The sequence below is a fragment of the Silurus aristotelis genome, assembly GCF_946808225.1.
Source record: "Silurus aristotelis genome assembly, chromosome: 3".
In the NCBI taxonomy this organism is placed as follows: Eukaryota; Metazoa; Chordata; class Actinopteri; order Siluriformes; family Siluridae; genus Silurus; species Silurus aristotelis.
In genome coordinates, this window is record NC_139576.1 from 22,873,415 (window position 1) to 22,945,503 (window position 72,089).

General features: G+C 37.5%; 4 protein-coding genes across 5 annotated transcripts in view; 2 read left to right on the forward strand and 2 right to left on the reverse strand.

Annotated features, from left to right (window-relative positions):
* Positions 1–11,746: 11,746 nt before the first annotated feature.
* insig2 (insulin induced gene 2) lies at positions 11,747–19,269 on the reverse strand. Its single transcript, XM_083538082.1, has 6 exons — positions 19,102–19,269; positions 15,281–15,584; positions 14,782–14,906; positions 13,996–14,162; positions 13,804–13,903; positions 11,747–13,707 (listed from the first exon to the last, which is right to left on the reverse strand). Exons 2-6 carry the CDS (start codon positions 15,519–15,521, stop codon positions 13,666–13,668), a joined length of 675 nt encoding a protein of 224 aa, XP_083394208.1. The 5' UTR covers positions 15,522–15,584; positions 19,102–19,269; the 3' UTR covers positions 11,747–13,665.
* A 689-nt stretch (positions 19,270–19,958) lies between these two features.
* Positions 19,959–29,973, forward strand: ccdc93 (CCC complex scaffolding subunit CCDC93). The gene is made up of 23 exons (XM_083538017.1): positions 19,959–20,115; positions 21,209–21,322; positions 21,406–21,500; positions 21,694–21,805; positions 22,018–22,116; positions 22,838–22,894; positions 23,149–23,249; positions 23,896–23,932; positions 24,041–24,139; positions 25,255–25,305; positions 25,408–25,494; positions 25,920–26,033; positions 26,138–26,200; positions 26,977–27,050; positions 27,199–27,280; positions 27,364–27,438; positions 27,721–27,792; positions 27,870–27,978; positions 28,147–28,229; positions 28,673–28,710; positions 28,883–28,967; positions 29,051–29,164; positions 29,602–29,973. Exons 1-23 carry the CDS (start codon positions 20,032–20,034, stop codon positions 29,656–29,658), a joined length of 1,902 nt encoding a protein of 633 aa, XP_083394143.1. The 5' UTR covers positions 19,959–20,031; the 3' UTR covers positions 29,659–29,973.
* A 99-nt stretch (positions 29,974–30,072) lies between these two features.
* On the reverse strand, positions 30,073–36,622 carry ddx18 (DEAD (Asp-Glu-Ala-Asp) box polypeptide 18). Its single transcript, XM_083538010.1, has 14 exons — positions 36,450–36,622; positions 35,775–35,957; positions 34,847–35,011; positions 34,470–34,605; positions 34,192–34,292; positions 33,646–33,845; positions 33,355–33,469; positions 33,082–33,221; positions 32,235–32,396; positions 31,535–31,687; positions 31,328–31,441; positions 31,153–31,209; positions 30,883–31,060; positions 30,073–30,515 (listed from the first exon to the last, which is right to left on the reverse strand). Exons 1-14 carry the CDS (start codon positions 36,559–36,561, stop codon positions 30,370–30,372), a joined length of 1,962 nt encoding a protein of 653 aa, XP_083394136.1. The 5' UTR covers positions 36,562–36,622; the 3' UTR covers positions 30,073–30,369.
* Positions 36,623–68,078: 31,456 nt separating this feature from the next.
* Positions 68,079–72,089, forward strand: part of LOC310724238 (inactive dipeptidyl peptidase 10) — a 70,440-nt gene continuing 66,429 nt past the window's right edge. The window contains exon 1 of one of the 2 annotated variants that reach the window (XM_083538006.1): positions 68,079–68,219. In XM_083538006.1, the coding sequence (XP_083394132.1) occupies positions 68,163–68,219 (57 nt within the window). In that variant the 5' untranslated portion in view covers positions 68,079–68,162. Of the gene's footprint in view, positions 68,220–68,264; positions 68,354–72,089 lie in introns of those variants that run through there. The other variant, XM_083538008.1, reaches the window with a different exon arrangement.

Genomic DNA, 72,089 nt, shown 5'->3' on the forward strand with positions numbered 1-72,089 from the left:
ACTGAGTACGAACAAAGCACAGGCTCCTTTACTTCCTAAACAAGTCAAGGGCTCACTTTGCAGTGACACAAACACACACCACAGGGGAGCACTCTGATCAGCCACACATGACAGAAGCAGTAAGAGTGCACACACACACACATTTACACACATATACACACACACACGCAAACACTATAATATCAGTATAGAAAGTCAGGTTCAGTATTACAAATAAAATGACTTTTTAGCAAGCAGAAAATTGGGCAGCCAATAGGAAGTCCCATACCTTTCTACAGAAAGTTGCCATGGCAGCCATTATCCTTTAAAGAGTCAAAGAATATGGTATGTCTGTGTGAGAGCATTCAGCTTGAACATCCTGTTAAGTCTGAGGCATTCAGGAGGAAAAGCACAAACATGAATTTCCTGAACAAACTCAGATTTTACCATTGAGTAGCTGCAGAGTGGATGCCTGCTTATTCATAATAAGTCTATTCAGGTCTTTATATAAGACTTTATTTATAGTCCTTGAGTTATGTGTAAACTTACAATTTTTATGGGTTGAGTTTGTCTTTACAAAAAAATATAAACATATGTCATGTTTGGTCCAATAGGTTGGAAAGACCAGATAGAGTTAATAAGCAGGTGTAAATCTGTAGTTTTCGTTAATCATTTACAGGTGTAGAATACATAAGAATTCTTTTGACATAATAAGTTTAGTTTGTTGTAACTTAATGTTGGTAGGTGTAAAGGGGGTTTATCAAGATTTGCCCAAATATTCAGACACACACACACACTATGTATAACTGTCATTCTACTAGTATAATGATGTGCTTTATATATAAATATTATTTAGATCTTGCTTTCTGAACACTGTGTGACAGGCCTAGATTAGAAAAACATAGCTCAGCCTTAGCTAGTCATGCACCATCTTTTTTGTTACAACATGACCAATAAATCATTACTGATTAAGAAAGCACATGTTGAGTTTGAAAACCAAATCCTCTTCAAGGTAAATGGACTAACTGGTAACTCCAGACAACATCGCCAAGAACATGTAAACCTCTGACAGCTCCAACTTCTCTTCCGCTGCTATATTCATGTAGCTCAGCATCTCTAAAAACACTAACAATTTAGCCAGACAGAGATCTCACACATGCAGACCACCAGCAGGACTTGTAGAAGTTTATTTGCTTTTATTTTATTTATTTTAAATTTATTAATTAGTAATACACAATCATACCGTATTGTATGTATTGTAATTACAGTCTACTTTGACATCCTATTAAAGGGCATGTAAAATGTTTGTGTCCTGACTTGTCTAGGTTTATGTGGTTGGTGAACTCCTGGTGGGACCTGGTTGACTCTAACCTTTGACTGTGGACAGGTGGCTGTAGCACGTTTAAAACCAGTTATTTGACCCCAGTCATGCTCTTTGAACCCAAAGCCACAAACACCTGCACAGCAGACTTATGCACCAGCTCAACACATTTTCAGTGCTAGAAGGAACCAAATGAGCCTAAAAGTGTCTACAAACTATCCATTCAGTATGTAGTGATCTTGTTAGAAAAAAATTGCATTTTTACTTAATTATTTATGTGCTCAGTTTATGTAGTATCTTTCTACACCCAGGGACCAAGTAGGGTGCAAAAGTATGTTGGGTACTACAAGCAATCTGCTACCAGATGAGGTTTTAAGATAGAATGTAAGAGTAGAGAGGCTCAAAAAAATAAGCAGGAACAAACCATGGCAACTAATGAAAAGTAGTGGGACATTTTTGTCACAGGAACACATTTTTTAATTTTGAATATAAATTTTATATTCATAAATGTTTCATATAATTGCTTACCTAATGAGCAACCCAGAGGAGATAGTGGCAAAAACTCCCTGAGATAATATTAGGAAGAAACCTTGAGAGGAAACATAAGAGAACTTATCCACATCTTGCTGACCTTGGATAGTGTGTTTATAAATGATTTCCTTTATAAACATTGTTCTATGTAGTCAAATTGTATAAGCCACTGTATTTTTAACATGAAGCCTATTTAGTTAAACCCAGCTATTAGGGTTGCACAAGCCAGTGCACTTAGTGCCGGTCTCAAGCGCGGATAAATGGGGAGGGTTGCGTTAGGAAGGGCATCCAGTGTAAAACATGTGCCAAATCAAATATTAGGATCACGAATCAGAATTTCATACGGGATTAGTCGAGGCCCGGGTTATCAACAACCGTCACGTATTGTTAGCCAACAGGCTACCGGTGAAAATTGAGCTACTGTTGGCTAAAGGAGGAGAAGGAGAGGAGGAAGACGTCTACAGAGACAGCAGAAAGTGGAGAAGTGTAGGAGAGTGAAGGTTCAGGTTGGTACATTAAATGTTGTTACTATGACTGGTAAAGGGAGAGAGAAAGCTGATCCACAAGTGGGTTGTGAGATGAAGGAAAAGGAAAAATCCCAGAGTGAGTTAGATGAAGTAGTGGAGAGTGGACATAGGAATAAAAGATTGGTGATTCGGGCAGACTTCAGTGGGCATGTTGGTAAAGGGAACAGAGGTTATAGCTTTGAGAAGAGGAATGTTACGGATATGGTGAGGGAAGACATGCAGGTAGTTGGTTTGAAAAAGGCAGATGTAGAGGACAGAGTAGTATAAAGTGGATGATCGGCTGTTAAAATAGTAAATTATTTACTGATGAGTCCATAATTTGTGTGGCAATAGCAGTTCACTACCATCTGTGTGGTTTCTCAGTGGTACCATCCTCAGGAGTACCATTTGGTAGCCCATCCTCCGCAGCAGCATGGATGAACTGTAAACCAGTGTAAGTAATACCACATGGGTGTAATATGAGCAGGTCACTTATTTGTGCTGAATTTTAAAGTTTGTTCAGCTCATGAACCAATAAAGAGAAGCATTACAATGTGATAACTAAAGAAAGCATTAGCTAATGTTTTAGCTTTGCTGATTTTTAGGAAACAAAATAGGGGAGTAAATGTCTGTTCTGTGCAGGAACTCTGGACTTTCTGCTAGCCCAGGCTTTGTGATTGGTAAAAACTAATGACGTAGTAGACAGCCAATGTCCAAGTATATAGGGCCAAGATGTTCCCTCTATATTTATATTCTCATTCCATACTTGCACTACAAACCCCTTACTATATGGATATAAAAGCATGTATTTCGAGTGGTGAGGATTCTGGTTCTGTTTTACAGTAGAAAATGAGGGCGATATGATAAAGTAGCATTGCTGCCCCACAGCTTCAGGGTCAGATAATTGGTTACTGTCTTTGCAGATCTCTGTGCACATTCTCCAGGTATCTGTGAAAGTTTGCTTTGGGCTCTCTGGTTTCTCTTTCTATTTTGGAATATATAGATTACCCATCCAGGTGTAAATTGCCTCTAGGTGTGAGTCTGTGTATGCATGGGGTCCTATGATGGACTATTGTTTTTTACTCAGAATGTATACCTGCCTTAGGCACACTGTTCCCAAGATAGGCTCCGGATCCACACACATATGCATGTCAAGCTAATCATGGCCCTGCACAGGCACCAGTACACCTGCAACCACACCCCTCTTCCGGGTGAACAGAGAGATAGTGAGCCCTATGGGCCTGGTGTGTGTGTGCGAGTGAGATGGGGCTGTAGGCTTTGACTGACAGAACCTCAGCAGCCTCTAAACTATACTTTAAAATGCCTCGTACTGAGCGAGATTAATGAAGATTGCTGATATTTGAGATGAGAAGCTGAAGTATTCTGGAATGGAATAGCTGAATGTGTTATCCAAATAAAGGATAAAGAAGACCAAACCCAAAAACAAGACTGAATAAGCACAATCGTGAAAAAAAAATCGTGAGTCATAACACACACACACACACACACACACACACACACACACACACACACACACACACACACACACACACACACAAACACACACACACACACAGACACAGGACAGAGCACAGAGATTGAGGGTGTTAAAAGGGATACCCAACAACAATCGCAAGCCACTTATAAGAAAATCAGTGAGACAAGAGGGCCAGAGATGAAGAACGCAAAGAAATAATACATCAGTGATTCATTTGAAAGGAATGCACCCACCAAGCCCTGGAAAATACTTAATTGCAAAGATTAATTGCACTCTTCGTGTTTTACTCCAGGCAGACTTTTAAACATCAGTTCAACAAAGCAAGAGACAAAAATCTACCTTAGTTCTTTCTATCTCCATTCCAGGCAATGTAACAGCCTTTAACAAAGTATGCTACAGTAATGAGTAAAATATTATTAAGAAAACAAATTTATTAACCAAATCTTGATAATATATAATGGTTTGTACTAAAGAAGTCACCCCCCCCCCCCCCCCCAAAAAAAAAAAAAAAAAAAAAAAAAACTCGTAATAGCCACCATATTACTTTATGATTTTTTTCTTATCTTTTTTTTTTTAGAGCAGCAAAAGCAGAATTTTAAAATTTTTAGAAATTAATTTATTTCCATTGGGTTTTGAATATACTCTTAACTATTCTAAACAGTTGTATAGCCATTTTTTATACAAAAATTGTATTTACAAATTTTTGTTTTCTTATTTCTTTGTACTTTTTAATATAGAAACAATATTTAGATATTGTATTTCAAATTTATTCATTAATTTACATTTAATTACATTGGATTGGCTGTTTTTTTTATGAATATTAAATCAGCATTTGTTATAAAGCATCATTTAATTCTTTAGCACTAAACAGCACATTCAAGATCACAATAGCAGGGTAATTGATTTTCAGAGCACATACATGCAGCAAGTGACACTCCCAGGAGACAGCCCTATAAATTACTGCAGCTGGGTGTATGGTGCTGAGGTTGAAATTGGCATCATCACACCAACACACACATATACGCGCACTAACACACACACACACACACACACACACACACACACACACACACACACACACACACACACACAGACATAAGCACACACACCGATCGTAGCCAATTCTGTTTCATGTTTTTGAAAGCTGAGGAAACTGGCGAACCCAGAAAAAGCTTACACAAATACCGGAATACACTACAAAACACAACATGGACAAAAGCCTGGTGGTAGAATCAAATTCAGAATTAATTTGGGGAACCTGCCATCCACTGCCCCATCATGACACAGAAAGAGAAGTGTATACATAATTACTATACATTTAATAATACTAATAAGCATTTTAATGATAAAATCTATAACAATGAAAATAAAAAAAAAATATTTGTGGTTTAAATATCTCAATTCTTACATGATACAAGGGAAGGAAGAAATAAGGGACCTAAAATCATGTAGAAATCAGAATCATTCCAGCTGGACCTGTTTCCATCTTATTATCCTGTTTATAAAGAAACATCAACGAAAATGAATTATAAGATATATATCACACATGTACCGTTTGTACTGTATTGAATATTCAATTTCAGTTGAGGAAATCATTGTAGGCCTGATCTTGACTTTTGAGGTGGAATTGCCTCAGAGACTTTATTCTTTCAAGGTTTAAAAAAAAAAGAGACCATCCAAGAGCTGTCTAAAAAATTATACCTGAAAGTGTGTGTCTGAAGAGATATGACCTTTTAGTATACAGCTGCAGTAGAGAAACACTTTATCATATTTTTTTACACATTGCACTGTGTGTGTGTGTGTGTGTGTGTGTGTGTGTGTGTGTGTGTGTGTGTGTGTGTGTGTGTGTGTTTTCCCCCCCAAAAAAAACTGCATTCTTACTGACTCTTTAGTAAATCAGAAACAGAGCTTACTGTTGACCTCATCACCTCATGAGGTCACCTCATGAGTATAATAAATGGAAAGAAAGAAAGAAAGAAAGAAAGAAAGAAAGAAAGAAAGAAAGAAAGAAAGAAAGAAAGAAAGAAAGAAAGAAAGAAAGAAAGAAAGAAAGAAAGAAAGAAATTTGTGAAAAAAATAGACAGGTAAATCTAAAACCATAGTTTGTTCAGACAGACAGACAAATAGACAGAGAGAGAGAGAGAGAGAGAGAGAGAGAGAGAGAGAGAGAGAGAGAGAGAGAGAGAGAGAGAGAGAGAGAGAGAGAGAGAGAGAGAGAGAGAGTTTTTTAAGAGAACAGCGCACTCTGCTGGTGATATACGGTATGTGTATTAAATGTGTTTAATTAAACAACCTGCTCGAGTTTGAAGCAGTTGGACAATAACCCTTTGCAGTCCGCCATCATAAAATTTTTTTAGTACAACTTCAGATAACCTGTAAAGCAGTCGGGCATGAAAATAAATAAAGCAAAATTTCGAACATACTAATAATGCAATATAAATACGCTGGAAACATTTGCGAATTCCCATGAAACCCGATCATATCACTGAGCCAAGAAGTGGTGCATTTATTCCACATGTCACTTTTATGATATGAGCAGATGGGGTATTGTAGAATAAACGTGTTGGGGGGAACAGTGGCCCCCTTTTGTCTCAGGATTGTCTCTAGGTGTGTTAAACCCAGTGAACATAGCACGCGCTCCGGTGACTCATGTGACTGCTGTGGAGCGGAGCGCGCGCATGTCTGTCAGCCTACAGCTGTATCCATCACCGTAAACAAGCTCGCGCGCTGCCGTTTTCTGATCCACCGCGCAGGGTGCACGGCTTGCTTTAGGTGGGCTTCATTTCTCACCACACGCGTTTTCAGTTATAACGTGTGCGGTAGGAGAGTCAGCTGATTTGAACCCCTACCCCGTATGGTTTGCTTCTGCGCATGCGCCGAATAGTCTACCTTAACTGGCATCAGATCAGGAAATGCTCGTGCTGAATGTGTTCTACATAGTATTCGGTGTATAATTCAATTCTTTTATCGTAGCTAAAATAAACACCTTCACAACCAATCCACAGAGGTCTATCTAATATCTGAATGCTGCTAAAATCCCATGCATTCCAGCATTTGAAGAGGCCAAAAAGCCATTTTGTTGTTAGAACAGTGTTAGAAGCTTTAGCTAAGTGATCCACCGGGGAATATGTTTTATTAATTATTATTACTCATTCATTTACCCATTACTGAAATGACCTCTCTTACTTTAATTTTTTTTTAATCAGTGTGTATGTGACTGATGCATCCCCCTAAATTACATGCACACTAACATGAGCAAGTTATAATGTAGGCTCTGGTGCACAGGAAGGACAAGCACAACTAGGATGTGTTAAGATATAGAGAAGAAATATAGAACATGATCAAAGGATGCTTAATGAATTCATGAAATCTTGTGTCTCACTGGCTTTTTAATTAAAAGACAGGTACTTTTACAAATGAGTAGGTTTCTTAAAGACTGAGCAGTTGATTATCCTTTATCTGTATGCTCCCTTACATGTTTATCTTTTCTTCATTTAATGGCTTAGAGGACAAACTAAAGACAATCAGGTCGATCATGTTATATGTTTTTGTGCTGTGTTTTCTCACAGTATGTGGAAACTATTTTTGAATTAAAGCAGAATGCATGTAAGTGTATGAACATGTTCTCGCTCAGTTAGCTCCATAAATCGTCACGGATAATTCTCCGTAACGACTCACTGCCCTGCATTTGTTCAAATGCTATGTAAGTATGCAGACCACACGCAGACAGAAGGTTCACTAGATTACACACACATGCTGAGAAAAATCAATTCCACAGGCTTGCATTTATCATTATTGACAGACAGCAGAATATTGTATCCAATTACCCCACTTTTAAGAAAATGGCTCTTTTTTTTTTTCTTTTTTTTCTAATTTTGTGATTTAGTAAAAGAAATGCACTACACATTGCAGCAGACAGACTATACATGCTACACTGTAAAAAAAAAAAAAAAAGAAGAAGAAAAAAACTCTTCTGATAGACTCTCTAAGATACTACTCACTAGCCCCTGCATGGTTTTGCAAAAACAAGTAAGGCAGCTGCTCTGGATGCTCTTGCTAACCCTAACCCTAACCCTAGTCCTAACTGAACTTGGCTTTCCAATTGTTCTCAGAAAGGAGAGACACTACTGGAATTTGATGGAGGATTTCCATCAGGTGAATAACAAAAAAATACAAAAATGTGATACTCTTGATGATCTTCATAAACTAGAGATCTTCATAAACTATTTATGTTCAGTAGAGATTGGTTACCCTTTTGTTGTCCACATACAAAGACATGTTGTTGGCTCTGCCCCAACCTGTTAGCTGCTGCACTTCCTGTATTTAAGCTGGCTTGTCTTTCTTGCTGATGAGGAACACAGTTATGAGTCAACAGTTTGTGTGACAGCTCTTTTGAAATCTCCCCTTCTTACTGCTAACTTTGTTTTGTTTAAAGTTGTGATGAAACCATTCAGTAAATAATTTAGCAAGTGTAGTCAGAGAAACTGAAGCTTCCTGAATTCTAGCTAACTGTAGTAACTCATTCTTCTGCCACCATCAGGTAAAAAAAAAACTGGACTGAGACTCACCCATCTTACATTTTAAAAAAAGGGGATAACCAAACGGCAATTAACATCTGTCCGCAGGCCGCATTTGGCCGTGAGATAACTAGGATGCTCATGGACTACAGTATGTATTAGATTGTATCCTTATGTAATAGATGTAAAATGTATTACAAAATGTTGTAATTGTTTTGTGTGTGTGTTTTGTTCTTAATGATGTGTCCCTGTCCATCTGGACAGCCCTCACAGATGCTGAAGGCAGTTCAACTAAATTTTAAATCTGTGTTAAAGCTGAACTCTCTTTAAAAGCTAGAACTTGAATTGGTGCTGGACAAAGCCAAGTAAAACTCTGTGTTCCTGTTCCTGCAGACACGGATAGAGTGAATGTAGCCTGCAGAAATTAATTTCTCCAGCAGCATGAACTCTGTCACTTAGGGTGTAGATCACCCACATACGGTGCTGAAAGACCGAAATTCTTTTGACCTAAAAAATATTTAAAAAACAATCTAAATCCCAGTGGTGAAGAAACACCAAACCTACAGTTTTAAACAGGCAAACATTAGTATAAGTACACTACAATCACTTTTCTGCTCTAAAATGTGAAGGAATTATAAAACATTAAGATCTTACATTTTTCAAATTGAAAATAACAAATATTGGAACACCGGACTTTTCCAGCCATACGTGGTTCTTCCCTAGTTACCACAACGTTGGAGGAATACAACTGTGCAAGGTGCTTTTAGATGCACTAAATTATATAGTAAACAAAAACATGTTCAATAACCCAGGATATGTCTTATATTTATCCAAAGTAGCCACCTTTTGCTTTGATGAAAGCTTTTCCTATTTTTGCCATTCTCATAGTCAAAATGTATGAGTACTCTGGCTGCTTTTTTCTTCTCACTTCAGTCCAACACATCCCAAACTATCTCAATTGGATTTAGATCTGGATTCCAGGTCATCTGATGCAGCACTCCATCACTCTCATTCTTGAACAAATAGCTTTTCTATAACCTAGAAGTCTGTTTGGGGTCATTGTCCCATTATCTGTAAAACAAATGGGATGGCACATCGCTACAAAATACTGTGGTAACCATGTGTCCCCTCAATTTTTAATGAGTTACCAACAATGTCACCAGCAAAGCAGCCCCCACATCATAATAACCTCCTCCATGCTCCACTGTGGAAACCACACATCCACCCTCTCAATGTAAAGACATGGCAGAATAAAAGATCTCAAGTTGGACTCATTGGACCAAAGAACAGTTTTCCACTTATCTAATCTACAATCCTTGTGGTTATTTTGGCCCAAGTAAGTCTTTTTTGTTAGTTGTTCCTACAAAGCAATGGTTTCTTTGCCGCAATTTTATCATGAAGGCCTGGCTTATGCAGTCTCCTCTGAACAGTAGATATTGAAACATCTGCCACTCATACTACAAGCAGCCTTTATGTAAATCTGTTGCTGGTTATTCTAATAAATTTATTCTCTGCAGCAAAGGTAGCTCTTGGTCTTCCTTTCCTGGGATGATCCTCACGAGAGCCTGTTTAAACATAGCATTGGTTTTAGCGACTGCACTCGGGAATACATTTAAAGTTCTTAAGACTGACTGACCTTTATTTCTTAGAGCAGTGAATGATAGACTTTTCTTAAAAATAAATAAATAAATAAATTTGCCAGAACTTTTTAATTATTCCTGATCAAACTTTATTGGTATCTTAGCACTGAGTTTCTAATATTCTTTAATAATTTTTAGACAGGGATTTAACAGTTTGTGATGGCAGCTATTGTGACAAAGAAATGAGTTTCTACAAGTGATCATAAAAAGAACAATGATATCGTTATTAAAGGGTTAAACGTTGTTACTGTTGTTGAAGGTGTTTCCAGGGCTTGCTGTGTCCTCTGAGGTTTGACTTTTGCTTTAAATCTTCATTATCCCTGACATCTGAAGTACACTTTTGAGGTATTCCAGAAACTTTGCTTGGAGCTGGATGCTTTGAAATGTACAAACAGGGTTCATTCACTGAAGTCTACACTGCTATCTAAAATTTTCTTTAATGTTTAAAAATGGTGGATGTTTTTTCTTGTTTTTTTGTTTATTTTGTATTTATTTGTATATTCTGAACAAATTGTGATTTGAAAGAAAAAGAACTGGACAAAAATAATGGGACACCTAATCCTAGTTATTCTTCCACAAACTATTAGCAGAAAGTTGTATAGGGTGTTTTTGTATGCAGTAGACTTAAACTTTCCCTTTCTTGAACTAGAAAAAACAACTTGTTCCAGCATGGCAATGCCCCTGTGCACAAAGCTCCATGGACATATGGTTTACATGGATTAGAGTGAAAGATTGAGTGGGTTGCTATAGAGCTCTAACCTCAACCCAATTAAAATCTTTGGGATGAATTGAAATGCTGACTGCAAACCTCCTCCCCCTACACCAGTACTTAACTTTACTAACACTCTTATGACTGAATCAGCACAAATGTATGGAAGACCATTTTCGCCACTGTATAATAAAAAAATAAAAAAAAGGTTAATGCGATCTGTTTATTCTAAAAAAAAAATATATAAAAAAAAGAAAATTCTCAGAATTTTGATACAAACTTGCAAGTTTGCCAGAAAAGGCGACACTTTCTGGCAAAGCACTATAGGAAACCATGAGATGTGATTCTTACAGAATATGGGAGTTACATTTTTATTGTAAACAGAGCTTTGTATGCCATTTTCCCAACGGCAAGGTATGTCCATACGAACTCTTTATGAGAAAAAAAAGGCAGAATTGTGAGATAAAAAGCAATAACTTTTTTTTATGATTCAGTGGCGGAAATGAGCTTTCATACGAAAAAAAAATTTCATTAAGTACACTGCAAAATAGTAGATCATTTCCCCAGAATAGTGGAGATTATTAGAACAGCAAATAGAGACTAAATGTAGAATGGGATGTTCAAATATGCACTAATAAATGAGTCAGTTAATAAATCTTTTGAGGTTGCTTACTGTTCATAACAATTCAAAACAGAATTAATTCACTAAATTATTTAAATGAATCAACTAAATAATATTGTGATGTGTGCAAAAAAAATTAACTAAGTAATATTATCATGATGGTTCTATTTTGAATTAACCCAATTTTTTTTTTCCTGTTTACATTTACACATTTGAATTGTTGACTTTTAAAGAGCTCACGTGATTAATACTCTACTGATGTCTTAATCATATAAATGAATTAATGAAATTGCTTGTTATTTGTTGCCACATGTATTAAGTAGATATGGGTTATTATTTTTTCAGTGTAGAAGATGTAGGGAAAGGAATTAATGAAAGCCTAGCAGGAGATTTTCTCCCGATGCTCCCAAAGTCAGAATGCAGTTTAAAATTGCTTACAATTTTAATGATAAAAGCATGTTTTACAATCAAATGTTGAAATATAGCTATGATTCCAAACAATAATCTGCTCATTTTCTGTTGTACGAATATGAATACAAATAACCCCCCCACGCCCCATGTAAATGAACGAATACATCTTCTGTAAGTGTATGTTTCAACAATGGTCCCTATTTCTGTCACCGTTAACAGCCATTTGATGGTTAGTAAGAACTGCAGTCTTTCCTGTAAAAGTAAAACCGTAGTTAAAAAGTGTAGCAATTTTTAGTATAATTAATTAGCACAGGTCACACTCTATTTTCAGGTAATGTGACGTATATAATATATAAAATTCACAAATGCTGATGAAATTCATTATAGACCAAACACAAGATTCTGTGTTTGCAACACAGTACACTCTGTTCATTTGTAGAGAAAAATAATGGCAGTGAACATGTTTCACAACAGATCATCATAGTGAGTTCCCTTTAAAAGCCTTGAACAGAGAAAAAATAATAATTATAAGGCTGAGGCAAACATTGGGTTCATATAACCGTTCAAAATCACTGTTCAACCACTGTTATTAGGTCCCTTACTAAAGCTGAGGTCTATATGACTGTGAGAAACAGGAAGACAGATGAAGGCTGTGTGTGTGAAAAATATTACACAGGACACAATGCATTATGAAGCAAATACTACGGTGTAGCGGAATAATCATACATATGCTCCCACTATCTTGCACAGCATGCTATTGTGTTACCAGTGTTGTAGTAAGTGTGGAAAAGTGGTAACCATAAGCACACAGTAAACTGTGTCATGATACACTGCAATTAATTCCTAGTCTGGCCATCATTGCTGGCTTTTTTTGGACAATTTTATGATAAATGAACATTGTAACGATGTATGTAACGATGTACACTATAGGGACAAAAGTATTGGGACATCTGACCTTTCCTGCCATATGTGGTTCTTCTCCAAACTGTTACCTCAAAGCTGGAGGCTCACAAATGTATACGATGTCTTTGGATGCAGTAGAATAAAATTTTGCCTTCACTTGAAGTCGAAAACCCAAACCTGTTCCAGCATGGCAATGCCCCTGTGCACAAAGCGAAGATTTTGAGTGGTCTGCTATAGACCTCTGATCTCAACCCCATTAAACACCTTTGGGATGAATTGGAACACTGACTGCACCCAGGTCTCATACATCAGTACCTGACTTTACTAACACCCTTGTGGCTGATGAACACAAATGTCCACAAGCACACTCTTAAGAGGAAAGTTTAAAAAGCATATACAATACTTATGACCAGGTGTTCGCAAACCTTTGGCAATATAGTGTATCTTTGTTTGACCTGAAAAGACTTAGGCATCCTATTCAGTACAAAAAGTCAAAATCTCTAAGAGAACTGTGACTGATTCTCAATCACACTCAGGATATTTACAGATTCCCTGTTTTTTTTTTTTTTTGTTATTATTATTATTATTATATTACCATTCACTGCTCTTTATATAATTTTTAATTCAGAAAAAAGAAAAAAAAGAAAAAATTATATAATTGTTTTTACTGAATTTAAAATCTCTATATATATATGTATATATAATGTGCTCATAAATTAACATTCCAGAATGAAATGACTCATTTGAGCCATTTTGGCACATCGTATATGACAGAGGTGCATATGCGAGTTAAAGAAAACACTTTGCAAAGATGTTTCAATCAATTAATCCCAGTTTTTTTTTTTTTTTTTAGCTTCAGAGAGAATGAATCAGCAGCCAGTGAACATGCACTAATCTCCAAAATAGATCTGCCCCCATCTTCAAATGCAGACATTGGTTGTCCTTTATCTTCTGTAAGAAAGCAGCTCTTTATAACTGTAAAAGTTTGTGCAGGTTCCATCATTTGTACATCCATTGTATCTGATGCTTTAGTCCTGATGAATCTTTTCTTGAACAACTTTACACTCATACTGAAAAGAAGACCTCAGCATTATTATTAGAGTAATTTTAGACAAAATTACCTTTGTAACATACAGAAGTGTATGCGAGTGTGTGCATGTACTTACAAGAGCAAGTTGTCGTCCTATATTTCCCATCGTAATCACACCAGCAAAAAAGATGCATGGCAGCCAAGATCGAATGTACAGAAAGTCAGGAGATGTATACCTTCATACACACACAGAAAAGAATACAGATTTTCCAGAAGAGTTCACTTTCTCACTGACGATTTATTGTGAATTTAAAAGAAAGTAACTAACTGAAACACTCCATTGTACACCAGTAGCTGTGTTGTGAAAGTCGCGAGAAACGCAATAGCAACTCCTAGGCCAAAGCCACTGCGTGACCTGTCAAAGGTCCACCACAATCCCACTGAGAGCGCAGCCAGGGTCAGAGAGAGCTGCACATTATTTGCAAAGTCCACTTTCTGACAGCCAGAAAATTAAAGAAAAACAATAAAAAAAACTCTGATTTCTTATATACAATATAAGATCTAGGTGCATTTCATAAGTTATTTGGATGCATTCTGCAGTCCTTATTGAATTTCTAGAGTAAATAGTGTGCATCAAATATTAAAAATATTAAAAATCACATATAAAAAAAAAATAAAAAACATACAACATACATAATACCACACTTCAACTCAGAAAATAATTTTGTAGCTAAGCTCCGTATTTATTTCGGTTCCAAATGATGCATGTCTCTGCTGGACAGGATTTGTAATAATACACTATACACTAACAATTCATTGTGATCTGAAAAAAAAAGAGAAACTAAGCTGTACCTTTCAGAATACAAATGCTTCTCATTGGTGTGGTATTCTCAAGAGAACAACATTTGCATTTAGTATGTAAATTATCTTTCACATGTAAATGAAGTGCGCTTTTAAAGTTCTTTTAAACTGCACTGCTGGACCTTTAAAGTCACCACTGAATCACTACAGAGAGATTTATATTGTTTCTACCACAAATGAACCTCTAGAGTGTTGTATGTAAAATAACAAGCAATGTGAGGATGTTTAATTCATCATGGTGAGTGAAGGATACAGCACTGGCATGATTAATACCAACAAAGACAGCCACACAGCGCATCACACTGGACCATTCACGTTTCAGCTTATGGGGTTCCCCTAAACGGCTGTCAATACACGGATACAGCAGCCCTATAAAAGCTGAGAGAGAGAGAGAGAGAGAGAGAGAGAGAGAGAGAGAGAGAGAGAGAGAGAGAGAGAGAGAGAGAGAGAGAGAGAGAGAGAGAGAGAGAGAGAGAGAGAGAGAGAGGGGGGGGGGGGGGGGATAGAAAGATTTAAAACAACCGTACAAAACCAACAGGATTTATTCAGCATGTACATGTTCCTTTTATTCCTTTCCAGTATGATGGTTTTAGGAAATTAATTAAAACAAGCATTGTTAAAAAAAATAAAATAAATTAGCTGGTATTGTTTGTTTATCACATCCAAGTTTATCACATCCACAAATCAAAGTAAAGTCTAGCCTCACAAGAAAGTAAAGCAAAGTAAACAATTACTTCATGAGAGTGTGTTACCTGCTGCTGTTCCACAGCAAGGTGGGACCCACCACGCTGAAGAAAAGATGCTACTCATGACATCAGGAGGAAAGAGAGTGACATTACGCTGCACCTGCAGTAGGTTTAGCACCAGCGCCAAGAACACACCAACACCAAACAGCATGGCCCCCCGGATCAGCAGGTTAGTTGTGCGGTTTGTTATGATGCTTATGTAGGGACCCTGTCTTGACATCGTATTACCCCCGGTGACCTCTGCCATAGTGGCAGTCCCCAGATGATCCACCACTCCAGACCACTGCTGTCAGCTGTTTTCACGACACACCTGCAAAACACAATATCACCAGAACATTAATTGGTAGTAAAGAAACAAACGGTGATAGTGAACTTGGACCACTACAACTGAACAATAGGAAAGCTTTATTTAACTGACTGATAACTCAACATGAAACATTACTGTTTACACTGAGAGTTTAATTATTTGGTACCAAGAACTGTGCTATGTAGTAGGTTACATGTTTAACTGTGCATGATCAGTACCAGAGCTGCCAAAATCACCAAGGACTTCACACTTCCTAGTAAGCATCTACTCAGCCTACTGCAATCAGACAAGCACTTCTGTAGTCTGATAGATAAAACTAAGGGGCTATTTTTTTTTTCCCCTTATGACATCAGACTCAACATGGGTATGTTCACCGGACAGATTCATTAGGACTTCATAAAGACTTCCTTGTGACTCTGTGCTCCAATCACATTTCACACACTGAAGTTTGTGTTGTTATAGGTAACATACCTGCATATTTTGTACATTCCCATTTTTGGTGCATATACTTTATACACTGATTTATTTCTCATTTCTTGTTTTAATGCATAAAATATGGCATCTGAAAACCTTGTTTAAGCCTAATTAATCAAAAACTTTATTAAAACTTGGTTAATTTGAACTTTATTAACTTTATTATTTATTCCACAGGGAAAATGTAATGGTACAGCAACCAGTTCACAGACATACAACAAAAAACAAGATTTAGAAGAATATTAAGGATAGGTTAAATGAAGAGATCACAGTAAGACTTCTTCTTCTTCTTCTTTCAGCTTCTCCCATTACCCCTCTTCTCACCTCACCTTGTCTCCAAAACGTCCTACATGCGCTGTCCCTCTAATAAACTCATTTCTAATCCTGTCCATCGTCAGCACTCCCAACAAAAACCTCAACATCTTCAGCTCTGCTACCTCCAGCTCGGCCTCCTCTCTTTTACTCAATGCCACTGTCTCTAATGGCTCTTCTCAACCTGCTCCCTACTCTCACCACAAATCACAAGATCATCCGCAAACATCATAGTCCACGGAGACTCCTGTCTGACCTCGTCCATCAACCTGCCCATCACCACTGCAAACAGGAAAGGGCTCAAAGCCGATCCTCGATGCAGTCCATCCTCTACCTTAAACCAGTCTGTCGTTCCTACTGCACACTTCACTGCTGTCACACTGTCCTCATACATGTCCTGCACCACCCTCACATAATTCTCTGACACACCTGACTTCCTCATACAATACCACAACTCCTCTCTCACAAATAATGCGTCTGTGGTGCTCTTCCTCAGCATGAAACCATACTGCTGCTCAAAGATGGTCACTTCTTCCCTCAGCCTGGCTTCCACTACTCTTTCCCATAACTTCATGGTGTAACTGATCAACTTAATTCCCCTGTAGTTACTGCAGGTCTGCACATCTCCCTTATTCTTAAAGATCGGTACCAGCAAACTCCTTCTCCATTCCTCAGGCATCCTCTCCCCTTCCAGAATCCTGTTGAACAACATGGTTAAAAACTCCACTGCAAATCTCTCCAAAACATCTCCATGCTTCTACTGGTATGTCATCTGGTCCAACCAACTTTTCACTCTTCATCCTCTTAATCGCTGCTCTCACTTCCTCCTTACTAATCCTATTCACTTTCTGTTTCACTTCATCTACATTGGCCAACCTTTTTTCTCTTTCATTTTCTTTATTCATTAGCTTCTCAAAATACTCCCTCCATCTTTTTAACACACTCTCCTCACTAGTCAACACATTTCCATCTTCATCCTTTATTGCTCTAACTTGCAGCACATCTTTCCTAGCTCGGTCCCTCTTCCTGGCCAATCGGTATAAATCCTTTTCTCCATCTTTAGTGTCTAACTTTCCAGCAATCGCTTTATTTTGATTGCTGCGATTGTTGAATTGAACAATTCTGTTTACATTTTTCTGCTACTGTGCACCTTATTTTGTTATGACAGGTTTACTGGCGGAGCTATTTCGTGTATTGTGTATTGTCCTGCACTGTCCTGTGTTGTCTTTTGTAGTGTTTGCACCAGTTGCACACATGCACTTTATGTGGCGAGGATCTTTTCACTAGTTCTTGGCTCTGTGTTTTTCTGTTTCTGTGATTGTTGTTTTATGTAGCACCTGGGTTCTGGAGGAACATTGTTTCATTTCACTGTGTACTGCATCAGCTATATATGGTTGAAATGACAATAAAAGCTTCTTGACTTGACTTGACTCATACAGCTCCTCATATGCCTTTTTCTTGGCTTTTGCCACATCCCTCTTCACCTGCTGCTTTATCTCCTTGTATTCCTGTCTATTTTTCTCATCGTTTTGTCGATCCCAATTCTGTTTTGCCAACCTCTTTCTCCTAATGCCCTCCTGCACTTCCTCATTCCACCACCACATCTCTTTGTCTTTCTTTCTATTTCCAGATGTCACACCAAGTACCTTTCTAGCTGTCTCCTTTATCCCTTCTGCAGTAGTTGCCCAATCATCCAGCACCTCTTCACCACCACCGAGCCCGTCTGACCTCTTCCCTGAATCTCACACTAGTCTTCCTCCTTCATTTTCCACCATCTTATTCTTTTTTCAGTCCTTACTCTCCTCCTCTTCTTCTTCACCTCCAAAACCATCCTACGGACCACCATCCAATGCTGTTTAGCTACACTGTCCCCTGCCAACACATTACAGTCTCCAATCTCCTTCAGGTTGCATCTCCTACATAGAACATGGTCGACCTGTGTGCACCTTCCTCCACTCTTATACGTCACCCTATGATCCTCCTTCTTCTTAAAATAAGTGTTCACCACTGCCATCCTTTTAGCAAGACAGAGGATATCATTATTATTATGAAAAAAAAACTCTGACACACTGATACAAGCTGAGAACGGAACATTAAGGTGTAATAACGAGGGAAAAACGTTGCAAAATTATAATTCTTTTTACATGGTAAGTGTATTTACAGGTGGAAACTTAAAAAACTTTACATAAGATACACTAACACCTTGTTATATTAATTACAAAAGATAATGAAAGTACATGATCATATCAGTGCCATCAGATGGAGAACCTGAAGACTGTAGATTAAGGCACATTGATGGGTTCTTAACAGATTACCATCATGATTGACACGTCTTTTAAAGATTTAAGTTTATTTAAATGGGCTACCTCCACATGCATAAGACTATATGCATAAGATTTGCTTAAATTAGAAACAGGGAGGTGGGTTTGGAGCATATTTGTAAAAGGTGTGTGATTTCTAATCATCATCATCATCATCATCATCCTCATCACCAAACTGCTAATGCTAGCTATCTATTTTAGCCACCTAGCGTTATGTTAACAAGACATTTTAAGGCACCACACACAAATACTGATTGTCCGATTTAAACGTGATCGCAAATTAACCAAAACTGTTAAAAAACTTAACGATTATTTTACTATTAACTTTACTCAGGCTACACTGTAATGACCATGTAGCTTAAAGCTACAAAAACATTTACAAACGACACAAAAAGAAAATGGTAAACACCCACCATATTTAAAGATCCTCTCAAGTGAATAAAAGACAATTAATTAGCAGTCAGGGTAAAATCCAATACGCTGTAAACAGATAACTTGTTGAGCTCAGTTTTATTTACAATCTTCCACACGAGCCAGGCTGCGTATTTCAGTTAGATTAGGTCACTTCCGCCCCTCCTGCTCTACCATTGGCTAAAACGAGCGACCAATCAAAGTTGGAGTATGTAACATCATACTATCAAACAATCAAACAAATAAATAAATACCCTCAATCTAAACTTTTTTTGTTTTGTTTTGTTTAAAAATTGTTTGGCTACATAAATACCCGGTGCCCTACACAATGACTACAATACCGTAACTAATAAAAACGTAAATATTTTATAAATCTTTTAATTTGATGATGTATTCATTAATTTATTGTTTATTTAATTGTAAGCATATAATAGAAATACACTTAATATAACAATAATTCACAAAGAAAGTTACGCTTTACTTCTATATTCTACTTACTTCTATATTGTCTTTACGCCCGACTATAAGAACGATTGGTAAACCTTTAAAAATGATGTATATGTCTGTAAATATTTTTTGTATAATTCTATTATTATTATCCCTCCAAATCCTGTGTATTTTGTATGACAGAACTACTAGCAGTGTATCGCAAAACAAACATACATACTGCTCATTGTATTTGCACTGATAAATAAAGTGTATTAGTTTACCGGGTTTTTGTGCTTTTTGCGCTTGTAGTTTTTATTTCCGTAGTTAAATATTGATTAAAATATATTTTAAAAAATATGTTGCTTTTGTGTAGCTTCAGTATTTTTTACAGGTCTAAGTGAAGGAAATAAGAAACTGTACTAAATGGTTCAGTCTTTTGGCTCTGAGTTAAACTGCAACCCGTCCAGCGACAGCACGGCGTCACGTGACATCGCGGCCCCAATATGGCGGCCTCCTCTGTTTTTCAGAGAGTGAGGACGGGCTCTAAAATTGGTGCTCAGTACGACCAGGAGGGAAACATCATCCAGGTATGAATCGCTTTTAAATCAAACAAAGACGTGTACATGTGCGTTTGTTCACTGTCACATGTAAAGCTGTTACTAGTGCGGTAGCAAAGCTAGCTTCTCTGGTCACTGCCTGTGGTTAACGGTGCAGGAAACAAATTTAACTAACTAGCTAAAGTAATACCAATCACATATAAGTGCAAATTGTCTTAAATCACGTGTTTATTTGAAATATACTACAATTTATTTGCTATCCTTTTATTATATATAAAAACACGACGCAGATTGAATGAGCACGCCCTCATCATGTGACTCCTGACACCAGCAATCCATTACACTGTGTTTTCCGGTTAAATCTAATATTCAGTCAAATAGTTTCCCTGATTTTAGTGTCTTTATTTAGTTCCCAGTTCACTGATGAGATCTTAGGCACTTGTTGACACCGCAGCCCATTTACCACAGTGTAGTAGTGTAGTGTATGGTTTATTAATGTGGTGCAGATAGTTGGTTTGAAAGAGGCAGATGTAGAGGGCGGTGTGGCGACCCCTAGCGGGAGCAGCCGTAAGAACAAGTAGTGTATATGAGGAACACTTACAGAAATGCTGTCATTTTCACTGAAAAAACAGAGCAGCAAACCAGATTTAATATAAAATACCAGAAGAATTTTAATGCTGAACTATTATGCACACTGCCATAGAGATTGGGGTAGCATGCACTACATATTTTACCCATGCCATAATAGCATTAAACACTATCTCCTGTTCCTGTCACTGACACAATATTATTAATACTGCTGCCAGATCTATAATATAATTTCTGTTACCACAGATTAGAGCTCTAGGACCCCACAGATAACAATTGGAGTAGTTTATCTGTTATGTAAAAGAACTAGATCCACATATATCAGCCAGTAATTTATCTCTAAAGCGTTGTTGATGTAAACTGACACCACTTTGTTTTGCTCAAATCAAGGGAACCACAAAATGAATCGCCAATAAACCATAACCCAGAATGTGCTCTGATTACGGCTTGTGTTTGGGTAATTTTAGTGTGGTTTCAGTTAATTAGTTGTGTTCATCATTTGAATATCAAGTCATTCATTTGAGCTTATGTACAGGTGGAGACTCGTGAAGATGAGGAGCAGAGCATTAAGCTGTCAGAAATCCTGGAGCTGTTGTTGGCTGCTGGGTATTTCAGAGCCCGAATCAAGGGTCTCTCACCATTTGATAAGGTACTTTCATGTCTTTGAACTGATTTGAACTTTTTTAAACATGCCATCAATGGGACACAAGCCTCTTTCATGTTCTCCCACAGGTGGTTGGAGGAATGACATGGTGTATAACAACATGCAACTTTGACATAGATGTTGATCTGCTCTTTCAAGAAAATTCCACCATAGGACAGAAGATGTAAGTTGCAGAGCAAGACAGTGACAATGTTTAGCATTCAGAAAGAACAACATTTAAGGTCAGACAAGGAGTCAGTGACTGACGTACAAGTAAATCTTAAAACGAAAACATTCTTGTGGATTTTGCAGCCAAAAGATCTCCTGTTATTGTCAAAGTGTAAAAAGCACTTCACGGTTTTGTTATTTTCTTTCAGCGCTCTGACAGAGAAGATTGTTTCTGTGCTACCCAGGATGAAGTGTCCTCATAGGCTAGAGCCACATCAAATTCAAGGCCTCGATTTTATCCACATCTTTCCTGTCATACAGGTGAACTTGGAAGGGTTTTTATGAGATGTAACGTTTTCTTAAAATCCTTAAAGACACGACCATGTTGTAGCTAGTTATTACATGGTGTTCCAAAATCAAGGATGTTAGCAGTACTCAATTATTACAAATTATTTACATTTGTTTTATATAAACAGTTAACACATTACTGTTGGTCATGCTTAAGACTGAGCGCTTGTACCTCTCTGCTGCAGTGGCTGGTGAAGAGAGCGATAGAGACCCGGGAGGAAATGGGAGACTATGTGCGTGCCTACTCCATCTCTCAGTTCCAGAAAACACACACCTTTCCTGAGGTAAGAGTACATCAAAATCCACATCGCTGCTGGATTTTCAATTCTGCTCGGACGTCGTTTATTGATTTTCTAGAACATCAAGCACTGGCAGGAGTGTCAGCTGTGATTAAATCACAGATTTATAATAACATGCTCCTTCTATATCGTATTTCTCTAGTAACTGTTAAATTACAGGGACTTTTATGGTGGTTGGTCCAGATAATCTAATTAACAATTTTCTTTATTATCACTATAAATTTATTGAACATTTATGGAAGGAGTCAGAAAAAAAGGTTTCTGCCATGGAAGAGTTGTCAGGACATTTTTTTCGATTCTCAGTAACATGACGAGCTGCATGATTTTTTTTTTATTTACTTAAAGAGAAATAACTAAAATGAAGCTTGAGAGGGAGCCAGCTTTATATTTGCTATAATTTATGTTTTTATAGACCTCATAGTATATTAACAGTTCTTTACTAAATGAAAAAGTAATCTTAGTGATAAGACGAATAAAGCACCTCAGTGCAGACTGTTATTGGAAAATCATAAACTTCCATGTGGTGATGATATTCCCCTTTGCACCACCACCACCATGATTATTTTCTCATAGCCACTCGCTTTTGCATTACCTTTTCCTTTCACGCACATCAAAAATAGACAGCACAGAGCTTTACCTTTAGCTACCAGAATTATCAAATTACTTATTTGCACATTTTATATGTCATTAATGAATGTTTTGGCAGGATGAAGAGTTTGAGCAGAGGAAACCAAAAGCAGTAAAAACAGTAGTGGACGTGTCTGTGAGTATCTCATCATGTTTGTTCTGCATTGGTGTAATGCACATGGCTGTGACAGAACTTCTAGTACCACGGTGATTTGATTTATACTTTAGTTATGAGATCTGTGGAAGCATTTCAAATATTCAGTATAAGAGGCAAAATTGTGTGTGTGTGTGTGTGTGTGTGTGTGTGTGTGTGTGTGTGTGTGTGTGTGTGTGTGTGTGTGTGTGTGTGTGTGTGTGTGTGTGTGTGTGTGTGTGTGTGTGTGTGTATAGGGAGTGTATGCTCCTCAGAGGAGATATAAAAGGCAGGCTGATGCAGGAGAGCTGCTGGATGAAGAGTCTAAGGTTCATTCCACCCTGCTTGAGTATGGCAGGTAAAAGACAAGACATGCACACACCACTGACTTGTTATAGGTCAGGTGAGAGGGAGTATGTACAACAGGTACCACACATATAATCCGCCTTTTCTTATTCCACTTTCTCATCTTTTTCCACATTATGCAATTTCTGCCCTTCATTCAGTCATTCTTTCTGTCAGTCTCTCTAAGTGCAGTATATAAGCTTTTTAATACTACTGAGCAATTAAGTGTATTTATAAAAAACACACAAAAGAATCCTCTCTAATTAGTTCCAAGTCTGTGGTGCTCTGTTGTGTTTACATCCCTTCCTGAAGATCCGACCTTTTCGCTTCACATCATCTCTTTAACCTATTCTTTCCCCTTCTTTCCTCATCCCATCAGTTCATGCCTAACCATTTTCCTCTACATGCAGTAAGTACATGTGTGTTTAGAAGATTTCCAGTCTTTAGAGAACCACAGTTGCTTTTGTATTTCTCCTTTTTGGCATGCTGTTCTTAATTTAATTTAATTAATTTAATTTTGGTCAGAGCAGCATGAAATATCTGTGTTTGTCCATGCAGAGTGTCTGCTTCAGCAACTGTATAAATATAAACAGATTCCATGATCACTAATAGAAAAATTGCTGATCTTAAATACAGTGCTTTCTTACCTTTTGTGACAGGCGTTATGGATATAGCAAGCACTCCAAACAGGACAAAGTGAGTATTATATTTCTGTGTACTGAAATTACGTTACACTTATAAGTTATAACTAAATTGGCTGTGTAGTAAGTGTGATGTTTAATGTGATGCTTTAACGTTTTGCAGGCTGAAGAGAAGAAGCTGCTGTTGGCTCAGGGTGGTCAGAGTCTGCCCCCGGGCATGACTGAAGTTTCAGAGGAAGAGGATCTTCAAGCAGCAGAAGAAGTCAGTTGCATGCAAAAACTGTGATTTGTTTATATTTAAACTAGCCTTTAGGTGCAAAACTGGTTGTACATTGAGGTGGATTAATAGGAAAAAAAAATTTTTTCTCTAAATGCTTTATAATTGAGCCGAGAAGGTATTTTAAATGCTGTAACTTTTTACATTTCACACAGACAGTCTAAGAAATGACTGTCTTTAGATGGTTTGGACATGTGCAGAGAAGGGACATGAGTTATATCGGTAGGAGAATGCTGAGAATGGAGCCACCAGGAAGGAGGAAAAGAGGAAGGTCAAGGAGGAGGTTCATGGATGTGGTGAGGGAAGACATGCAGGTAGTTGGTGTGAAAAAGGCAGGTAGAGGTAGAGGACAGGGGGGTATGGAGATGGATGATCCGCTGTGGCGACCCCTAATGGGAGCAGCCGAAAGAAGTCGTCGTCGTCTAAGAAATAGCATCTTGGAATTGAAATGGATGCAATTTCTTTCTAATGTGCTAGGGTTAGGGTTAGTATGTGCTTTTTGAGCATTGCATTCATACATTTAGTCCCAATTTGCTTTTATATTTTCCTTTACTCTCCTGGGAAGATGTTTTACTAGATTTTGGAGTATGCTTGTGGAGATATGAGCTCATTCAAGACACAAGGGTGTTGGTAAAATCAGGTAATGATTTAGGTGAGATGAGCAGGTCTGGGTGCAGTCAGCCTTCCAATTTATCCCAAAGGTATTCAATAGAGTAAAGGTCAAAGCTCTATAGCAGGAGATCTTCCACTCCAACCCATGCAAAGCATATCTTAATGAAGTTTGCTTTGTGTACAAGGACATTGTCATGTTGAAACAGGTTTGGGTCTCCTATTTTATGCTACTTTATCCTAGGACCCTCTATACTATTGTGTGCTTTCAGCTTTGTGATAACAGTTTGGGTAAGAACCGGAAATGGCAGTAAAAGTCATATACTTTTGTTCATATAGTCAGTGTATATTAATTGCATAAGTCAGGAACATGTTCAACCATTGCCGCTTTAGATCTCTATGAAGTGATTCTTTTGCTTCATGAAGTAAATATTATTATTATATTTAAATATATAATGTATTTCTAATATGTTTAATATTTTTCTCTCCAGTTGAGAATCAAAGCCCTCATGACTAGCATGGCTGCTATGGCAACAGAGGAGGTAGAGATTCATCGATTCTTTAATTCGTTCAGCTTTATGTAAAAGCAAGATACATCTTATACACAAGATATAACCAGGGCTTGCTTTAATTGTGTGTTGTAGGGAAGGTTGACCGCTAACACCGTGGGGCAGATTGTTGGGCTGCAGTCTGAGGAAATAAAGCAGATTGCATTTGAGTATGCTGAAAAGGTGTGTGGCTTAATCATTATACTCATTATACTGGTAATATAAAAAGAACTTTGTGATCATTTGGATCCTGATATTAAAGTGTTGTTTATTTACATAATAAGGATTCTGTAGTCATGATTTTTTTTTTTTAAACAAACATTTAATATATACAGTAATCCCCGTTTATTGCCATCCCAAAAATGCTATTTTATGTATACAGTACAGTACTGTATTAACACTTTACTTCATTTTATAATTAATAATTCTATTTTTATTAATAGATTTTATTATTTCAACATAAAACTCCATTAAAACAATCCCTATACGTTTTTTTGGTCTATCGTGCTATCCGCAAAAGACCAGGAAAATCAGCGACACATTTATGTGGCAAATGCAATTCCACGATAAATTGGGGGCTTTTGGTTAATGAGCATGTGATCCGGCAGGCAGAACGCTCCGCTGAGGATCGTACAGAACGGTATGGCCCTGTGCAGCAGCATCGCCGCATGGTTACATCGCTTAACAAACAGATCCAGCAGAAGAGCAAAGAACTGGAGGAGGTAGGACTTGCACATAAACACACACACACTCTAACTCAGTTGGTGCACAGCTTGGGGTTGTGTTTGTGCTTCAGCTTTCAGTTAGTTTCATATCTTTGTTTTAGATGCAGGCCAAGCAGCAGGATATGAGGACAGCATGCGAAGAGGCAAAGAGCAAATTAAGCGAGGTAACCACACAAAGTTTATTACTTTGAACGTATGCATACAACAACCAGCTTTATTTTTGTATTTTATTTTTTATTTTTTTATTTTTTTTATGAGAGAGACAGATGATGACTATGCATTTTGTTTATGCTATAGTATCTCACAAAAGTGAGTACACCCCTCACATTTCAGCAACCATTTTAGTGTATCTTCTCAAGGGACAATACTATAAAAATTCAACTTGGGTATGTTTTAGAGTAGTGCAGCTTGTATAGCAGTACAGATTTACAGTCCTCTAAAATTAACTCAACATGCAGCCATTATAGCTGCCAACTAAAGTGAGTACACCCTAAGCGATTACAGCTGTAAGTTTGTAACCATGCAAAGCCACATGTCCTATTCATCATGTTCATGTTTTTGTATGCTTGACAGGACCATATAAAAAATTGTTTCTTGTATTAGAGCAGTTAACATTTGGTGCTTTGAGTACAATTCCCTCATACTGACCACTGGATGTTCAATATGGCACCTCATGGTAAAGACTCTGAGGATTTGAGAATAAGAATTGTGGCTCTCCACAAAGATGACAAGGCTATAAGATGATGAGTAACATCCTAAAACTGAGTTACTGTACAGTGGCCAAGGTCATACAGAGGTTTTCCAAGATGGGTTCCACTCGGAACAGACCTCACAACGGATCTACTACTACTCTGGTTGCTAAAATGTGAGTGTACTCATTTTTGTGGCATCCTGTAAGTGTGTGTGAGGGTAATAATGGCATTTAATGGTGTGTGTGTAGGCCACTGAGCTGTGTGAGCAGTTGAAGAAAGAACTCAGCTCTTTGGCAGCGGTAGAGGCTCAAGCTGACTCAGGGTTGGTTTTCTTCTTCTTTTTTTTTAGTCATGTTTTAGCAAAGTATGTTTACATTATTTTTGAACAGGCGGCATGATTTTTGCCCACTTTTTACTTTTGTACGTTGTGCTGTATCTAATCCAGTGAACTGAATCAATTTTACCTGCAGTTTGCTTGAGAAGCTGCGAGCTCTAGTGGCCATGAACGAGAACCTCAAACAGCAGGAGCAGAGCTTCCGTACGCACTGCCACGTATGTTACATCAACTACCTCATTTATGTTCCATTTTATTTCTGAATGAGTGTTGAGTCAATATAATAATTGTCTATCTATAGGAGGAGATGACACGGCTGCAACAGAGTATTGAGGACCTAAAGATAGAGTTTGGAGATGAGGCTGATGATCAGAAGGTAATTTAAGCAAACTTTCCTAGTGTATACACACACACACACACACACACACTGTTCTCCGCACATTTGAAGGCTGGACATTTATCCAAACAAGTACACATCATAAATGAATTGATCTGTTGTTTCTTAATAGGGTCTATACATATTTCCTAGATCCGAATATTAGATAATAAAATGCTGTGTTATTATCCAGGTATACATTCACATTGTTTTCAGATTTGTTTGTCTCACACACTCACATCCCTCTTTTGCCTCGTGTCTGTCTCTCTCTTGAATCTTTAGGAAAGGAGTCAATTAATAGATCAGCAGTACAACACAGACCGGGAGAAGCTGCAGAAGATCCGTCTTCTGATGGTAAGACTGTCTAATCAGCATTTACTCTGCAGACTGAAGGAGAGTTCCCTTTCATTTAATGTTGTTGTCCCCTGCAGGCCCGGAGGAACCGGGAGATCGCCATTCTGCAGAGGAAGATTGATGAGGTTCCCAGCAGAGCTGAGCTTACACAGTACCAGAAACGCTTCATTGAACTCTATAGTCAAGGTGTGTGTGTGTGTGTGTGTGTTTTGTTCCTTGACCGTTGCCCTTGTTTCATTATTTATGCATTAGCCAGCTTTATTTACTAAACACATGCATATAAATAGCATGGTGATATTGACCCTCTTTGGTGAACTATAGTCCAGTATTAAAAAACCTTTTCTCTTCTTACAGTTTCTGCAACACACAAAGAAACTAAACAGTTCTTCACTCTCTATAATACTCTGGATGATAAAAAGGTGTATCTAGAGAAGGAGGTACATAAGATTTATTTCTTGGGATTTTTTAAGTATTGCTTTGAAAGTTACTGCACACAATCACAGTCGGGGGAAACAACTTTATTTACGAGTGTTTTTATTATTGTTACTATTTCTCTCATGGACCTAGTATGTATATATAAATGTGGAATGTACATTTGCATGTATTTTGAAAGAATTCTTTCTCATGAATGTATAGAAAATTGTTATATTTGAAAATAGTGTCTGTTTGAATTGTATGCTTTACCTATACCATACAAGTCAAGTTTATAAGTCTATAGTTTTTCACAATGGAAATTGTCTCAAAGCAGCTTTACAGAATTTCAGATTTAAGGTGAATCTGTTTATCCCTGATGAGAAAGCGACTGTGGCAAGGAAAAACTCCATACAGTAAAAGGTGATCAGAAATTCAAGACCGTGTCTTACTGAGTTTCTCTTTGCAGGTAAATTTGCTAAATTCCATCCATGACAACTTCCAACAGTGAGTATCCATATTACTAATCATTTCTTATGAATCATGTAACCAGTCATGGTTAACTGAAGAGTTTACCTGCTGCTGGTTATAAGGATGAGAATCAACAGAAAAAGTATGTTAGGGTCTCTTTGTCCCCCTTAGATTTTTGATCAAGGTGTGTGTGTGTGTGTTCATTCAGAGCCATGGCATCATCAGGAGCTAAAGAGCAGTTCCTCAGGCAGATGGAGCAGATAGTGGAAGGAATTAAACAGAATCGAATAAAGGTTGATGAGATTTCTATTATGTATTCAAATCTGGTAAACTTTATAATGTGTTTAGTGTTTCCTAAGATTTTTTTATTGTGTAGATGGAAAAGAAGAAACAGGAAAATAAGATGAGGAGAGACCAACTAAATGACGAGTATCTTGAACTGCTGGACAAACAGAGGCTCTACTTTAAAACCGTGAAAGACTTTAAAGAGGTGAGAACGCTGCATTGTACTTTCTTTAAACACTGTCTGGCAGTGAAACTCACACTACAACAAGCTGTCATTTTTCAACATTATTAGAATGTAATAAAACTACTTTTTGTGCAAAGAATTATCAAATTAATTACTATTTTATAGAATGAGACATGCATAATTAAACCAATAGATATGTTAACGAATCTAGTTTTCCTATAATTAGGACAGTTTGAACCAAATTGCAGTGTCTGTAAGAGTCCAGAGCTTTTACTGTACCTCAAACGCCTCTTGCAGCCTTTTACCCGAGTGTCATTTTTCATTGCTACGCAATTTTATTTTAAGAAAAAAGTGTCTTTTCACTAAAAGGTGTCTATAGAATTTATGCAGTTAATTTGTACAAAAAGGAATAAATGTAAATGTATTTTCTGAAGGCTTGCTTTGCTTCTGTGCTACAGGAGTGTCGTAAGAATGAGATGCTGCTATCCAAGCTGAGAACAAAAGGAGCATCCTAATGAGCACCCCCCCCCCCCCATTATGTTCAATGTACAAACTAATTATTGAGAGCAAAAAAAAGGGCAACAGCATGCCGTTACCGGTGCCCGGAACTAGATTTATACTATCTAACCTGCATACACTGACATTTGTGGAGTTTTGATTAGCTGTCAAAATAATGTTGAGCCATTTCTTAACTGAGGTCTCTTACAATACCAAGCATACTTGCACATGTCCCTAATGTAAATTGTGTTTAAATCAGTGACCATACTGGACTCTTTGTATTCCATTTTTTTTGGTAATATGTTTACAAGATTAAAAAAACATCATGCATTATTTTTTAAATGTTCATTGAATTCTTGTCAACAGAAGCAATGTAGAAATTTACATATACAATGATTAGAAAAAAAGAAAAAAGCAGGTAGGCATTTACACAGCTCTTGTATATTTTTTTTTAATTATGCCACCACTTCAAGGGTACAAAGTTGACTGTTCAAGAAAAGATTCATACACAGATTAAAAAAGTTCATAAGAATCTAGCATTAGAGATTCTCCACACAGTATTGTGGAATGGAAATAGACCTAAATTCAGTCTTCTAACAGCTTCTCTGAATATACACACACATCAAATAAACAAGAAAATGTGTGCATAAATAATGAATGGCAATGAACTATTCCCGTATATCCTGAAGCATTAAGAAAAAGGCATTTCAGCAGGGGAAAAGTCAAGGTCAGCGAGAGAACTGCCTGCGGTCACCCTTGCCCTTGTTAAAGTGTTTGAAGATCTTGGCCTTATGCACATTCTTCGATTTTTGGTAGCCAAAGCCCCCGCCTCCTCCCCTCTTCTGCAGCTTTACACCTTTACTGCTGTGAACATCTGAGAGGGAGCAGGTTAAGGAATCACAGAGTACTCCAACAGCACATTCAAATATTTACTTGCACGGTAGAAAACTGAACCTCAAGCTGTAATGACTGTAGGCAGTACAGGATTGAACACATATGGAGTGCAGGAAAAAGACTAGGGATGAAAAGCAACATTGACCCATTGTGCATTATCCTGTGCCCATGTGCATCATGGGCTCAAACGACTTTGAAGACCCCTTTTACCATGTCTATTTCATTCAACCTGTCATCATTTCATGCTTGTGTAAGCCTAGATCATTCAGGTTCTAAGCTATATGAAATATTATACACAGTTTGTGATGAGAATACAAACATAAAAGTGCAGAATATTAAAAGGATACTGAGGTCGACATAAGGTGGTACTTTGAAGCCAAAGGACAGCGCCACCTTTGGAAGGTCGAGTGTCTGTACGTCATAGATCTGTTTGAGTGAATGGGAATCATACGCCCTCACGTATGACTTGTAAGCCTCCTGGGCTGATTTATGCAGGTAGTAATTCTTCTCGATCAGCTTGTCCAACTAAAACGCAAAGCGACAGAGAAACATTAGCAACCCCCGTTATAATCCGGTTTAATAGATGCTTGAATGCTTTAGAGTGTAGCTGTATTCACCTGAGATTGAATATCTGAGATCTTAGTCCAAGAAAATTCAAACTCACTCAAGGGGACCTTGAAAGAAAGAAAATAAAAAGACAACAATGTAAAACAAACCCCACACAAATGAGTAGCTCCTGTCTTCACCATTTAAAATCTCTAAATAGGTTACATTTAAAGATTATAATGCTACCTTGGCCTGTTTGAGGAACCGCAGGAAGCCGAGCTCTTCAGGTCTGAGGATGAGGAGGGCGTGGCCTCTGCCATTAATACCTCGAGCAGTTCGACCCACGCGGTGAATGTATTCCTGACAAAATCATTTTTGTCATTAATGAAACATTATTATGCATATACAGAACATTAAAATTAATACATGTATTGCTTGCCTATAGTGTAATACCTTGGGGTCATCTGGTGGGTCGTACTGGACGATCCAGTCCACTTCAGGAATATCCAGTCCTCTGGCAGCAACATCTGTGCAGAGTAAGATCCCAGAGTCTGCATTGCAGAACTGGAAAAATGTGGTGGTTCTCTTCGTCTGTTTCTGCTTGCCCTGTAAAGCCACAATATAATATGTAAATAAACTCATTCGGTTGATGCTATTATACAAAACAACTTGCACCTGAGCAGTTGAGGTATAAGGTCTCACACAACCTAAGTGAGATTTCTAATTACATATATTGTTGAATTCTACTAATAAATATATATTTTTATAGGTCAAACAATTTAAAAAAAAAGTGCTTTCTAATCACAATTCCATTTCTGCCACCTCACCACAAGTCCATATTATCAGCAGAGTCACAAACTCAGGCATAATAGCAGTACTTAATGCACACAATGACCGAAATAATTTAACAAAGTCTCTCAAGGCAAACGACAACTCCAGCCAAAGTTGTAGAAAGAGGAGTGTTTTAGTGGCAGCTCAGTTTTAAGGGTTACTGATCAGAGGTGTGTGTTCAAACACCCAGTACTTCTGGGTCTTTCAATGAGACCCTGAACCCTCAAGTGTTTGTTGTCTTAGTTGTAAGTCGCTTTTAGATGTTTATGTACAGTGTTTATGTACAGTCTTTTAGTCATGTAAGATCTGCAGAACAACTCACATGGATAGCCATAACTGGCAGGTCAATATAGTTGAGCAGCTCGTAGTGATACTTCACAGACATGCAGGAGGAGAAAAACACCATCAGCTTCTTCTTGCGGTTCTTCTTCAGGAATGTAAAAAGCAGCAGGAAACGCTTCTCTGATGGACACACCACATAGCCCTGAGGCAAAATACAAAAGTTTACCACGAAGCCCGAAAACACAAACAGCCCAGATATACGAGTATAAAACACGCAAAGGCAACATGCAAAGAGCAGGAATTACAATGTCTTACAATTATTTAGACTTTTTAAATAAAAAATATTTACACTTCCAGTCCATATTATTTTACATGTAATAAACTGTCTACTATGTTAGTGCAATACAGCAAAACTATTGTCTTAAATGACCCTGCACTTCCATGATATCCAGAGACATACTTTAGGTTTATTACTATTCCCCAAAACCTTCATGGAGCTCTGTTCCTTTATATCAGTGTTCACTAAGAGTATAGCTAAATTGCAGCCTCAATTTAATGTTAAATGGGCCATGTATAAATCTGGAATTAACTGCATTCTCTAATATAAACCAACACTTCCAGAAAGCCCCACCATTATCAGCTTTCTGTCTTTTTATTATTTATTTTTTTTAGAACACTGGTTTTGGGCAGTCACATCATATTTAAATTTTTTTTAATGAAATAAAACAAACAGAGAAAATCATTACTGCACTGAAAGATGCCTTCTGATGTCAAACTATAAAGTTAAGCTATTATTTCTCGCAGATAAAGACAACATCTAACAAATAAATAGCAAAAATATCTACTGAATTGTACTATAAAATTCCTTTATAGGAAAGCTAATTCACCTGCTCCAATCCGTCCACAGTGGCTGTATCTTTGTTATCATCCACTCCCACGTACAGAGGCTCTTTCTTCAAAGAGATTCGTGCCAGATCCTCCACTTTCCTTGTTTGTGTAGCTGAAAACAGCATGGTCTGTCTCTTTTCTAGGCAATGAAAGTTACAGAGGCATAAAATAATGATGTCAAGTTGAATCGATGTCAAGCCAAGCAAAGCTAAGGAGGGGCAACATTTTATTTTAAATGCAGAAATCCATTATCTGAAGCGACAGGCTCTTACTTGGCAGCAGTTTGATGATCTGCTTAAGTTCTTCCTCGAATCCAACCTCAAGAATTCTATCTGCTTCGTCAATGATCAGACACTGCAGGTTTTTGTACATGAATCCAGCAGTGTTCTATACAGTGCAACAAAAAGGAAACCACAAACATGTAAGCACAATTATTACAAGCCCAGACCATGTATGCTTTGGGTCAAGATCCTTAACATTTACCACCAGGTATTCATTTGATGTGGAAATGTTATTGAAAACCGGTATGGGTCAAAAGAACAAGATTTAAATGCTGCTCTAACCTGTAGATGGTCGAGCAGTCTACCAGGGGTTGCCACCATGATGTTGACTCCATTACCAAGCTTCTGGGCTTCAGCTGAGCGGTTACTGCCACCCATAATGAGGCCATATGTGTGCACATGATGGGCCATCAACTCCTTCATTACTCCGTATGTCTGCATGGCCAACTCACGTGTTGGAGACAAAATCACCACACCAGTACCTGCCATAAAAGAGAGAGAGAGAGAGAGAGAGAGAGAGAGAGAGAGAGAGAGAGAGAGAGAGAGAGAGAGAGAGAGAGAGAGAGAGAGAGAGAGGGGTGAAGAAAACAATGAAGTATCTGGTTAAAAAAACAAAACAAAAAAAACAATGCTTTATCTCTACCTAAAAAGTGAATTGCAGCAGCGCTTTAGTCATCTTCGAGCATAATGTAACCACACCAAGAAATCTGCACTGGATTTCTTATTGAACTAAAATTGTGAGTGGGGCGGAAAAGATTGTGTCCTACAGTAAAAACAAAATCCAGCCCCTGGTTAACTTGACTCATATACTGTTTTGTGTACACTCACCATTTCTGGGCATGAATTTGAGTTTATAGATGAGTTCAATGGCAGGAATGAGGAAGGCCAGAGTTTTCCCACTGCCAGTTTTAGCAGCAGCAAGAATATCTCTGTAGAGAAAAAAAAACAATTAATGAGATGCCTGTAAGTTCCCCACATCATCTCACAAAAGGTACACATGGGAAAAAAACCCATCTATTTGGTTCGTCAGTTAGTTAGCAGGAGGATCATAAAGAGAATTAGTTTCATTGTTTTGTAATCAATGTGATTTAGTTGTATATGCTCACCTTCCCTCCAATAGGGGGCGTATGCTTTTGTGCTGAATCTCAGTCATGTTCTCAAAGCCCATCTCTTTAATAGCCTTGAGCGTGTTCTCACTTACAAGTTCTGCCAATGACCCAAACGAATTATCCTCAAACGCTCCTGAAAGGGGGCAGGGGCATAAACAAGTCAAGACGCTTTTATTGTCATTTCTACCATATATAGCTGACGCAGTACACAGTGAAATAAGACAACGTTTCTCCAGAATCCTGGTGCTACATTAAACAACAAAGCTACAACACATAACACAGAGCTACAACACAAAGCTACATAACACACACATCAGACCGCAGTTTCAGGTAAACAAACATTTCACACAAAATGAAAGGAGGTTCTTTCTCACCTGTTAGTCCGGATGGGAGCTCCGGTTGATCAGAATCATCATCCTGTTCAGCTCCATCGTTCTCACCATCCTCCAACACTTCATTTGCACAATCTTGTTCTTCCCCTGCCTCAGAGAGCTCAGCTTCATCACCGTTACTGTTCTCCTGCTTCGCCTTTTTTACGGCTAGAAAATCAGTTATCAATTAGAGAAACGACATATGGTACAAAGCATGTTATTGAACCAGAGTTTTTAAAAAAATGACACTTTTTTACAAAACCATCATCCAGAGCAATTTATAATGGGAATTATCAATTTATTCCTATTATACTTCCATGTATACAACTGAACAGCTGAGATTAAGTGCTGGAACTAGCAACCAAGCTGTACTGTGGTATAGAATTATCCTGCAGCACAAACCTAATTGAAGCTGATTGGTTAAAAGTTGTGCTGTTTTTTTTTCTTGATCAGTACAGCTTGAGTTCTAGCTGTATTCATTTTTTTGGACCAGAGGAAACTAATGTTACAGCATATGAGCGCATTCTACAAATTCGAGTCTCGTGCTCATCCAAATCTGGTTAGGCATAACAGGTAAGGTGTCCATATGCTTTTGTCCACAGTGTGCATTTATTAACAATTTAAAAATGATAACACTCTATAATCCATTTATGGTTGTTGTCAATGCGTCAGTCCATATGATTTGATAAACCACTAATAGGAACAATACATAAAAAATAAGTTTGTCGAGTAGCTTGAAAGTGTATGTACGGGACAAATTCATTTGAAGAGTGTTCGGGATGCTCGAATATGAAGCTCGTCTAAATCATTCTTATTATTGTGAAAGAATGAGTGTTAGTATAAGGTACTGTAGGTATTACTGGGAGAGCCTGCAAAATAGGCAAGTGTCAGTAGATCATCACAAACAAGTTACTCTTTACAAAGGACTCACCCATGTTATTGGGATCTCCTGTGTCATTTAATTTCCTCTTCTTCTTCTTTTTCTTCTTCTTGTTGCTGTCTTCCTGAGTATCTTCGCTCTTCTGATTGTCGGCTGTCATCTCCTGCTCTGTGGCCGCAGCTGGAGTTTCTTTAGTCGTTTCTCCATCACATTCCTCAATTATGACTTTAGAGTCTATTAGAAAACATGAAAACGCCATCAATCAGTAGCTCGCAGTCTCTGGTTCCACTGACCAGATAAATCTGATTAGATGAAGCGTGTTCACATCAAATTGTATAAGATTAACCCTCAATCCAAGTGAATACTTGTTAGAGCACAAAGAGAAAGTAACAGTTATAACATTAAATATATTTAACATTATAATAATGAACATCTGTTTACACTGTTGATATCATTTAAAAACTAATCAGATTCCAATAAAACAATGGAGGAAGTTAATCAGGATAGTTAGCAATCAACAAACACGAATTAAATAGCTACATTAAACATATTTGTGTCAAAAACATTTGATACCCCATGGCCACATCTGGAATTCCACAATAATAACTAAACGTTTCTTCCTCCAAGCTAACACGCTTTCCATGCTAGCTTAGCTAATTATCCAGTCAGTACACACACACAGCTCGTATAAACTCAACAAATCAAACAAATCAGCTACAGCATTACCGTTTTCTTCTTCGTCTTCTTCCCTCTGCTTTTGTCTAAGCTTCCGTTCTTTATTCTTTGCATTTCTCTTCTGAATTTTCTTCCGAAGCAGCTTCATCTGAAGGTCCGCCATGTCTGCAAGTAGACACACACGTGTGAGACTGACTGGGGTCCTTCGGAAAACACTCCTACTGCTTTATTTCCCCCACCCGTTTTCCAACATGTGTGACCTACTAGTGCCCGAGTGATAAAAAAAAAGGCCCCGTTTGCCTGAATGAAATGCGGATTATCACGTGAGTAAATTCATTTTTTTAAATCCAGTTATGATTGTATTATTTAAACAAAATACAAACATCAATACTGATAAAAAAATAAACCAAATTCAGCAGAGATAAAATAGCGATTTTAATCAGGGATTTTGAGTAATTGCGATTATTATTCTCCTTATTATTATTATTATTATTATTATTATTATTATTATTATTATTATTATATTATTATATATTATTATTATTATATATATATTTCAGAGTAATTTATGTATTTATGTATTTATTTATTTATTTATTTATTTATTTATTTATTTATTTATTTATTTATTTATTAGCTTTTAAAATTATTATTATTTATTTACTGGAACGAACCACATGGTGGCAACATTTTGCAATCCACCCAGGAAAACTCTTCAAATGGTAAAATTATCTATCTATCTATCTATCTATCTATCTATCTATCTATCTATCTATCTATCTATCTATCTATCTATCTATCTATCTATCTATCTATCTATCTATCTATCTATCTATCTATCTATCTATCAAAAAAATTCTATATATATATATATATATATATATATATATATATATATATATATATATATATATATATATATATATAAATAAGGTAATTAGTTCTTACTTTAATTATCAGCATCATGTCAACCAGCCTCTGTTTTATCACCCGAGGTAACAATTAATGGCAGTATCTGTGCCACATCTCAGTGTCCAAAAACACACATGTAGGCAAACTAGCTGTGCTAAATTATTTAGAGGTCTTAAAGTGTGTGTGTGTGTGTGTGTGTGTGTGTGTGTGTGTGTGTGTGTGTGTGTGTGTGTGAGTGAGAGAGAGAGAGAGAGAGAGAGAGAGAGAGAGAGAGAGAGAGAGAGAGAGAGAGAGAGAGAGAGAGAGAGAGAGAATGGTGCTCTGTGGACTCCCACCTTTGCCCAGTGTTACTATAATTGGCTCTGGATCAATCATGACCCTGCTCAGGACAAATTGCTTACTGAAGATGAATGGATGAATGGATGGATGGATGGATGGATGGATGGATGGATGGATGGATGATTGAACATCTTTGTATGAGTTCATTGAAAAAAATTTGTTTTTTTTTTATCTGTGCCCACTGCAATCCCTACAGACCATGTAAGTATTTTTCTCAGTTTTGATGATGTGATTGCACAATGATTAGACGTTGAATTGATTTTGTCTACAGACAAAATATGTCCACCAAATATTGATCATAGACCTACTGACTGTATTTACTGCAGTGTTTGTTAAACTAGTTCTTTACACAAAATGAGAAGACAAATTCCCAACAAATAGCCATATTTATTTCTTGGAATTTTTGTCATGAAATATATTTATGTTTTCTCAACGTAGAGGCATTAATGTGTTTTGCTGGAAGAAACCTGAAATCTTGATTAAACCCAATCAGTTATCATTTTCCTGAATTCAATATCACTGACATACAATTTGATTTTGCAGACCATTACGAGTTACTGAGCAGACCCCCAAACCACATGCAATTTAATGAAAGTTTTCAATAATCACAATTCTTTATGTTTAGTAACTGAATTGTATGGACCACCATCCCACTTTCTCTCTCTCTCTCTCTCTCTCTCTCTCTCTCTCTCTCTCTCTCTCTATATATATATATATATATATATATATATATATATATATATATATATATATATATATATATATACCATGAACATTTTCACATAAAGAAAGACCGATCCAAGGACAGAGATATTTGTTTTAGTAAAAGGAGGAAGTGAACTGGAAAATGTGTTACCTAAGCAGATGGGAAAAACAGCAATCTAAAAGTGGTGGCTTTCAGGATGCTTATTCAGGCAGGTAGACGTGATGTGCTACGAGATGGACCCCATTAAAGTTATTTATACTTTGAGCTCTGGCTTTAATCCTGTGTTCTGAGAGTCTCTGAAGGTCTGCAGGTTTTATGCTTCACCATATGCTTGAGAAAGCTTTCGAGTTTTGTCCTTGCAGGAGAAGCTGTAGTAAAGGTCTCATTTAAAATTATTTCAGTCTTGTTCAATGACTCTCTTATTTCACCTATCAGGGAATAATCAATGCACAGTTTTCCTGCTGAGCTTTTCGATTCAAGACTTAACATTTTGGTCACCAAATTAGATGACAATAACAATGTCATGTGGGAGAATAAAATATTTGTTTATTTATTATTTTTTCTATAATAGCATGTCTCAAAGTGTTTTATTACTCTGCATAAATTTGCCACTGATTGAAATGTTTAGTTTATTAAAGAATAAAATGAAAGTTATAGTTATTAAACGAGACAATTTTGACACAACCTTTGCATGGAACATGGCGTACACACAAAAAAGATGAGGCTGGAAATGTGAGTACGTCACTTTCCAGGAAAGTGTTTGTGTCTGTGTCGCCAATTCCTGTTCTTGCCTTCTGTGTTTCCACCTTGTGCAGGGCTCAGAGTTTACCTGCAGGTGCGCACTTTCTATTTTCTTTTGTACTATTCCAAAATGCATTAAATTTATTATTTTCCACACAATTACAAAAAACAATACCCCATAAAAACAACATACGAAAAGTTTGTTTAAAATCTTTGCAAATTTATTAAAAATAACTGGTAAAAAAAATCACGTACAAGTGTTCACAGTCTTTGCTATGACACTTAAAATTGAGTTTAGGTTCATCCTGTTCCCACTGGAAATTTCCACATTGATCATCTTTGAGATGTTTCTACAACTTTTTTGGAGTCCACCTGTGGTAAATTCAGTTGATTGGACATGATTCAGAAAGGCACACACCTGTCTATATAAGGTCCCACAGTTAACAGTGCAAGTCAAACCAAGCCAGGAAGTCCAAGGAATTGTCTGTAGACCTCCGAGACTGTATTGAGGCACAGATCTGGGAAAGGGTACAAAAAAGTTCTGCAGCAAGTTTCCAATGAGCCCAGTGACCTCCATCACCCGTAAATGGAAGAAGTTTGGAACCACCAGAACTCTTCCTATAGCGGGCCGACCTTCTCCTTTGCCGAGAAAATCCATCCACCCTAAGCCTAAAGCACACCTGTGCAATAATTATGCTGTATAATCAGCATCTTGATATGCCACACCTCTGAGTTGGATGGATTTTTTCAGAAAGGAGACGTGGTCACTAACACATATTCAGATAAATTTGTGAACAGTATTTGAGAGAAATAGGCCTTTTGTGTGCTTAGAAAAAGTCTTAGATCTTTCAGTTCAGCTCATGAAAAATGGGGGCAAAAACCAAAGTGTTGCATTTAATATTTTGTTCAGTATAGAATGATGTCAAAAACAAAAAGCATTCAGTGAGTGACAGTTCCCTGGTTGGAAACACCTTGTGGATTTGACAGGTCTGAAAAGAGGTCAGCTGTTAGGAAGAATATAGCTTAAATAACTGTATAAATAACTGAATGTAACTGAATAAATAACTTGTTATATTACAACCCCATTTTCAAAAAAGTTGAGACATTGTGCTAAATGTAAACAAAAACACAATATAGTGATTTACATATCTCATAAATCCATATTTTATTCACACTAAAATGTAAAAGAAAATGTGTTGAAATGAAAATATTTAAGGGGGGAAAAAAGCTTATTTAAAATTTTTTTGCTGCAACAGGTACCAAAAAAGGGACAGGGACAAGTTTATCACTGTGTAACATTATGTCTTCTGTCCATATACATCTGGGAACTGAGGAGACCAGTTACAGAAGTTTTGGGAGAGGGATGTTGTCCCATGTGTGTCTGATACAGGATTCTAGCTGCTCAACAGTTCTGGGTGTCCTTTGTTGTGTTTGTGTTTCATGATGTGCCAAATGTTTTCAAATGATGAAAGGGCTAGACTACAGGCAGGTCGGTTTAGCACCCGGACTCTTCTACTACGAAGTCATGCTATTGTCATAGATGCAGTATTGAGCATATTAGCATATTATGTCATATTAGCATATTGTGTCATATTAGCATTGATTTGCTTTAATAAGCAAGGTTTTTATTTAAAAAGAGTTTTCTGGATAGAAGCATTTGTTGTTCTAAAACCTGTTTATACAGTTCAACATTGATGGAGCCTTTCTAAATATGAAAGCTGCCCAATCCACAAGAACTAATGCACTCCTATACCATCAGAGATGCAGATTTTTGAAATGAGCACTGGACTGAAGTCAGATTGTCCCTCTCCTTTTTAGTCCGTAGGACGTGGTGTCTATTGTTTCCAAAATTAAATTTTTTTTTCGATTCATCTGACCATAGAACAGTTTTCCACTTTCACTCAGTGAATTTTAAATGAGCTTTGCCGGGAGAGGAGGGCAGGGTTTTTGGATCAAGTTCACATATGTGTAGACACAAATTAGTCTTTCACAAATTGGTGAAGCTCTTCCCATCTTTACTTCTGAGAAACTCTGCCTCTCTAAGATGTATTATTTATACCCAATCATCTTGCTGACTGTTTAATTTTAATAACACTTTCCAGATATTTGTTGCCCCGTCCCAACCTTTTTGAGACATGTTACAGCGATCAAATTTAAAATTACCTTTTTTTTTTTCTTCTTAAAATTATACATTTCCTCATTTTGAGGGTTTGATGTTTTGTATGTTCTATTAATAATTAAATATACGTTTATGACATTTGCGAATAATGTTTTTCAATTTTATTTGACATTTACATTTTTTGGAATTGGGGTTGTAGAATAATCACTTTTAACAACCATAGTGAACAGAAAAGCATCACAGACAGGAATTTCATGCAGTGCAAATGAATGCAAGAAGCCCAATGAACACAATTCAACTAATTCTCCCTTCACTGCAGCCACAGCTGCGCCATCCGCATACATCATATCTAGCAGAAGCATCAATATTAACTTCATAAAATGACCCCAGGTTTTAACTGCATTGCCAAATTGTGGAATGACAAAATAGCTATTAAATTCACATGAATATATTTGATTTTGTACATTTAAATGGCGTGAAAATGCAGACGTGCTTTGACACCTGCGAGAGGGCCTCAGAGTAAGCAAGTTACAATCTGATATGTTCAAGCAACTAAGAGTTTATGGTCAAATAAGAGTGCTGGCTTTATGGCAATATGTGATGTAACAGGTGAAATCTTTTTAGATAAAACTTAAAATTTAAACAAACTGAATTAAATATTGGGAATAGTTTTAATACATATTTATAGACAAAGATATATAAAAAAAAATGTAAGCAGTGATTTAAGCTTATAGAATATTCTTCTGAAATAATTTGTTACGTTAAGTTATTGCAATATGCCCAAGTCCCAGGTTTACAACCTATTGCTGAACAAGCCACAGCAAGATTTATTTTTATATAAAGAGGTAATTGGAGGGTAATTTTTCAGTGCACTCACTAAAACCTGGTTAAAATTTGCTTGGATCCTTCATGTGGGACCAACAGCACTGATATCTTTTATGAACCACTTGCTGATGCTAATTTAAGAGATGTTATTCAAAGTTGGTTTGAAACATTATTCAGGTTTCTTTTTCATGTATCTTTGTGTTGCTGAAAAGGTTCAAAGAAGGTAGCAAAGGTTGTTTTGCCTCTTAGCACAAAATAAAGAGCAAGATTTTATTTATTGTCAACTCACTGAAAAATACCAACCGCAATGTGAAGTTAAAGTAGAAATTTATATTCTGCAGCTGGGAAGAGAAACTTTATGATTATAAAAAATAAATCACAGAAGAACCTCTGAAACACAAAATGAGTTTGAAGGGATCCAGCTTCTGTAGGAAAGGTCATAGGCAGGTAAAACTAACCAACATTGCATACGTAAAACAAATAATGAATGTTTTTATAAATGCTTTGTCAAGCTTTAATCAAATTTAAAGAGTTTTCTTTCTTAGAGGCATGGATCACAAAAACATGTGAGTGCTTCAACACAAATATACCCAGTGGAACAAAAAGAAAAAGTGGGACAGCATAGAACAAGAGATTGCTGACTGCATTCATTACCTACAGCATTATACAACAGAAATGAGACAGAATTATGAGGCTGCCTCATTTGTTACCTCAGAACTGACCAATATCTGAAAATAATACCAATTTTCAGGTTAGGCTGACTGCTATGATGCTACTTGCTGGGTTTCCATTATATAATTGATACATCAGCTATACAAATGTTCTGTCAAGTGATTTTAATCAGAAAAGTAACTGAATAGTGGATTATCCCTGTCTTTTTCATCCTGTGTTAATGATCCAAAAATAACATACTATGCTTCTGGGTACCTCCTGGTATCTTGCATTGGTGTCTGCTCATCTGGTTTCACCATCTCTTACAATATAAAAAAGGCATGCCTCAAGACTTTTCTCTGTTCTGGCACATGGGTGGTAGAATGAACTTCCCATAGATGTCTTAAAATCTGAGACACTAGCAATGTTCATATGATGTTTAAAGACCTACTTTTTCGAGAAGTACTTAATTAGCGTACTATTTTGTTACCTCCCCAGCAGACATTAGACATGGTAGTTATTAATTTATCCCATATTAGGATAAATGTATTGATAGACTTTGAAGCACTTGCTAGCTAACACAAGCAAACACAAGCAAAGCACAAACTAGATAAGAGCATCTGCTAAATGGGATAAATATAAATGCTTTTATGCAGTTTATGTGTATTCCATTGCACTCCCAAAAACAGACAATATGTGGATTGTCTACTCAAAAATAACCTGCTATACTGAAGTATCTCCATTTGGGAAAACCTTTACCTTGACTTCATTAAATTTATACACACACACACACACACACACACACACACACACACACACACACACACACACACACACACACACACACACACACACACACACACACACACACTGTATATATACATACATACCCATGACCTTAACTGTGTGATTTGATTTTTTTAAAGTAGTTAAAAAGAAGGTTTTGGCCTCATGATAATTAATAGATATCAATCAGTGTATGATTAATTAATATCATTCTATCAATAGATTGTGCTAGCAGTAACATTAGAGTATTTTCAAACTGAGTTGATTAAACAAGAGACTTGTGACAAACATTATAATTGGACATTATAAGCACAATAAAACAGTATTCATTGTAGTATTTGGATACTTTAGTATATTTGAAGGCAAATATTTTTGTACTTTTACTCAATTGAGAGACTAAAGAAAACATTTTTACTGGATCAATATTTTACCTAGTGTAAATCTACTTTTACTGAAGTACATGGTTTGTGTATTTTGTCCACCACTGAATCTTTGTACCAATATGCTGATTTAACTGCAGCCTACAAGATGGATTCTAACTTTGTTTTGTGAACTTGATTAAAACCTATTTTTTAGGCTGGTGGCCCTTGTATTTGACACCCCTCATTTTTTATAGCTATCCTTATAGACATCCTTTATGGTGCTAGATGAAACCTTTTTTATAAAAGTACAATAACAATATAGCAATGCAGAACACCAGAGATCGAGGATGTATAGTATGTACAGTTTAATTATTTATTTATTTATTTATTTATTTATTTATTGATATTTGAAGGTAGCAGATTGGACATTTTTTTCCAGGGGGCCATTTTATAAAAAGATTACAAAACCATGCTGAAAATGCTCATCCTTTGCCCAGACGTACACAGTCATTTCATTTCGATATGCTTGAACAATATGGAGGGGGGTCCCCACAAGCTACGGAAGTCTATTCATCTGCGTTTGTTTAGATGGCTTGAAAAGATTTGTAACTACACCACAATCATTTCTTAGCCATTAATATTGTATATGGCAGAGCATGGGAGCAGAGCAAATAGACTGAACATAGTTCTGTGGTCTGAGACGGAAACAAGCTGTACATTAATCACATTCATGAAGATTGGTATTTTATGTTTGTGTCTCTGCAGAGACATAATGCATTGTGAAAAAATAAGAAACAAGTCTGTAAAATAAATGTGAATGCGCCACATGAGACACAAATAAAGGAACCCAAGTTATTTTCATTGTTAATGTGTCTGTATGTGCTGATGTGATGAGGGGTTAAGTCGCACCCTATAACCACACGTCTCCCACACAGTTTTTAGACTGACTCTGGCACAGAAACCAACAACTTACAAAAAAACTTGATGCACACACATAAAACTGTCATACAGTTAAATGATGGCCAAAGGGCTGAAATCACTCTTAGTTCCACACTCACTGTAAAATCCTAACTGTACATATAAGTTAAATTAATATATGACAATATATTATATATACAATACATATATTATACAATATATGACTTCCTCTTGCCCACCCTACCTCTTTCTCTCTCTCAATCACTTTTACTTTTTTTTAATGACCCCATACCAGCAGCAGCAGCAATGTGAATTTCTGTTTGCCTCAGTGCTTGTAAAAGCACACCACAAATCTAAGACCCACAGCATAAAAGAGACAACAGCAAACAATTAACCCCCTAAACTCCAAGATGAAAGCTTACAATCTTCATTCTTCAAAACTTTTCACAGAAATTTGCCTTTGCTTTCCCAAATTACTGCAAGTAAAAGCTCATTTGGACACTCTTAATATTTTGGAAACAGTCAGTAACCCAATGGTCTTGTAATTGACTGTCAGGAGACAACACCTGCTTAAAGTAACCCAACACTATTTTTTGCAAAGAAATCAAGCATGATACTAAGAATTGTGAAAGTCACACAGACACAAATAATGACACTTGTACATACTGCAGTATTTAAAAAAACGTATCCAGGTTATGTATGTAACTCTAGTTCCCACAGCATGGACAAGTGTTCGTGTTCCCAAAGCGTTGCGGATCCACCTCATTCTGTTCCTGCTTATATATACATGTACATTTTCCTTGTAGATTTTCTTTTACATTTTAAATAAACCTTTGCAGTTACTGAATAATTCCCTGCAGTGCAGCATACATTCAAAACAAGTAAACATTAATTTAATAAACATTCATGTCACACTGTGAATCCTCATACTACAGATATGGTTTCACGTTTCAAGTTTTCAAGTTTTCAAGTTTCAAGACTCGATTACTGCAACTCTCTGCTGGCAGGTCTTCCCCTGAATGCTATCCGTCCACTGCAAATGATACAAAACGCAGCTGCACGGCTTGAGTTTAATCCATGTGTTAAATGTGTTAAAGCCCAAGTTCTCCCACACTACCCCCCTGCTGCGCTCCCTTCCCTGGCTTTCAGTAGCTGCACGTATTAGATTCAAAACACTGATGCTTGCCTACAATGCCAAAAATGGACCAGCACCATCTTACCTCAGTGACCTAATCACATCTCGCACTGCACCACGCTGTCTGAGATCCTCCAGCACTGTTCGACTGGTACCACCTTCTCTCAGAATGAGAGGTAAGTACACTTCAAGGCTCTTCTCTGTTCTGGCACCAAGGTGGTGGAATGAACTGCCCCTAGATGTCCGTACAGCGGATTCCCTGATTATCTTCAAGCGATGACTGAAGACCTACCTCTTCCTGCAACACCTAATTTAGCACTTTCAAAGTTTGTAGAATTCTAGGGTTATATCTATATTAAGTTTGTAATCAGGCATACCAGTGTTATTATCAGCGATCCTGTCTGTTACGAGGAGCTATTGGATGTGGTGACCTGTGCCATAGCCAAGCTTGATATAGACTGTCCGGCTTATCAGCAGAAAGCTCGCTTATTTAGCAAGCTTGGCTCACGCTGTCTGAACTTTTCAGCAGAGAAATTATATTCAGGTGGACACACATCTAGTGCCGACTGGCCTATTCGGTGACTCTGTAAATATGGTAATTGACAGGTCCCAGGAGGCCAAGAAACAGTGGGGGGGCAATCCAGCAGTTCCTTCCACGTCGTTCTCATCGGGCTGCTTGGCGGGTGCAGCCCAAAGACCAACCCAGAACCTCCCGACAGGGAGCAGGCAGCAGGAGCAGGCAGGAGTAAGATTAAAAAAGAATCAGAATCAGGTTTATTGGCCAAGTGTGTTGACAAACACAAGGAATTTGGTTCCAGCAGTTAGTGACTTTTAAAGTACAGACATAAATAAAACTATACATTTAGCTAGGACTATACAAGACAAAACAGATAACACAAGACAAAATCAGACTTTACAAGACAATACAGACATTGTGAGACAATATAGACAGTATGAGTATTAAATAGGGATTCAGAGTATATGACAGATCAGTAATGTACATAAAGTGTAAAAGTGCATGGTATTGCAAATAACAGTATTGTGCAACAGGTATGATGAAGAGTTTACTTTAGAACTTTGTACAATATATAGCAGCCATAGTGTGTGTAACATATACGGATAATGTGATGACTGACCGCTCTGATAATTCAGAACTTTTAGATATAAAGCATATAATTATGGTGAGTTGTTAATGAGGGTGATTGCCTGGGGAAAGAAACTGTTCCTGTGTCTGGCAGTTTTGGTGAATAAAGTTCTGTAGCGCCTGCCAGAAGGGATGAGCTGAAAGATGTTGTGTCCAGGGTGCAAAGGGTCAGTAGTGATTCTTCCTGCCCGGGTTCTGGTTTTTGTATAGTACAAGTCCTGGAGAGTGGGCAGGGGAGCACAAATGATTTTTTTCTGCTGTTTTAACTTTGCTGCAGTCTGTTACTGTCCTGTTTTTTTGCTGCTCCAAACCAGATGGCGATTGATGAGCAAAGAGCAGCAGCTCCTGTGGCAGATCGAGTTTATGTTGGACTCCCATTTCAGGTCTTAGGAAATGTTAGTGCCCAGAAACTTCTCCACAGATGACACAGGGTTGTTGGATATTGTGAGGGGGAGTAGTGTTAAAGGGTGTTTCCTAAAGTCCACTGTCATCTTCCCAGTTTTTAGTGTGTTTAGCTCTAGGTTGTTCTGATTGCACCATAGCACCAGCTGCCTCACCTCCTGCTCATATGCAGACTCGTCACCATCTTGGATGAGTCAGATGAGCATGGTGTCATCTGCAGATTTCGGGAGTTTAACAGTTGGGTCACTTGACGTGCAGCCGTTCATATAGAAGTAGAATAGCAGTGAGGAGAGAACACATCCCTGAGGAGCACCAGTGCTGACTGTTCGAATACCGGAGGTAATACCTCCCAGTCTCACCTGTTGTTTCCTGCCTGTCAAGAAGCTGGTGATCCACTGACAGATGGCAGTGGGTATAGTGAGGTTTAGGAGTTTGGAGTGGAGAATTCCTGGAATTATTGTATTGAAAGCCGAACTGAAGTCAACAAACAGAATCAGGGCATATGTTCCTTGTCAGTCAAGGTGTTGCAGAATGTAGTGCAGCCCCATGTTGACTGCGTCATCCACTGATCTGTTTGTTCGGTAGGCAAACTGTAGGTGATCCAGCAGCTGTTCTGTCACCTTCTTTAGGTGGGCCAATACCAGCTGCTCAAAGGTCTTCATGATGACAGATGTCAGAGCGACAGGCCTGCAGTTACTCAGTCCAGTAATAAAGGGTTTCTTGGGGACAGGGATGATTGTGGAAAGTTTAAAGCAGGAGGGGACCTCACACAGCTCTGTTGGTGATCTGTTGGAGATATAGCTGAAGATAGGGGCCAGTTGATCAGCACATGCTTTGAGACAGGAGGTGAAGACACCGTCTTGGCTGGGAGCTTTCCTTGTCTTCTGTCTCTGAAAGAGCCGATACACATCCTCTTTACAAATCTTGAGTTTGAGTGCTGGGAGGAGTTGTTAGAGGGGTTTTCAAAGGTGTGAAAATATTGTTCTTAAACCTGCAGTAGAAGGTGTTGAGGTCGTCAGCCAGGTCTTCGTTTGCTTCAGTGGGGAGGGGTGGTCTCCTGTAATTGTAATATCTTGCAGGCCTTTCCATACTGATGCAGGATCATTAGCTGAAAACCTGCTTTTCAGCTTTTCAGAGTAGCTTCTTTTGACTATTCTGATCTCTTTTGTCAGTAGGTTCCTGGCCTGCTTGTACAGAGCTCTATGTTGTATACTGTAGCACCAGGGTTTCTGGAGGAACATTGTCTCGTTTTTACTGTGTACTGTGTACCATTGTGCATAGTAGAAATGACAATAAAAGCCTCTTGACTTGACTTGACTTGACTTGCTTTGTCCTTCCCTCCCCTCCCGTTTTTTTCAGTTTGGCTGTGACCCATGGCTTGTTGTTACTAAATTTGCAGAAGATTTTGGTTGGCACACACACACGTCTTCACAAAAACTGATGTAAGATGTCACAGTATCAGTCAGTATAGCCAGGCTGTCAGTTCCAGCCTCAAAAACATTATAATCAGTGCAGTTAAAGCAGTCTTGTAGTTCTTACTTTGCCTCACTGGTCCATCTCTTCACTATTTTGACTACAGGCTTAGCAGATTTCAGTTTCTTCCTGTATGTGGGAATAGCAGTGATCCAAGCAGTGATCGGAGTTCCCTAAAGTTGCCTTGGGTACAGAGCCATATGTGTCCTTAAGAATGGTGTAGCAATGATCCAGTGTGTTTTTCACTCTTGTGGGACAATTAATATGCTGCCTGTACTTTGGAAGTTCAAGTGTTAGTTTTGCTCTGTTAAAGTCTCCAAGGATAATAAAAAGAGAATCCGGATGTTTTTGCTCCAAGCCGGATATTTGGTTTGCCAGGTTTTGCAGCGCATCACTCACGCTGGCCTGCGGTGGGATGTTAACTCCAGTCAGAATGAATGAGAAAAGTACCTGCGGTGAATAAAACGGTTTACAGTTTATGAACAGTGATTCCAAGTTTGGGCTTCAGTATTTATACCGCACTGTGACATCTGTACACCAACGTTCGTTAATGTAAAAGCAGATTCCGCCGCTTTTCATTTTGCCTGATAGCTCCATTACACGATCCGCTCAGTGTAAGTGGAAGCCTGAGAGAAGTAATTCCCTGTCCGGGATTGAGTGACTGACCCAAGTTTTAGTAAAACAGAGAGCAGCGGAGCATGTAAAGTCTTTGTTCCGTTAGGAGGAGTCAGTTCGTCCATTTTGTTCAGCAGTGAGAGGGGGTTCACCAGGTAAACCGATGAGAGCGCAGTTTTAAATCCCCTCTGTCATAGCTTCACTAGCGCGCCGGCAGTCTAGTCTCCTCGATGTACCAAAGAGAGCAGTTGCTCCTCCAAATAAGAGCTCTAAAAAACTTTCGGGGTTTGTAAAAACTAGTGAGAAAGGGTCTTCTGTGAACTGCCAGATGTTAAGCAATTCTTCTCTAGTGTAAGTTATCAGGGTAGGGTACCAGAGAGAGTCGTAACAGCGAAGTAACAAGACTTCCACTTACAACACAAAGCTATGAAGTATCATCAGTGACATGCAATCTATAGGGATTTAGCTGTCCTTTGTAAATAATTTAGTATATCTGATACAGGTGATATAAATGAAGTGTATCATAGTAAACAATTTAATACTGGTGTGTGCACGTATGAGGCTGCAGGATGCAAGTTATGTATATTTGTCTGTCTACATAGTTTAATCTAGATGTATGTATCTGTCTACGGGATCTAATTAATGTGTGCTTGCCTGTCTACATGATTTAATACTTGTGAATCTGCCTGTCTACAGGGTCTAATTATTGTATGTGTTACTGAAATACATGTTTGGATCCTGAAACTGTTGCATTTTTCATTAACCTCCCAGGTTACTATAATCTCAAGAGGTTTCTACATATCTCTGTATATTTTAGCACTGATTCTGCTTGAGGCCACCAATTTAATATGTTCTATATGTTCTATAAGTTCTTTATGCTTAACTGTAAAGCAAGGCATCCAATGCGTTTCTTTATACCAGGATTCACCTACACCTCATACTCTAATAATCAGCACTGCAAGATTAACATACACACTTCCTTTCATCTTGGCCTGTGGTTGATGGAGGACATAGCTATTGGAGGTTTAAAATACAATATATTACGTATCTTTTTTCTTCTTCTTCATTAATATCCTTGCACTCATCATTTAAAAACCAACAATTTAAAATAAGACAGCTGTCAGGATGTTATGAAATGATGCAGAGAAGGGAATTCAGACATGTGTTCTCATTTTCTAATTAAAGTGCTTGCTCTAGTTATTTAGCAATATGAATAACAGTGCAGCGGCTTGGGAAAAGGGTTTTCTTATAAAGAGATTTTTCCTCCTGAAGAGAGTGCGAGTGCTAAGTCTCATTAAAGCATTGGTCTTCTTTTCAGTGAATAACAAACATAATTAGGACACAAGTGAGTTGAAACAACCAAAACAGTTTTACCAGGGACTAAGTACTAAAAAGTATTTAATTCAATACAATTCAATTCAATTCATTTTTATTTGTCTAGCACTTTTAACAATGAACAGAAAAAATGAAAAGCAGCTTTACACAGATAATGTGGTGATAAAAAATTTATATGTTCCTTATAAGCATAAGTTTGTCCATGATGAGCAAGCCAGTGGCGACTGTGGCAAGAAAGAACTCCCCGAGAGGCATAAGGCAGAAACCTTGAGAGGAACCAGACTCAAGAGGGAACCCATCCTCTGGGTTGCACCGAATGTCCATTTATTGCAGATATACGATGTTGTGAGGTACAGTGATGTGATCAGAAGCAAACTATAGTCCTGAGTTAGTGTAGCAGACTGTTGACATTAACTACAGTCCAAATCCATCCTTAAAGCTCCCGTTCTTACTCCGGAATTTCATTAAACCACCCAAGGTGTTGATAAGAAACCGTTTCCAGATGCACAGAGTGGCCTCTAATTGACGAGGACACTATCCAGAGGCAGGCCTGGATGAAGTGGGAAGATCCGGGGAGGGAAGCGGGGCAGGAACAGTGGTCACTGGAACCTCTGGAGCATTTTTAACTTGACCGAGAGAAAGAGAGAGAGAGAGAGAGAGAGAGAGAGAGAGAGAGAGAGAGAGAGAGAGAAGAGGGGTGGCAGGAAGAGAAGGATATAGATTATTATGTGTCCTTATTGATGTAGGACTCACTATGGCAGCATAACTAAAACGGAGAACCAAAAGGTAACACAGACATGAGGGATCTCTAGGATAAGAGACGACCCACAACAACACTGTCAACAAACCTGAGTGAACGTGTAAGAGTGAGTGGATGACAGCATACAAATATCCCAGTTCATCAAAAACTCTATATCCATGATCCCTCCAGATCTGCTCCTTTACTTAAGAAAAATCGACTGATAAAAGACTTGACTAAATAAATACGTTTTTAGCCTTGACTTGAACACTGAGACTGTGTCTGAGTCCCGAACATTGATTTCAAGGCTTTTCTTTAACTGTGGGGATTTATAAGAGAAAGATCTGCCCCCTGCTTTAGTCTTCAATATTTGAGGTACCAACAAATAGCCTGCACCTTTTAATCTAAGTAGACATGGAGGATCATATTGGTATAGAATCTTACTCAGATACTGTAGCGTGAAACCGTTAAGTGCTTTATACGTCAGTAGTAGTATTTTATAATCAATGCGAGATATAATTGGGAGCAGTGAAGACTGATTAAAACAGGGGTAATGTGGTCATATTTTCTAGATCTAGTGAGGACACTTGCTGCTGCATTCTAAACTAACTGAAGCTTATTTATGCACTTACTCGAACACCCAGACAGTAAAGTATTACAGTAGTCTAATCTAGATGTAACAAAAGCATGAATCGGAAAGTTTACTTCTAGCTGCACATGGTCCTAGTAAAAGAACTTCCATCTTATCAGAGTTGAGCAGAAGGAAGTTATCAAGCATCCACTGTCTAATTTCCTTTACACACTCCTCAACATTGTTAAGCTGATCTATCTCATCTGGCTTTGCTGAAATATACAGCTGTGTATTATCAGTATAGCATTGGAATCGAATACCCAGAGGTAGCATATATAAAGAAAAAAGCCTAAGAAAGTGGGCCTAAGAAAGATCCTTGCGGAACACCAAACTTCACCTCAGAGAGTGAAGAGAACTCACATTTACATCAACAAACTGATAACAATCAGTCAAATAAGACCTACATAAGCCAGGAGAGAGCTGTTCCCTTCATTCCAACAACGTTCTCAAGTCTAGCAAGCAGGATAGTATGATCAGTGGTGTCAAAAGCTGCACTAAGGTTGAGCAAAACAAGTAAAGAAACAAAATCCTGATCAGAGGCCAATAACAGATTTACCACCTTAACTAGCGCCGTCTCTGTGCTTTCATGAGGCCTAAATCCTGACTGATAAATAAAAATTTTTTTATTCCTAAATAAATGTGAGAATAACTGCTGTGTTACAACCTTTTCTAAAATCTTGGAGATAAAGGGGAGATTTGATATTGGTGTGTAGTTGGACAGCTGACATGGGTCAAGGTCAGGTTTCTTAATCAGGGAGTTGATAACTGCGAGTTTGCATATTAATCTGATATGTGAATAGCATTTAGCATAGCATGAATAGCATGAATATCCCATTTTTACTTTATGTAGCTTGTGTGACTTTATGTAGCTCTATGTTGTTGTTTAGTGTAGCACCAGGGTTCCGGAGGAACGTTGTCTCGTTTTTACTGTGTACTGTGTACCACTGTGTATAGTAGAAATGACAATAAAAGCCTCTTGACTTGACTTGACTTGACTTGCAAGGTGATTTGCCTGAGACTCTGATCTTCAAACAGTCTTTCTCTTAATGGTGGGTTCTCTTAATCAACCCCAAATTTAGAACAAAGTTGCTCCCATATCAATTGAAGGCTAATCAAGTGAATCATAAAGTATCATTGCAGATTCAGAGTATTATCAAACATTGACTCATTGTCTTGTAAACTAAAATTATACTGTATCATGTTGTGGCATATTCAGTGTTATTATTATACACCTAATTGTGGGCTTGAGAATTAAAATGATATCATAGGGAAGCTGTTGGTTTACTTCAATATAATATGTAGAGCTTTATTAGAATCCATTTAGCTATGGTGAGATGGAAACAGCACGTATGTGCCAAATTGGTCATCGGAGGCATGAACAATTTAGTGCAGTTGACATTTCAGCACGCTTACTGTTCCTTACTGCTTACATTTATTTAAATTACACATATAACATTTCAGTTCATTCACATTTCTACAGTTTAGCATATCATTCTTACAATTCATTTGTTTTCACAATTATTTTATTGTTGTTCTTCTTCCTCATGAGTCCTTTCTTCTCTAAGTAGCTGCTTTATATTTTATAATATAAAATCATCTCCAAGTAGACAATGTGCTTTTTATTATCAATCATCTTCAATCATTTATCCTGCCACTTGTTCGTACTCCATCTCACTCGGCTACTCTCTTTAAGCACTGTTTTCCCTTGGGATACCCCTGCACTCCACACTCCATCCACTATTACCAACCCATCCTCTGAAACGCTTTGTGACTCTGAACTTTGATTCAAAATTTACGAGCAGAGTGAGGAAAACATTAAATGCTGGCCCATGAGCTCAAATCTAAACTCCTCAACAGAATACATCGTATCAAAACATAACACACCAACACCCACTCCCACCATACATTTACTCCAAGGAGCAAGGAGATATGATACATTTATGTATAAGCATTGTATGTGTATTTTTGCTGAAAAAAAGCTCACTACCTTAAAACCACCAACTTGAAAAAAAGCAGCAAGCAATAAGTAGTAACATGACCATTTTTGGAGGACCATCATTCTATAGTTAAACACAAACTGAACTGTTCTGGGCTAGTATTTAACTGCTATAGACAATATTATTGTTGTCTGCATTTTTCACCCTGAGCATCAAGTAAAGACTACCCTTCTGAGATCTAGGGGAAATAGGTCTATAATATTACATTTTCCTATATAAATTAAGTGTAGGGGTGGTAGTATACACATTGCAAAGAATATAAAAAAATGTATTCAACTGTTATAACATGAAGCACTCTAGTTGACAGCAGGACTTCGATGTCCTCAATTGGGAACAATTTTTACATGCATTTTTCAGGTATCAAAATCCAATACTAGGCCACTTGGACATGACAGGACAAATATCTTTAGCCCTGTTGTATTTGGTTTACCTGGAACAAACTGATGAACAAGACACCAACCTGTAAAGGTTTTTTTTTTTTTTTTTTTTGGTCCATGCAGACCTTTGCTGGCCTGGGTAGACTCAGACATCCATGGCACACTCTGTTCATAAAAGGTCTCACTCTCCAAAGCAGATAATTATTCCTTTCATTTCTGACGCATCTAGATAATTTATCATTTTTATTGAAGATATGATTTAGTTAGTTAAAACCTATGTGCTGGTTTTGGCCACAAAAATCATCATCATGATCAACCTCATCTGGGTTCTTCTCCTCTGAGCTATCACTTCCATGTGTCTTCCATCTTCACATTCTGTCTCTCTGGACTCTCATCATTTGACAAATCTATGAAATAAATTAAAAGTACAAATTCTGAGGTAAACTGCAGTGTACATGTATAAATAAGCTGTTTTTTTCTATGAAAATAAATATGTACTAAAAATACCTCTCATATACAGTTTAAAAAAATAAAAGTTTTAGGCAGACAAAATGTGACAAAATGCTGTAAAGTATGAATTCTTTAATAAATAAAAGTGTTAAAAGTTTATTGTTACAAAATAGAAAGCGAATGCACCAAAGAGAAATCCAAATCAAATTAATATTTGGTGAAACCACTCTTTGCTACAAAATAGAATCAATTCTACTAGGTATACTTATACACAGTCTTTGAAGAAACTCAGCAGGTAGATTGTTCCAAACATCTTGGATAACTAACCATGTATCTTCTGTGGATGTAGGCTGCCTAAAATCCATCTTTCTTCCCACTTCATGTAATTCCAGACAAACTCAATGATGTTTAGATCATGGCTCTGTGAGGATTAAAACTATTAATTGAGGACAGCATTAATCCTGACCTAATCTCTAACTCAATTTACAGATATGCAGCCCCAAGGAACCCCCACCATGCTTCACTGTTGCCTGTAGACACTCATTATTGTACTGTTCTTCAGCCCAAACAAACATTTTTTCTGCAGCCCAGTTCCTATGTTTTTGTGCAAAATTTATTCACTTATTCTTGTTTATATCAGCTTTTTGAGCACAATTATTTTATGAAGAACACTTCTGTTCAGACTTTCCCAGACAGTAGATTGGGTACTCAGATTCCACTGGTTTCCACCAGTTGTTTGCTGATGATACTGCTGGTTGTAAAAAAGAAATCTTCCAATGTCAAAGGTTATTAAACATGATGCCTTTCATCTGTTGCATTAAGTTTCCTTCACTGACCACTGCATCACTGCATACAGTCCTCAACATCATACAGTTTCTTTGAAATCTTTCCCTGGGAGAGACCTATCTGATGCAGTATAACTACCTTGTGTCTTGTTGCTGTGCTCAGTTTTGCCATGATGTATGACCTGTGACATGAAACTGTATTCCACAAACTCACTTTAGTAGTAGAGTGTCTGTTCCTCACCCAGTTTAAGCCTCCTACACAGCTATTTCTATTTTTGTTATTGTCTGTGTTTTTTAACTATATATGAAATTGATGATCAATAGCGTTTGGTATACATACACCTGACTCTGATCCTACAAAATCCCTGAATTTGTGCAAATTGTGCAAAAGTAAATATTGAAAGCCGCATATTTATTTTATTTGGATTTATTTTCTTTTTGTTTACTTTCCATTTTGTTAATAAATCAAAATAAATTATTAACACCATTTTTATTAAAGCATTCTTACTTTACAGCATTTTTTCACAACTGCCTAAAACTTTTACACAGTACTTCACATTCAGATGACTTTTTAAATTCCTTATATCAGCCCACACATTTATACCTTGTTAAACCTGACCCCTAATCTTCTTTCTTAGCCATGCCAGAACTCAAGTTTTTTCTACAATTCTTGGGTGAAATAATAGCAGCCAACAACACTTTTCAATGGAATAATCTAGAAACCTATTTTGTGTGTGTGTGTGTGTGTGTGTGTGTGTGTGTGTGTGTGTGTGTGTGTGTGTGTGTGTGTGTGCGCGTGCGTGCGTGCGTGCGTTTGTGTGTTTGTAGGATGACGATGTACTTTGCCTGCAGCACTTTTTGGCATTTTCCACTGATGTGACTGATATTCAGACTCAGAAAGCTAAGGTTAGAACACACATTATGGAAGTATAACATGGGACTAACTGAGAATTTCAGTCAAGTCAGAGTGCTTTGCTAAGCTATTACGATGCGAAAGCATTTACACCAGCCAACTTTGAGAAACTGCCAGTAAACTCAATTTTTTTTTAAACAAATCAATTAAAAGTCAAACAAAGAAACCCCCACACGCTTTTTGCCAACCCCAGGGATGTTGACTCTCAGACCCAAAGGCTCCTTGTTCTTCAAAATCCAGCTATAATTAGATTAACACAATCAACCTGAATATAGCATTTATGCTAATAGGACACTGTGAGTTATGGTTTCATTATCAGTTTAATTATAGTCTCAAGCATTACCATGCCCTCCAGTGGTTTAATTCTACGATATTCAAACCAGAAAATATAATTACAATTAGAATCTCAGTGAAAACCCAATCATTAGTTCAAATAAGAGATGATTTTGTTTAAGTAAGAGACAAATGAAATAGGGACGGACCTTAATATTTGGAAAGACGTATCCTACAAACAAGGTGGTTTTCTTTCCTATTTAAATAATATTTTATAATATAAAGAAGGAATCAAATAACACAGATTATTGTCCTTGTTGTGTCACTGATCGATAGACAGAAGAAGGAGACTCTGAGACAGGAGCCGTCTCAGTGCATCCCTAAATATCTTTCTTCCACTCTCCTCACTTTTCCTCTCCTGCCCTTTCCTGTCCTCTCCCGAGAGAAATGGAGGAGATCTCTTTCTTTTTTGTCCCTGATGAACTGATGCAGAGGAGCAACAGAAATCTTTAAATAGCCCCACGCTGCATTTGAGACAGCACATATTATTATTTTTTTCTTTATCTTTCTTTCTCTCTCTCACTCTCTCTGGGTAATTGGACTACAGAGATTGTCAAGATGAAAGACTGTTGTGAGGCAAGAGTTTGAAGCTCTTTATCAGATGCCGAGATAATGCTTCTGTCATACATGAAAGAGCTCTGATGTTCAGCAACCGGTCTTATTCAAATGATCCAGATTCCATTATCCAACTGGCAAGCTTTGTTTATGATTTATGTAATTGAGTTGAATTGTTCATTGATTCACAGTGTATTTATCCTTGTAATACTAATTATGTCATGTTTTCCTATCTCTCACCAAAGCACAAGAGATTTACATTAACACAAGAAATTAACCTCTAACACCCAATTGTTTTTCTGGTGTGTTCAGTGTGGGGGAAAAAATTACTTTTAGATGTGCCCTAAAAAGGAGTCGAGCAATAAATGAGCTCTGCTGCATACTATAAAATAGGGTGGACTGCACCAGACGCATGGGACATATGGACGAGAATAAATCACACCCACCCCCCTCACACATATGGATTTACAGTAGAATGAGGGCTAAACTACTATACTTTATTTGCTCCAATGCACCACTTATAGCATTCTCATCTTACATATTGCCCTAAAAACTATGTAACAACATACAGCTTAGTGGTGCTTGGTTCTGGGAAGGGTTTCTCTTTTAATTCTGTTTTCTCTGCTGTTTCAATTGTTCATTCCTTCCCTTTGTACTTTTCCCCCTTTCTGACCTGTTCAGAAGTGATTAATTGAAACTCTGAACAAATATCAGACAAATCCTAGCGACAGAAAGTGAGATTATTCCTGCTTCTGCATATATAATGAGTTTTGAAAGGAGTAACTTTTTTAAAGTCAATAATGCATAATGCATACGTGTCAATAATGTTGGCTCACTCATTGGACGTAATTACATTTCTTAAATGAATTATTAATTATTAAAAAGTGATTGCTCAGTTCCAGTTTATCATCTGAAAAAGTGTTTTGCTTTTAGTTTTTCTAGGCACTAACCTGATTTCTGAGGTGTATATATATATATATATATATATATATATGCAGTGCAAGACAAAGTGCTGCAGAGTTCAGAGAAAACAAAAGCAAGTGACAAAAAGAGTAATGATCACCTGAACCTCTGGCTATATCATTCAGAAAACATTAACTCATCCCTCATTCACCCCCTGAGACCAGTTAGGGGTGACATTTTGCAGGAGACATTACTATGATATGCTCTATATAAAAACAACTTATACACTTGGATCTTGCAAGATAGAACGTAAAAAAACCAAATCATAAATGTCTTTCTAAGTGTTCACATGCTATTATTAGATATCACAACAATCACTCTTGTTATACAGTTAGGTGAATTTATTATTAAATGCAATGATTAATGATTGATGTTTTGACATCTTGTATCACCCAGGCTCATTTTTAGGTCTTATAGTTTAAGGACATACTTTTTAATTATATACATACATTAATATAATAACACTTTCCATTTTGTGTCTTATTTTATAACATGTGTTTCATGACAGCTGTTGCAAAGCCTCAGAAAAGTGTTATATGAGCATGAGTTCAATAAAAACCTCAAAGGTGTGACATGAAATTCTAAAGATATTCTGGCATTTCTTAAGCACTTGAACACAGCAAAGGTTATACAAAACAAGGACACACTTTTGTGACATCTGTTTGCAATTAACAGTGCAAAATACTTTCTTTGAAAAATATACCCTCATATTTTTCTCTACCTTCATCAAAAATATCATCTTAATCTATGTATAATGTTTCACAAAATGCTATGAAACTTACACAGGAAAAAAATTAATATTACAATAAAAATCTAGTAAAGAAAATTTCCACACAAAAATACCAGTATATATATATGTATATACATAAGGTTTGCATGGCACAAAGGATTTTTTTATATTTATCTGCATTAACTAGCAATATCCTTGTTTTATTCAGTAAATGTTTTATTATTAAGTACATTTTATTCAAATTTCACTTCAATGAACAGCATAAACCTTAGCGCCATAAAAAGCACACATAATTAAATGGTCTTCATTACTATTTAATGGTCACTAATGGCAATTTTTAACTGTTCCAACCACAGGTAGCATGGAAATAAGTAAATGCAGAAACATCAGCCTTCATTAAGCCTGAGCTGACAGAACCCAGAATGATTCATTAAGGAATTCATGGCAGTGTGTAAACCATACACCTGGCTCAGAAACAAACATTGGGTGAACTGAGAAAGCTTTACAGAAAGCCTTTCTCTTTCAAAACACATCATATGCAATAGCTTAAGGCCTTAGAACTGACACACAACAAGAAATATTAAAAACAATCTATCCATAATGCAAAAAAATTCAATCAGTTTAAAACTGTTTAAGTGCTGTTAACCCAAATGCAAACCAAGTTTAATTCGAGTTAAAATTGTAGTAAGCACACAAGTAAACATGACTCTTATTTTTTTTGTAAGCACTTACTGTACCTGATGGTAGGTTTATATAGTTTAATTTTTAACCACACATTTACATGCATTTAATTTAGTACAGGACTTAAAACACGGGTAATTCTAATAATAAGCAACTCACAAATTTGTCATATTTATTGCACAACTATATACTATTTTTGTCTGATGACATGTTATCCATAAGTCTGCAGCAATGATAAAGATCTTGCTTAAACATACATTGCATTTCCTGTAATAGTAACAAGACACTTCTAACTCTGAAAAAAGAATGTCATTGAAAGTAGCTTCCATAACACTTTATAACATGTTTTTCTCAATCCTATGAGACAGGGTTGCCCTGTGTATTTATGTATTTGAGGATATTCTATATATTCACATTTCCATACTGTATGATTATATTATTTTTGTTACTGGAGCTGTCACCTGAGTCCGGTACACTTTATACTTGGTCAATAAAAGATTATGAATCATATCATTAAATATTTATGGGAAGTGCTCAAGAAGGGCCAAAGGATCTTTAAAAACTAACGATGGCTTATTAGGTTTCATGCTCATACTGTATGTGCATGGCCTATAAATTATAATTATGTTGGGTGCACATGATCTTTTTTCATGCATCAGAATTTTTTTTTTTAAACACCGACACAAAATTCAAATTCATGTCTATGGTGAATGAATTAGATTCAGAATGTTAATAGTGAAGCCAAGTCAAGTCAAGTTTATTTCTATAGCGCTTTTCACAATAGACATTGTCTCAAAGCAGCTTTACAGAAATCAACAGTCAAGGTGAATGTTGCGCATTTATCCCTGATGAGCAGCCATGGCGACTGTGGCAAGGAAAAACTCCCTTAGATGTTATGAGGAAGAAACCTTGAGAGGAACCAGACTCAAAAGGGGAACCCATCCTCATTTGGGTGACATCAAGAGTTTGATCATAAATCTTTTAACAATACAGAACACTGGAGAGTGAGAACTAACATGATTACTGGAGTATAAGATTATAAGTAATGTTCTTTCTACAGTCTTTTACAGTCATTATGGTTATAAAACTAGAAGCTACTGAGCAACTCATAAAATAGCTCAACATTTGTGATCATCACAGATCCAACACCATCCAATTGCACTTCTTTTCATGCAAACTCACACATCTGTATACAATATTTATTTCATTCTAGATTGTGTACATACTTCATGTCTGTGTATACTGTATGTTTGGACAGTCACTTTCACTTTTACATTCTACTTTTGATGCAAAGCCACTTTCTGTACACAGTATTTATTTAATTTATTATAGTTTATTTAAAAACTGTGTACACATTTCGTATCTGTGTATACTTTTGCACCTGACACCTAGACAAATTCCTAGTACTGTTCTAATGCTTCTTTGCTGAACCCTTTGCTATACCTGGCAATACAATTTTTTTCTGTTTCTGATTATTATTATTATTACCTTGTTGAGTGTCTTATGAAAGTACATATTATCAGCCTGCACACACACACACACACACACACACACACACACACACACACACACACACACACACACACACACACACACACAAACCAGAGTAAGTCTACAGTTGGTAAAGTACATGAATGACATTTAATAATTTTATAGGATCAGTAGGTTCCCTCATTCCACCTTTACCTCTGACCTTTAAACTCTCTGCCTGAGGCTCAGTCATACTTCAACTGTCACCACAGAAACCCATAAAAAGAGGAGATGAAAAGAGGCTGGTAAAAGGCTATAATCTGTCCTGATGCCAAGGAACACAAACAAACACACACACACATACACACAAACACATATATACAAACAGTCCATTCCACATTAAGCCCAGTAACAAACACTGACTATTCCAACCTCATGTTCCAAACACAAAGACACTGTATTTTTACATAAATATTACAATTATGTAGCACACACAGGATAGCTGTAACAATACAGGGAAACATCTTGACCATTACACACACACACACACACACACACTCACACACACACACACACACACACACACGCAATCTCGGCATGTTGTTCAGTTGTGGAGAAGCTGAACAGGAACCTTACTGCAACATGTCCCACTGTCATGGCCCTTTTCTCTATGTTTGTGTGTGTGTGTATATATGTGCTGTGTGTGTGTGTGCGTGTGTGTGTGTGTGTGTGTGTGTGTGTGTGTGTGCATGATGTGCAGAAGCAAACTGGAGTGGTCCCTTGAGGTTGAGCTGTGGATGTGTCTCTTTCACCATCACACTCTGCTCTGCTTCTGAAACACACACACACACACACACACACACACACACACACACACACAATACTGAGCTTTAAACATTAGTAAGACCTGAAAAAAGCTCTCTGAACCATGAACAGTAGCCTGGAGCTCAGATTAATATTAATGCTCCACTCATCGGGGTAATGTTTTCTCTCTTTCTCCATTACACACTCACTCTCTCTCTCTCTCTCTCTCTCTCTCTCTCTCTCTCTCTCTCTCTCTCTGGACCTAATAATGCTGCATTAGCATTAACAGTCTTTAGCACTGGCACAGAAGTAGCTGCATATCAATGTTCACTGTTGTGTGTCATTATGCATTATCCTGTCCAGTGTGTTATTATTATTATTATTATTATTATTATTATTATTATTATTATTATTATTATTAATATTATTACAATATATGATCATTGTTAATTTTTTTTTTACATTTATTTTTACTGTTTATTTGTTTATTACCTTTAACCCAGCCATTAGGGGGGCACAAGCCAGTGTACTCTTAGTGCCGGTCCCAAGCCCGGGTAAATGGGGAGGGTTGCGTTAGGAAGGGCATCCAGCGTAAAACATGTGCCAAATCAAATATGCGGATCACAAATGAGAATTTCATACCGGATCGGTCGAGGCCCGGGTTAACAACGACCGCCACAGGTATCGTTAGCCGACAGGGTACCGGTGGAAATTGGGCTACTGTTGGCCGAAGGAGGAGAAGGAGGAGAAGGAGAGGAGGAAGGCGTCTACAGAGACGGCAGGAAAAGGAGCAGTGTAGGAGAGTAGAGGTTCGGGTTGGTACTTTAAATGTTGGTACTATGACGGGTAAAGGGAGAGAGATAGCTGATATGATGGAGAGGAGAAAGGTAGATGTGTTGTGTGTTCAGGAGACCAAGTGGAAAGGGAGTAAGGCCAGGAACATTGGAGGTGGGTTTAAACTGTTTTATAATGGTGTGGATGGAAAGAGAAATGGTGTAGGGGTGATTCTGAAGGAAGCGTACAGTAAGAGTGTAGTGGAGGTGAAGAGAGTTTCTGATAGGGTGATGATCGTGAAGGTGGAAGTTAAAGGGATGATGATAAATGTCATCAGTGCCTATGCTCCACAAGTTGGCTGTGAGATGGAGGAAAAAGAAAGATTCTGGAGTGAATTAGATGAAGTGGTAGATGGTGTACCTAGGAAAGAACGATTGGTGATTGGGGCAGACTTTAATGGGCATGTAGGTGAAGGGAACAGAGGTGATGAGGAGGTGATGGGTAGGTATGGTTTTAAGGAGAGGAATGTGGAAGGGCAGATGGTGGTAGATTTTGCTAAAAGGATGGAAATGGCAGTGGTGAACACGTATTTTAAGAAGAAGGAGGATCATAGGGTGACGTATAAGAGTGGAGGAAGGTGCACACAGGTGGATTATCTTCTGTGTAGGAGATGCAACCTGAAGGAGATTGGAGACTGTAAGGTGTTGGCGGGGGACAGTGTAGCTAGACAGCATCGGATGGTGGTCTGTAGGATGGTTTTGGAGGCGAAGAAGAAGAGGAGGAAAGTAAGGTTTGAAACAAGAATAAGATGGTGGAAACTGAAGGAGGAAGAGTGTAGTGTGAGGTTCAGGGAAGAGGTCAGACAGGGGCTTGGTGGTGGTGAAGAGGTGCCGGATGTTTGGGCAACTACTGCAGGAGTGATGAGGGAGGCAGCTAGAAAAGTACTTGGTGTGACATCTGGAAATAGAAAGCAAGACAAGGAGACGTGGTGGTGGAATGAGGAAGTGCAGGAGAGCATTAGGGGAAAGAGATTGGCAAAACAGAAGTGGGATCGACAGAGTGATGAGAAGAGTAGGCAGGAGTACAAGGAGATGCGGCAGCAGGTTAAAAGGGATGTGGCGAAAGCCAAGGAAAAGGCATATGAGGAACTGTATAAGAGGTTGGACACTAAGGAAGGAGAAAAGGATTTATACCGATTGGCCAAGCAGAGGGACCGAGCTGGGAAGGATGTACTGCAAGTTAGAGCAATAAAGGATGGAGAGGGAAATGTGTTGACTAGTGAGGAGAGTGTGTTGAGAAGATGGAGGAAGTATTTTGAGCAGCTGATGAATGAGGAAAATCAGAGAGAGAGAAGGTTGGAGGATGTGGAGTTGGTGAAGCAGGATGTAGATAGGATTAGTAAGGAGGAAGTGAGAGCAGCGATTAAGAGGATGAAGAATGGAAAGTCGGTTGGACCAGATGACATACCGGTAGAAGCGTGGAGATGTTTAGGAGAGATGGCAGTTGAGTTTTTAACCAGATTGTTTAACAGGATTCTGGAAGGGGAGAGGATGCCTGAGGAATGGAGAAGGAGTGTGCTGGTACCGATCTTTAAGCATAAGGGAGATGTGCAGACCTGCAGTAACTACAGGGGAATTAAGTTGATCAGTCACACCATGAAGTTATGGGAAAGAGTAGTGGAAGCCAGGCTGAGAGAAGAGGTGACCATCTGTGAGCAACAGTATGGTTTCATGCCGAGGAAGAGCACCACAGATGCCTTATTTGCTTTGAGGATGTTGATGGAGAAGTATAGAGAAGGACAGAAGGAGCTGCATTGTGTATTTGTGGATTTAGAGAAAGCGTACGACAGGGTGCCGAGAGAGGAGTTGTGGTATTGTATGAGGAAGTCAGGTGTGTCAGAGAAATATGTGAGGGTGGTGCAGGACATGTATGAGGACAGTGTGACGGCAGTAAAGTGTGCAGTAGGTACGACAGACTGGTTCAGGGTGAAGGTTGGACTGCATCAAGGATCGGCCCTGAGCCCTTTCCTGTTTGCAGTGGTGATGGACAGGTTGACGGACGAGGTCAGACAGGAGTCTCCCTGGACTATGATGTTTGCAGATGATATTGTGATTTGTGGTGAGAGTAGAGAGCAGGTTGAGAAGAGCCTGGAGAGGTGGAGATATGCGCTGGAGAGAAAGGGAATGAAAGTCAGTAGGAGTAAGACAGAGTACATGTGTGTGAATGAGAGGGAGGGCAGTGGAGTGATGCGGTTGCAGGGAGAAGAGGTGGAGAAGGTGGAGGAGTTCAGGTACCTGGGGTCAACAGTGCAAAGTAATGGAGAGTGTGTTAGGGAAGTAAAGAAAAGAGTGCAGGCAGGGTGGAGTGGGTGGAGAAGAGTGACAGGAGTGATTTGTGATAGAAGAGTATCTGCAAGAATGAAAGGGAAAGTTTATAGGACTGTGGTGAGACCTGCGATGTTGTATGGATTAGAGACAGTGGCATTGAGTAAAAGACAGGAGGTGGAGCTGGAGGTAGCAGAGCTGAAGATGTTGAGGTTTTCGTTGGGAGTGACGAGGATGGACAAGATTAGAAATGAGTTTATTAGAGGGACAGCACATGTAGGATGTTTTGGTGACAAGGTGAGGGAGGCGAGATTGAGATGGTTTGGACATGTGCAGAGAAGGGACATGAATTATATTGGTAGAAAAATGCTGAAGATGGAGCCACCAGGTAGGAGGAAAAGAGGAAGGCCAAGGAGGAGGTTCATGGATGTGGTGAGGGAAGACATGCAGGTAGTTGGTGTAAAAGAGGCAGATATAGAGGACAGGGTGGTATGGAGACGGATGATCCGCTGTGGCGACCCCTAATGGGAGCAGCCGAAAGAAGAAGAAGATTTGTTTATTACCTTTCTCAGTTTTTTTTTTATTCTGAATAATACAAAAAAACTAATTCAACTGGACATGAAACATGATTTGAATTAGAGCCAGTCATTTTTAATTGGTTTATAACTAGGAATCACTTATAGATATTTTCATATTGATGACATGGTTATATATCCCATATTCAGAAACCAAACAAGATCAAAACTAAAATCCACGCAATATGCGAACAGACTAAGAACGTGACAAAGAAAGAGGTACTGAAGAATGTTCTGCATGCTTTAGAGACAATGGATCCTAAAACTCGTTCAGAAAGCTCAGAATTCCTACACAACATAACCAAAAAATGTTTTTTGAAAGCTACCCGAAATATGAGTGTCATCATCAAAAAAAATGATCTCATATTAAAAATGTACAATCGCACCTGCTGCTCATTTCACTCACTGAATGTGCTGATGAAATCACTTTTGGTGCACCATTAGAGCTTAAGCATGGCTGATTGAGCAACAGGGCATGTCATTATAGTGCACCTAATGGTCCATAAAAATGGCAGATTTATGTGAAGTGTTTGCAGTATTAATGCTGCTTCAAATTCCATATTTCCTTTTTTGAAGTGCTACATTTAACAGCACCCTCTGATATAACAAAGATGCCTTTAAAAATAAGCAAAGTAAACATTTTCCGCAAAACAATATACTAGAAATATGACCAAACAGCCATATTTGGCCTGACCAAAAAAAAAAAAAATTGTATCAGTAATATCAATCTGAGACCTACAAATGCATGAGAATGCTGGCTGCTGCTTTTTGTTGAGCATGTTGGAGATTCTTCCAAAGTTCTTCTCAGGACTTTGCCTGTTACATTAGCTTCTGTTCTTGCAGGTAAATCCTGACAGCTTGCATTTATCTTGTTTTATTTTATTTTTGTGAAAAGTGGTATATTATTTAATCACCTACTTTCTTTGCTGACATACACAGATTTTCCTTCAAGATTTACTTTTGTTGTTACAAAAGTAATGTTTGGAAATGTAAAACATACCACTAATGCAGAGCCATAAAATAAAAACAAAATTATTATTAAATAAAATTATGGTGCAGTACCGAAAACCTGCTGACAGCACTGTCTTATCTTATATAACACTGCAACAAAGATATATTCGGTGTATATATATATATATATATATATATATATATATATATATATATATATATATATATATATATATATATATATATATAAAAATTCATTATGTCCCGAGTGTTTAACATCATATAATGACAGAACGTGACACTGTATTGATTGCTGTATAATGAGTACCAGTAGAACAAAATCCACTGATGGAAAAGTTTGTCTCATGAATCATTTTTTTGTTTTGTTTTTTGTTTACCAACCAGCATTCCTGTTTATTGCTCCATTCTAAGTAGTTGGAAGGTGTTAATTAGTATCTTAAAACAGCAGCTCTGAGCTATAAGCAGCTCTGAGCTATAAGACTGACTGTATACTAACTGCATATTAAATGTACTCCTTCTAATAAAAAAGAAACAAAGACAGACTGTGAAAGAACAACTATCTGTAGCTGCTGTAGTATAAGAGAAAACCAAATTTTACTTGCTATGTGGATGTTCTATGCCATTTAATATTACACCAAACTGCCAAATGGTGTGTGCCATCCCTTAAACTATACAAAGTTATGGCAAACTGCAACAGTATAACAAGGAAATGTTTACATCCAGCCATGTGTGTGACATCCATTGTTATATGACTTAGGCTTCATACAAGAAGTCATAAGTAAATTTACTTGTTAAGATTTGTTAGTGTTTTCTAATGTGTTAATTTGTTCTTGCACTTTTGCACACATTTGTTGATGCCTTTTGCTGACATTGCTAACAATTAACTTTCTTTCTTTCTTTTTTCTTTTTCTTTTTTTTATTATTATTATTTTTTTATTACAATCCACTTTGCTGCACTACATCACTTCTTCCTGTGTTCAGATATCATTAAAAATTAAATTAACACTGCCGACCCAGTAAATGTGTCATATATATATATATACAGAATATAGACCTTCTGGTTTTCCACGTGTTCGACAGCTGTGGGTGCGCGCGCGCGCGTGCGTGCGTGTGTAAGTAGTGTAGTGAGGATGGTAAACTCTCATTCAGTGACTGAGCGCACCTGCGCACTGAAGTCTCTCTCCTACCTTCTCGAGCTGACTAAGAGAAGTGTTTCAGCTTCAGCACCATGAACCAGACCGCCGTAGTCCCGAACCAGTGCCGCAGGCGCCCCTCAATCGACAAGGTAAGTTAGTATGTCTATAAAGCTGTATTTCTTTTTACAAGTGATGCAGTGCAATTCATGCATCCTGCTTCGGTCCAGCTGTATACAGTACATCGTTTGTCGCGTGGATTGGAGACTAAAGTCCATAAAGTTTGGTGAGGAAAAAGTTTTTAAGCTTTCAATAGTTGAAGTGAGCGTGCAGGAGACACAAAACCTAGAATATAAATTCATTGTGTGTATGTTTGCATTGAAAAACAGCGACTCGAGAGGTTTCGTTTAGGTTTCAATTCTACATTGGCACTTTGAAGTTTGATGGTTGGGTGGCTGAAAACGAATACATAATGTATACTGTAAATTGTAAATACATTTAGGTTTAAAAGGGGTGCATGGAAAGAATAGATAATCTATAAGTAAAATGTTATTAATATGTGTATAACATTACTACTTGTTACTCTTACCAAAAAAGGCATTTTACCCAAATAATTGCATATTCATTTAAGCACATTTACATATAGCCTAAATGGATACACCCCACTCTATTATTATGTACATTAAATAACAATGGGTGTTTTTTTTGGTCATAGTGTTCCATCTTCTTAACCATATTGTGTGTCAGCCCCAAAGCGTGTGCTGTTTCTGAAACTAAAGCTCTGTATCGAAACAATGAGGAATCCAATGCCAGGAGATGCTAGTACAGTGTCGTTAGACTAGACATTCATTCAGTGATTAATGAAGCAACTCACACGCCTACTCACAACTCACAACATTCCCATAAGGACATAAGAGTTTTTTCCCTCTATTTGGGCTAATAACCCTCCAGTATTTATTAATATCATAAAATATGAACTCTGATATGCTGTTTGGCACTCTAATAAGGTTGGGGTTGCTTATGTGGATCTCTGCAGCCTATAAACTAATAAATTGAATTAAACATTATTACTTTTCCAGTAACACCATTATACAGGTCTGGTGTTCATGCCAGTGGTCTAGTGAAGCATCCAAAATGAGATTTACCCAGTATGTGACTTAAACGGCTTTTGCAGGGGGATGAGCAGATGCCTTCAAATTCCAGAGTATTTAAATAGATTTCTTGGATTTCTCCAAATAGAAGTGCATAAAATGAACAAACCTGATGGCTGTACAATTAACAATATGATTAACCTTATGACATTCATGTCTGAGAGAGGGTGAGAGAATGAGAGAGAGAGAGAGAGAGAGAGAGAGAGAGAGAGAGAGAGAGAGAGAGAAAGATCCCATAGGATACTAACAAAGGTGCAGAAAGCAATAGACACAAAGCCGAAAGAGCCTCAGGGAATTGGTATGAAGAGAAGAATTGCAGTCCAATTACACTGGTTTAATAAATTCTTAATTGCTTTCAAGACTTTACCCCACTATCATTCAGACTTTAATTCATTTTACTATTGTAAGTGTGAGCTTGCAGAGCTCGAATATTGCAATTTGTAATATATTTTTATCTTTACATTTAAATTGTAGTTGGAGTAGAAGCCTTAGAAACCCATATACATTTTAAATGAAACCAACGTACATGTTAAATGAAGCCTACTATATAATGAATCCTCCTCTAAACAACTGAACTGAAATGCTTTGGTTATAAGGCATTATCATTTGTTGTTTTTTGTTGAATCGGTGTCTTTATACTTTAATTGTTTTGCTGAGTTGTAATTCTCTGAATGTATAATTATTATGATATATAATTTTAAAATTAAAGAGCAGTTATAGATTGCATAAATGAACAGAAAAGTGTTTAAAATATTTGTCTATAAGCTCTATGACTAGAACTATGCTTTATGCAGTGAGATGCTACAGCTTGCGGATCACACACATGTATTAATATGCTTAATCAGGTTACATTTAAAAAGCCCTTAATTCATGCTTAGGTCACTGCTCGAAAATGTCAGTTGTTATGAATTTCCTAAGTTCTCAAATGTCACTAAAAGTGAGAGGGTAATTGGCATGCAACACACACACAGACAAGCCCTGTATCTGCTCTAGCTAAATAATCATAAAAAAAAGTATAAAGGTGCTCCAATGCACAAGTTTTAGCAGAAGAGAATGACAGATGAGCAGCCGTTATCTGAGTATTCTGTACTGACCTCTAACCCTAAATAGTACCTGTGGGATCATTTGGATCACAAGTACAGCTGCTTCTAGAGGAACATGAAGGCAGAAAACAGCTGCATATTCACAACCTCAGTGACTTTATGTGTCAGGGAAGCACAAGCACTTGTACAGTGTACTGAAGCTGTAAAAAGCTGTGCATGAATTTATGTGGTACAGGGCCTTACCACAAAAGGTGTGCAATGATTTGAATGGGAGTTAAATGATGTGCATGAATTTGAATAAGCATGGCAATGAGCTGGGATAGTGTTTGTTTTTGATAAATGTTAAAATACACATACATATGCAGACATACATACTCTTAAAACTACAGGTAGTGTTAGATATTGCTGTAAATTCCTGATATATTATTCATGTTTTTCACTTAAAATACTATAAACATTTGGAAGCTTATAAACGCAACCTACAAAAATGCCACACTTACTTTATTCACACACACACACACACACACACACACACACACACACACACACACACACACACACACACACACACACACACACACACACACACAGTCCATCACTCCTTTCAAACATGCATGAATATTTCAGTTTAAAAGCTGAAGCCGATGGATCGTTGCACTAAAGAGAGCGTTAATTTGTATTAATGTGGAAATTTAGTGTTGTAAATTTTTTTTTCATTGTTTGTATTTTCAAAATACAACTTAAAAACACTTTATTGCTTCATTCACCAGAACTCTAGCATTACTCCCCTGCTCAAGTAAGTTAACTATTTAGTAAAAGCATGTCCTTGCAGAATTGCTGAAATATTTTGTCATCAGGAAGCAACAAGCAGTGAAAGGAGTAGCATAACTAAAAAGAGTGTCTTTCTGGAAATAAGCCAGATGAGCAGTGGCTGAAAGATTAAATGTGTAACTGTCAATGTGCCATCATTGCTTTGAAATTGAGCAGTTCCTGTTTCTTTCTAGTGGATCTCTGTGTTTTCAGGGTCAGTCACACATCTGCATACAGCACTGAGTCACACACACACACACACACATGGAAAAGTTGTAGTAGTTTCAAGGTGCAGATCTATAATGTGTGTGTGTGTGTGTGTGTGTGTGTGTGTGTGTGTGTGTGTGTGTGTGTGTGTGTGATTATGATCATTTAGACTTCATTTTCAGGTAATTACAATCGTTCAATCTACATTAACAGAATAAGTGCTATTTTATACATTATTACTCTATTTCTCATTGAACATATATTTATTGATGATTGAAGATAGATTTCATTTTAACGTACTATGAATTTCTAAATAAATAGTTGCCCTATCCATTTACATTTACAGCATTTATCAGCTGCCATTATCCAGAGCGAATTGTCTCATTTTTATACATTTGATGGTTGTGGATAAAGGGCCTTGCTCAGGAGTTCAGCAGTGACAGCTGGTAGTACTGTGAGTAAACAACCTTTTCATCCAAAGACACAATAACCACGTATTCCTTGCCAGAAGGTTCATTGTATTTCTATAACATTGTGTCAATTTTAATAAATATATACTTATATTGATTTCTATTTCAGAAAACTAAACAGTTCTTTGAAAGGGTGTATCAAGTCCAATCACCATCAGTTCTGAAGTCTTATTTGTCAGCAATAGATAAGTATCCAAGTCAGTAAGTGCTGCTACAGTGTGGTCAGTGTGGTATTGTGTAATTTCTTGATAGTTAGATTGTATGCAGCTAGAACATGTAAATAAATGCAGGTATGAGACTAAGAGTCACAGTAGACCCAACCACATCAGTGCATCATGGAC

Bases quoted from the DNA above. Each gene is read 5' to 3' on its own strand.
- insig2 (XM_083538082.1), bottom strand. From the start codon at position 15,521: ATGGCAGAGGTCACCGGGGGTAATACGATGTCAAGACAGGGTCCCTAC. The intron at 14,907-15,280 runs GTAACACACTCT...TCTCTCTCTCAG, and splicing joins TTGCTGTGGAACAGCAGCAG to CTTTTATAGGGCTGCTGTAT. The intron at 13,904-13,995 runs GTTAGTTACTTT...GTGTGTATGAAG, and splicing joins GTGTACAATGGAGTGTTTCA to GTATACATCTCCTGACTTTC.
- ccdc93 (XM_083538017.1), top strand. From the start codon at position 20,032: ATGGCGGCCTCCTCTGTTTTTCAGAGAGTGAGGACGGGCTCTAAAATT. The intron at 20,116-21,208 runs GTATGAATCGCT...GCTTATGTACAG, and splicing joins AGGAGGGAAACATCATCCAG to GTGGAGACTCGTGAAGATGA. The intron at 29,165-29,601 runs GTGAGAACGCTG...TCTGTGCTACAG, and splicing joins CCGTGAAAGACTTTAAAGAG to GAGTGTCGTAAGAATGAGAT.
- ddx18 (XM_083538010.1), bottom strand. From the start codon at position 36,561: ATGGCGGACCTTCAGATGAAGCTGCTTCGGAAGAAAATTCAGAAGAGA. The intron at 35,958-36,449 runs GTAATGCTGTAG...GTTTTCTAATAG, and splicing joins AGAAGACGAAGAAGAAAACG to ACTCTAAAGTCATAATTGAG. The intron at 32,397-33,081 runs GTGAATTAGCTT...ATTTTGCCTCAG, and splicing joins CTGTGGACGGATTGGAGCAG to GGCTATGTGGTGTGTCCATC.